This window comes from Prorops nasuta, unplaced genomic scaffold (assembly GCF_024137725.1).
Source record: "Prorops nasuta isolate Cenicafe-Biocafe unplaced genomic scaffold, Cenicafe_Pnas_1.2 PNAS00005, whole genome shotgun sequence".
Lineage (NCBI taxonomy): Eukaryota > Metazoa > Arthropoda > Insecta > Hymenoptera > Bethylidae > Prorops > Prorops nasuta.
Window position 1 is genome coordinate 10,254,623 of NW_027116802.1, and position 52,916 is coordinate 10,307,538.

General features: G+C 37.2%; 4 protein-coding genes across 8 annotated transcripts; 2 read left to right on the forward strand and 2 right to left on the reverse strand.

The window, feature by feature from the left end:
* Positions 1–7,746: 7,746 nt before the first annotated feature.
* LOC136773938 (telomere-associated protein RIF1-like) lies at positions 7,747–18,008 on the forward strand. 2 transcript variants are annotated; one of them, XM_066727925.1, is made up of 7 exons: positions 7,747–8,406; positions 8,567–8,770; positions 8,859–9,150; positions 9,231–9,577; positions 9,636–15,296; positions 15,374–15,653; positions 15,712–18,008. In XM_066727925.1, exons 1-7 carry the CDS (start codon positions 8,297–8,299, stop codon positions 16,414–16,416), a joined length of 7,599 nt encoding a protein of 2,532 aa, XP_066584022.1. In that variant the 5' UTR covers positions 7,747–8,296; the 3' UTR covers positions 16,417–18,008. The 2 variants fall into 2 exon arrangements, with proteins under 2 accessions (XP_066584022.1, XP_066584023.1); XM_066727926.1 differs by lacking the exons at positions 7,747–8,406; positions 8,567–8,770; positions 8,859–9,150; positions 9,231–9,577 and having other exon boundaries at positions 9,667–9,783; positions 9,881–15,296.
* A 1,305-nt stretch (positions 18,009–19,313) lies between these two features.
* Nplp1 (Neuropeptide-like precursor 1) lies at positions 19,314–31,522 on the forward strand. Of its 3 annotated transcripts, XR_010822619.1 has the most exons (6): positions 19,314–19,420; positions 25,867–26,270; positions 26,453–27,297; positions 27,593–27,802; positions 27,880–27,977; positions 29,431–29,567. XR_010822619.1 is itself a non-coding variant. In XM_066727095.1 (5 exons), exons 1-5 carry the CDS (start codon positions 19,346–19,348, stop codon positions 29,558–29,560), a joined length of 1,605 nt encoding a protein of 534 aa, XP_066583192.1. In that variant the 5' UTR covers positions 19,314–19,345; the 3' UTR covers positions 29,561–31,522. The 3 variants fall into 3 exon arrangements, 2 of the variants coding, with proteins under 2 accessions (XP_066583192.1, XP_066583193.1); XM_066727095.1 differs by lacking the exon at positions 27,880–27,977 and having other exon boundaries at positions 27,593–27,743; positions 29,431–31,522; XM_066727096.1 differs by lacking the exons at positions 27,593–27,802; positions 27,880–27,977 and having other exon boundaries at positions 29,431–31,522.
* A 145-nt stretch (positions 31,523–31,667) lies between these two features.
* On the reverse strand, positions 31,668–34,384 carry LOC136773420 (probable serine/threonine-protein kinase clkA). 2 transcript variants are annotated; one of them, XM_066727094.1, is made up of 4 exons: positions 34,230–34,384; positions 34,046–34,160; positions 32,145–33,988; positions 31,668–32,070 (listed from the first exon to the last, which is right to left on the reverse strand). In XM_066727094.1, exons 1-4 carry the CDS (start codon positions 34,284–34,286, stop codon positions 32,065–32,067), a joined length of 2,022 nt encoding a protein of 673 aa, XP_066583191.1. In that variant the 5' UTR covers positions 34,287–34,384; the 3' UTR covers positions 31,668–32,064. The 2 variants fall into 2 exon arrangements, with proteins under 2 accessions (XP_066583191.1, XP_066583190.1); XM_066727093.1 differs by having other exon boundaries at positions 32,145–34,160.
* Positions 34,385–34,861: 477 nt separating this feature from the next.
* On the reverse strand, positions 34,862–51,859 carry LOC136773385 (protein gooseberry-neuro-like). Its single transcript, XM_066727035.1, has 6 exons — positions 51,801–51,859; positions 50,281–50,594; positions 47,474–47,585; positions 36,172–36,368; positions 35,504–35,918; positions 34,862–35,368 (listed from the first exon to the last, which is right to left on the reverse strand). The coding sequence occupies exons 1-6, from the start codon at positions 51,850–51,852 to the stop codon at positions 35,124–35,126; spliced, it is 1,335 nt and encodes a 444-aa protein (XP_066583132.1). The 5' UTR covers positions 51,853–51,859; the 3' UTR covers positions 34,862–35,123.
* Positions 51,860–52,916: the final 1,057 nt, after the last annotated feature.

Genomic DNA, 52,916 nt, shown 5'->3' on the forward strand with positions numbered 1-52,916 from the left:
ATAGAACCTATATTTTTTTTGATAGGACGAGATAGAAGTCTTATCTTTTTCAAATATCGAATCTGCAATAGAATGTAAAATCGATACTGGAAAAGATGAGATTTCTATCTTGTTCTATCGCAAAAAAGAAATTCAATCCCTCAATTTGCCGCATTTTAACAAGGAACACCATAGACTCGGCAATGGGCATACCAGCGGAGTATGCATGTACCACCCATAACACCGGACGAGTAATCGAAGCCTCGTATAGGCAGGGGCACTGCGACCACACAGTCGAGTACTGACCCACCTACACTTAACCCCGACCCGAACAAAGCATTACTTGCATGTTATGACGATTGCATGCGGGGTACAAGCAGAAAGCACCATGGTATGTCCATTGACAAGTTAGGGGGAGAGTGCAGGCAGAGATACCGGAATCTAAGGCCCCCCGAACCGTGACGACGAGACCCGATGGTCGCGAAATACGACGGGAATATAAGCAAAAAACGACTATTGAGTATCGAGGCCGAAAGCCGGGGACGAAGAGTCGGACACAGGCCCACACCTTGTTCTAATGCTGCAAAATGTTGGATAGAACCTATATTTTTTTGATAGGACGAGATAGAAGTCTTATCTTTTTCAAATATCGAATCTGCAATAAAATGTAAAATCGATACTGGAAAAGATGAGATTTCTATCTTGTTCTATCGCAAAAAAGAAATTCAATCCCTCAATTTACCGTATTTTAACAAGGAACACCATAGACTCGGCAATGGGCATACCAGCGGAGTATGCATGTACCACCCATAACACCGGACGAGTAATCGAAGCCTCGTATAGGCAGGGGCACTGCGACCACACAGTCGAGTACTGACCCACCTACACTTAACCCCGACCCGAACAAAGCATTACTTGCATGTTATGACGATTGCATGCGGGGTACAAGCAGAAAGCACCGTGGTATGTCCATTGACAAGTTAGGTGGAGAGTGCAGGCAGAGATACCGGAATCTAAGACCCCCCGAACCGTGACGACGAGACCCGATGGTCGCAAAAGATGATTTTACTATAAAATGATTAAACGCGACGCGACCCAACCCCGAGAGACTAGCCGTTAAAAGGACTATTTAGTAATAAAGGGGGGTGAGAGGAGGAGCTAGGAATTTACTACCTACACCAGAGTACATTTAGTTCTACGCACCACCAATGCGGTCTTATGAAACATCGTGCCAAATCGGGGGCGGATATACTTTTTCACCACCAACCCGTCTGCAACGCGTGCAGCTCTGACAACACATAGCTATTGCTAAGTCCATGTGAGACTTGGCAGTGCTTTCTGTGTATGAGAGCTGCGCGAATTGCAAACAGCGTGTTTGTGAGAAAAATCTGTCCAGGGTCTAGTCACGCTGTCCGGCCGAATAGAGGGGGCGCGTATTAAGCCCTTACACCACGACAAGGTAGTACTCATTGTAAGGGACTAATCTTTAAACTGCTGGCATTTTTTCATAAAAAATTAATGGTTATTTTTCTCAAAGATTTATCAATATAAACAGCATATGTAATTAATGCATTACCGAGATTATTGCAAAGCTACTATAGTGGCTTTACCGGCAGCTTAAAGGTTAATCATTGCTTTTTAAAATTATTATTCTTGCATACTTTATAAAAAATATATTAATTGAGATATTTGGTATATATTTTCCAAATTCTTCAGATAACTCATTACCTCTTGGATTTCTACTTTCCCTCGCCCTGAGTAAGGTTATTAGGAGAGACTGTAATACACTTTCACAAATTTTATTCAAGTCGTTACTGAAAATCATTACGAATGACAAATATTTAATTAAAAAAAGTATTATGATACTTTTTTGCGCAGTAAATTATAGCGACGACACTAATCCTTGCCTATCACCGAAAGTTATAATGCCTATAGCCGATGCACAAAACTAAAGGGCCTACCTATTTCGAAAATCTAAAGCTGAAAGAAAAACACACGCAAAATATTTACAGTCGCAATCACGAACCTGGGAAACACGCAAAAAACAAGAAATAATTTTAATCCAAGGAGGACAGACTGGAGCCTACGCTGTAGGTTTTCTATCATCCTTTGATTAATAAACAAAATTTCCACTGTTTTAACCGTGGGACTCACTCGTTCGGCGAAATTCCATCGATGCTTTAACTGCAAGATGACAATGTGGAGATGGTCATGATGCTGAAGACCAAGGCAGCGATGATGATGCTGGAGAAAATCACTCGCGAAAAGTACGCTTTTAAACGATACTTCCGGGCGCCAATCTTATATAACCTGTACAAGGCGCACTGCGCAACGCGTATATTTTAAATATTGCTGCGCACGACGCGAATTTTGAACGGCGCTACGCGACACGGGTTTTTAAAATTTCACCAGGCGAAGCGGAAGTTTTAAAATGTCACAAGGATTTAATTATCGGCAATTAAAAATAAATTCATACTTTATTGTTATCACTCACGCGTGCATTTTCATTATTATATTAAAATAATTTTACAAAAATTCGAACGTTTTCTAATTAACCTTTAGCTGCCATTGTGGGGTGAATTTGACCCCAACCGTCATCAAGTTTACTATGAATACTTTTAGCTGAAGAAATAGGGACCTTATAAGTTGAAAACTTATGATGAATAGGCAGTAAAATATGAAATTATTTATTGCTAAAAATGTATCATTTTAAAATTAAAAAAAAAATAAAAATATTCAGTGTTGACTACTAAACGACTTATTTTCTTCATAATATGCATTTCACGAGTATGTCATTCCATTTTTGACTTTCCATATTAAAAAATGGAAGAGCCATATTTTTTTTACATGAATATGTTCAATTTTTGCTTTTTTTCACTTTAACAATTTTTTTAAATATTGCATAAACTTTTTGTGTATATGTCAACACTGGCGGTTAAAAGAATACTTCTCACAATAATTAGAAAATTTGCTTCAAATTAATAAAGTGAATAACAGCTTAGCAATATAGTTTTTATACGATGGGGTCGGAAATGCACCAATGTGGCAGCTAAGGATTAAAAATTATACTTCATTTCTTTAAATACAATATAATAATGAAGAGCATTGTGTGATTAAAATAAAAGCATTTGCCTATGAATAAATACGTCTAATATCCAAAAATCTTGATAGCATTCGCATGTTGTTGTGTGCTTGTAGCGCCAAAGACAATCTGCTCTGGCGGTCCTCAGTGAGGAAACTGAAAACAAACCCTACCTAACACCGAAAACTATAATGCATAACCGACATACGGAAAAATAAAGGGCCTACCTATCTCGAAAAGCTAAATCTGAAAGAAAAACACACGCAAAATATTTACAGTCGCAATCACGAACCTGCAAAACATGCAAAAAAACAAAAAATAATTTTAATCGAAGGAGGACAGACTGGAACCTACGTAGGTTTTCTGTCATCCATTGATTAATAAATAAGATTTCCACGGTTTTATCCGTGGGACTCACTCTTTCGGCGAAATTCCATCGATGCTTCAGCTGCAGGATGACAATTGAGATGACCATGATGCTGGAAACCAAGGCAGCAATGATAATATTGGAGAAAATCACTTGCGAAAAGTTCACTTTAAAACCGCACTTGGTGGAACGAATTGTAAAAATGGGACTATTTGTATACGCGCACTGCGCGACGCGGTCTTGAAAATATCACTGCGCACTACGCCGACTACGCGATACGGATCTTTAAAATATCACTGCACACTAATCGAATTTTGAATGATGATAAGCGACACAAGTTTTTCAAACTTCACTACGCGACACGGATGTTTAAACTGTCACGAAGGTCACGAACGACGCAGATTCTTGTTACACGCACTAATACCTTAAAGTGAGGTTACTTACTGAAACAAATAAACAGATCGCGTATTTAAATCAATCTTATTTAAATAAATTTTATTTTAATAATTTCACTTTGTTACGTAAAGCTTAACATTGTCAGTGATTACGAAAAAAGAAAACGCGACGCACGATTCACTGACAATTAGACAACCCGTCCGCGGACTTTCGTAGACTGAATTGTAATTGGCGGTAGACAATGGGACTGTCCGGCGCGCGGAACGCTCATTGGTCAGTTTACAGAACAATCGAATTTGATTGGTTGTAATTTAGGACCGTGTTAAATAATTGCCTTGAATAGCAAGCTGACCAAGCAGGATTCCTTGTTTCGAATGGAGCTATTCTCTACCGCCAATGACAATTCAGGATTTAAAATTTCGCGTACGGGTTTTAATAATGTATATATAATTGCTCGGCTGGCCTGGCTCTGCTTTCCCTCCATAACTACCTCGACTGCATAGAAATTCAAGCATTTCAAGCACTTGTATACCGATTAGTATGCATATGCACTAATGCAAAGATGAAAACAAACACGTCAAGTCACGGTAATGAAACTGTGTTGGTTGCCATGTGCTCTATAGCTATGCAGTGGCGATCTCTAATCTATATAATCATATATATATATATATGTATAGCTATTAATTTGATGTTTCATATATTTTATACATGGGGTGCTCTAGCCCCGGAGCATCTACTGATTCACAACCCCTGTAGCTGTATATATACAGCAAATAGCAAAGAGACAAAATAAACCATTTTTTTCCCACCCTTCATGCACACACTCTCAATATTAGTTCATTCCGTTTTCAGTAGTTGTGTAAGAGCCCAGTTTAAAATTTTCGTGAAAAATGTCAAGAATTGTAACTTTGACTGATTTACCAACAGAAATAATCTGTAGCATATTAGAATATACAATTTTTAAACCGTCTGACTTTCGCATTATATCTTTAACGTGTAAAAGACTAAATCAAATTGTAAATGAAGTCAATAGTGTTTGTAGAAGAATGTGTCTCCAAAGGCTAGTTTTGAAATTTAATTTTATAATGGAATAATTAATTAAATAAGATTTCTAAAGATTAACACAGAAGATAAAACATTTCACTAATATATGAATATCAAATGCAAATTTATTAAACTTTTTTCATTTTAACGTTAGTTAATTTAACAATAAGAGATTTACGGTGTAATGATAATATAGGAAAAGCTTTACATTGATTTTAACAAATTTAAATGGTTAAATATTCCTGCAAATGCTTTAAAAGTGCCGAATTTATTAGTTAAGTTATATCTTTTCGTTAATCAACGTCTCTTAAAATGTTTTACTGTACTAATATTATGCAGTTTATAATTTAAAATGTATCATTATACACAGTGGAAAATTGAATTGTATGTGGTTCAACTATATAGTGTAATATATCATTTTCCATGTTGAAGTACAGAGTCAAGCTAGCCGAACCACACACAATTCCATTTCCTACTGTGTACCATGGGTTTCTTTCTCCTGCACTGCTGAACTAGTGCAATCAGTTGGAAACAAGCCAAGCACATATTCATTTTAGTAAACTTATTGCACTATTGCAGCTGTTTAGTGATAGAACAGCCTTTATTTGCCACTGACACCGACTGACACAATAGTTGAAAAAATCTAAGCTTATATGCCTTTTTCTGTTACTTAAATGACCATCACTGCTGCGATAACTTAAAATGTATCTTCTATATTTTTTCAACTACTGTTTGGATTGGCATTGAAATTTATGAAGAATTTTTTTCATAGATGGTCCTGGATGAATTTTTATATTGATGACTTGTTCAAATCTCAAAATCAAATTAGAGATTGGAAGAAAATATGGCAGCAGAGTTGCAAGACTGTTATAGAGTTGAAGTAATTAGCCAACAAAGAACCATCACAAGTTATACGATTTTGTCCAATATATATTACTTAATTAAAAAATATTATAAACAGCAAAGTTAAAGAAGATTTATTAGGGTGACAGAGTTATTAGATTTTATTATTCTCATAGTAACATTATTATTTAAAGACTCAATATTTTAGTAGAAACTTTTATTCCTTTTTTTACATATTCTTGTAGCCGTTTGTAAAAGCTTCTTAAAACTCTGTGTTATATCCGGTGGTGTAAGAACCTGATACAGAAAATCTCGTCATTTTTTATATAAACTAATACCATAAATTGATGTGTTAAAAGTGCTTTTAAGTTGCTGCAGGAATATGTAATTAAAAATATAAGTATATTTTATTAAATTCAAAGTAACATTCATAAATCAGAAATGACACGAATGTTTTGCTTTTTTTAGTTGTCTTCTATTTTTTCTTTTTACCAAAAGTTAGATGAATGAATGATAAAGGTTCCTTATAATTTGAGTAAATTTGGAAATATATGTATGTGTAAACGTGTATAGAAGGCACAGTGCATATTTTATAATAATTCAATTAATTATAAGCATTGTGTGTGTGCGTGTGAATATATTTTTATGGTTAATCCCTTCAAAGATTGTCAGCCCGAAAAAAATCCAGTTTAACGGGATCCCTCAAACCCTCTGTAGCCAATATTACGGAACGAAAAACGAGGGAGAATTGTCCAGCGCTATTTTTCAACCGATTTCAATGTTTTTGGGCTTGTTGGAATCAGACAGGCTGTGAATATAATATATATAATTTTTGATATATTACGTTCTGCATTTAAGATGGCTACTGACGTATTTCCGCTGGCAGTATACTTTGTGCAGTCTGCATTCCTTATATCAAAATTCACTTACTATAGAGCGTAGTACTATTCAAGATGGCGGACTTGGCAACCTTGGTTGGTATTGCTCGCTCGGAGCCTCGGAATCTCACATGTCGCAATTCGTACACTGTTCAAAACTGAATCATGTACAGGTATAGTTTCTGCTTCCCTATACTATCTTGTAGCAAAAATGCTTCTCGCAAAATTGATTCATGTCCATCTCAACTCCTCTATACTATCTTATAGCAAAAATTTAAAGACAACAGCAGACGAAACGCGACATCGACAAATATGAAGATGACGTTTTGGACTTAGTGAAAGCATTATCCAAAAAGCATATTATTTATTTTGGAAACGTAGGGATGTCGAAAAATGGAATGGAAAATAATGCAAATATGGTGCGTATATAAAATATTATTGATCAAGTATAAAAGGGAAGAGATCGGATGTAATTTTCAGCCTATATAGAGAAAAAAGCATCAGATAAGTATCGGGAGCAGCAAGTCAGAAGAAAGATTAATTTAACAAAGCAAAATATTCTTTAATCTTTCTTTTGATTTACTGCTCCCGATACTTATCTGATGCTTTTTTCTCTTTATAGGCTGAAAATTACATCCGATCTCTTCCCTTTTATACTTGATCAATAATATTATATATATGCACCATATTTGCATTATTTTCCATTCCATTTTTCGACATCCCTACGTTTCCAACATAAATAATATGCTTTTTGGATAATGCTTTTACTAAGTCCAAAACGTCATCTTCATATTTGTCGATGTCGCGTTTCGTCTGCTGTTGTCTTTAAATTTTTGCTATAAGATAGTATAGAGGAGTTGAGATGGACATGAATCAATTTTGCGAGAAGCATTTTTGCTACAAGATAGTATAGGGAAGCAGAAACTATACCTGTACATGATTCAGTTTTGAACAGTGTAGGCTGCGTTCGTTTATATGTATGTATTTATATGTATGTATACTGCTGACTGCTACTGAAAACCTATATTTTACGTGACATACATTGTAAAGTTATAGTACTCACAGTTAATAAACGAACGTAGCCTAGTATTCGCAGTTTCAGTGGAGCGGTTTCAATTCAATCAATTGGTTTCAATCAAGTAGGCTTTCGAGTTCAGCTCAGCGCAGCACCGGCCGAATTAAGCTGCATCCAGCATCACCTATTGAAATCGAAACCTGAATTTGAATCGAAACTATCGACATGTTTCGATGTCTCGTTTCTTTGTCCCTATCATGTACTATAATTGTCTTATAAACAGAAACAGACTAAACAGAGTTTACACTTTACAGCAGTGAGCAGATTACAGAGTATACAGAGTCCCTCGACCCTCGAAGTTCTCACTGTTCTCAGTCAGTTTTCCGTGGTGCAAATACCACATTCACGATAGTTTAGCTCTTCGGTATATTCAAAAGATTCATCGATTCAGAAGTAATACCTGTTTTGGATTGTTGAGGATAATTTTGCAAGAAGTGATCCTATCAGTCACTCAGATACATACGTGAATAGTGCCAATTATCTTTCCAGAAAATCATTAGTGAAAATTTTGATAAATTCCGTTAATATGAAATTCTGTCCGTCTTTCGGGCGCGAAAATTGTTCTCATATTTGCTAAAAGTTAGCCGACCTGAAGAATGAAGTTTACAAAACTATTAATTCTTTAAAGAATAATGAACGCTGACATGTCTAGTGGAGTTCAGAACTTTCCTAAAACTCTTAAAATGCTGCGAGAAAATGCGACGGAAAAAGAAAAATGTGAAGCTTTAGCGTACATTGCCAGGTACTTAATCATTTTTTACAATAAATGTACATTTTCTGTGTACAAGGTTATATTTGCTATGTAATATAATAAATCTTAATTTTTTTAATATCCCAGAATATATAATTTAATGTAATACTTCTTATTGAGTAAAATATAAAATTGTTGAGATTATTTATAGCAATACCAGAAAACTGAAGACAATTGGAGCAATTAAAGAGGAGCAATATAAGGAACTGTGTAAATTGGTTGTTGGTGTTTTCACAAATGGAGAACTTGCAACTCAAAGAGAAGCATGTATTACTTTACACAATATTATTAAAGATTTTAAAGGCCATGACATCTGTCTTTTTGAAGCTGTCTTACAAACTTCTGGCAAAAAAAGGTGTGCTCAATATGCATTTGGTTTATTTCTAATATACTAATATAAATATATATTTAAATTTCTCCAAATTTTATGTCAAACAATTTAGACTTAAAGTTTTAAAACTTATTGAAACAATTGAGGACAATGCTGTAGCAGCAGCAGCAACTGATGGTTCTGTAACCTTTTTTAATGACTGTATGAGTACAGTAAATTCTGAACACATGAAATGGCTTAATCCGATAGCTTCCTTTGACCATTTAAATGAATTAACAAAAACCGAAAATAAATTTTTGTCAGAGGAACAAAAAACAGAGGAAGATATAATTAACTGTTCTCTGCAATTACTGACAAGATTGTATAAAGTAGCTATAGAAACTTCTGATTATAAAGTAGAAAGGGTAATGGAAAAATTATCTAAAAATTTTGTTTATTGGCCAATTATTAAAATAAAAATTGTATTTTTATTTTCTTCTTTTAGTTTCATAAATTAGTCATGGAGAAAGTAGTACTGCTAGCTTACATGGGCAATAAGAGACAACGTGCTGCAGCATTAAAACTGTTACAGCATTCAGCAGATACAGACTTAACAGTATACATACGTATGAAGCTTCCAGCTGTTTGGACAGACTTCCGAATGACCTTGCAATCGATTTATTGTAAGCGAATGCTTCTGTTAGTTGGAGGCTGCGAACTTGACTGGGCAGCACAATGGAGTATTACAATTCAACTTTTAGGAACAGACCTTCACCGTGGTGCTGGTTTAATCAATAATTTACTCACAGTTGAAGAGAAAGCTTTTAAATCTCCAGATACAATTATACGAAGGTAGTTTGCAATTCTGTTAACTTTTTAATATTTTATTTTATATATGTTTTTGTTTCAGACAAGCATTTTTATTGTGGAAACTGCTTATTGATAATTTTGCTCTTGATCCACAAGAACTTGCTTCTCCAAGAAGAATAAAACTATTGTGTATTCCTCTCAATGCCAAGAATAGCAAAAGTGAATTGATAGCACTTACAAAAATGGAGGTTTGGTGGCATTTAATTGTCAAGCTTTACAAGGACATAGACAAATTTACTAATCCCGTGATAACACAATTTTTGAATTTTTGTTTTGGACCACTAGGAGACACTCCATTACTTTCATCAAAATTCGATGTGGTTGCTTCTCCAGGTAAAAGATTTATGAAAACCAAAGTTGTTGCAATTGATGCCCTCTGTCAGTTACTTATTGCAAAAGAAGAAACTCAGCCTGTATTCAACCACATCTTAGAAGAAAGGCTTCCAGATTCAATGAGGGATACAGTATTTATAGAATGTTACAAATCTATTATTCATAGTGTTGGAGAGGTTTTACTTATACTTAGCCAGCTTCCTGACCAAGAGTTAATAAACAGACATCGGCTTGGTAAAATGCTATGGAAGAATTTAAATAACTATATCCAAAGGACAACAGCACCAATTAAAAGGGGCATGTACAGAGATATATTCTTAGTTGTTAACGAACTTGCAACTCATGTAACAGATAGACCAATGCTTAAAGATCTTTTGCTCAATGATGTAGTAATTGGATTATCTAATATTGTGAAGGAAGTTGAGTTTCATGATGATATAATATCAGAATTTTTAACTAAAATATTAATTCCAGTTGTGTTTAAAGATATGACAAAACATCATCTTGAAGCATTAAAGTGTCTTCTACGTTTTTATATTAAACCAACTGGAACTACTTATCAAACAAATACAATTAAATTTCTAAACTCTATACTTTTGCAGCTTGATTTGCAAAAAATGTCATATGCCAACATTACTTTAATCATTGATTTTTGGACTATAATATCAGAAATAATTTTGCATTATATGGAAAACCATCAAATAAATGAAGGAAATGCAGCTAATCACAACTTCAGTACAATTCAGTTTATACTGTCAATTCCATTTATTCATGTAAACACTAACTCATTACAGCAGATTGATAATGTTTCAAAGTTATGGAAAAACTTGTATAGAATTTTTGACATGCGTGCAGATTTAATTCCTACAGTTAAGCCCAATGAAATATTAGAGAACGTTTCAGACATGATGTTAAGTAACTTACAGAAAAATGAAGGCTGTTGTTTTCTTGTAATTTCCTGTCTGGAAGCTCTTTTGACAACAATAAATTATAATTGTCTACTCGATCAAAAGGATATACCAATAATTTTAAAATTAATAGTTAAAGCTGTAGAAGTTTCCTTTAACTATTCTCAATATTCTGATACTGAGGCAGTTTTGAAAATTTTAGCCTCGGTTTTAATCACAACGTTTGGGTTAAATATCAACAAAACAATTATATTTTTAAAAGCGTCTAAATCAGCTTTAGAGAAAATGATGAAGTCTAAATGTCAAGAGCTTACCAGAGAAATTGGTAGAACATGGGAAACAATAGTTAGTATTTTTAAAGGACTAAACAAACACTTAAAACCTGATTTATTGCAGTTGTATAAAGACATAATTTTGACAGGTTTGCATCATTCAAATCCAATTATAAAGGAGCAAACTATGTCAATACTAGACAAAAATAAATTAGATATCAAATCTAAATTGATATTTCAAGACTTGGAAAAAGAGAAACTTAAAGTTCAGAAACTAAATGTAACACAAGATACATTGTCACAGTTAAAAGATGATAAGATTAAACATGTAAAAATTGCTGGTAGCTTCTTAAATCGAAAAATTGAAAGCCCCATAAAGAATAAAAAAGAGAATGAGGAAAAGAAACTATTACCCCCTGATCCGAGCTCTCAAGACTATGTTTTTATTCCGACCAACGTAAAATATGACGTTAAAAGATTAACAGAGCATCAAATAGAATCGCTAAAAAGAAAACGGGATGATATTCCTGCAATGTATAATGATCTTTCTCAGTCTTCCTCTCAGGATACGCAAAAGTTACAGGAGTGGTTTGATAAAAAAGCTACTATTTTGCAAGATCAATCTGTTGATGATAGCAGAAATGTTCAAGAAAATCTTATTAAAGATATTAGCAATGTAAAAAATGTTGAAGGTACCACTTTAAACTGCGAAATATTAGCACCTCTATCTAATAGAAGTAAAACTGCTAAAGATGATCAGGGTAGCAAGAAATCTGAAGAGATAAAAATAAAGTCTGCACAGCCAGAGGTAGATATAAATAATGTGATTTTGGAAGAATCAAAAAGGTATTCTTTGTCTCCTGACGAGGTTCCTAATTCCATGACGATGGATCAAAAAGAACAAAAGTCAGAAGAATTGCAAGTATCTATAACAGTTAGCAAAAAGTTAAATTTTGATTCAAGGGAATCGTCTTCTGATGAGAGAGAGGAACCAAGTTCCTCTGCTGGAAATAAAAAGAGCGAAACAATAAAATTAGATAATGACGAAGAAAAAGAAGATAAAATTAATTTACGGAAAAAAGCGAAAGCTAATTGTGAAATGTCAAGTAAGATATTAAACGAAAAAGAAGAAAACAAGAGATGCAAAAAACGAAAATTTGATGAGGCTTCTGATCTTGGGCTTTCTCATCGTAGAAGAAGATTAGATTCTGAAGATTCTAATGAAAATGACATAAGCTTTACTGAACAGGAAGCACCTTCTACTAGTGCTGATAAATCTGATACAGGAAAATTAAGTAAGAAAACTAAATATGAGCTTAATAGGTTACAAATTAATATGGAGTTTGACACGCAGTTACCAAGTCGTCGCCGATCCAAAATTCTTGAAGAAGAAAAAGAGTTTACTGGCAGAAAATCCTTTACACCAGACTGTAAATTAAAGCTGAAAGTTGTTGAAGCTAAACAAATAGAAGTGAGAAAAACGCCAAAGCTGCCGGAAAAAAGTACAAAGGTAGATGGGGCCGGTGCAGGCAAACGAGGGAGGAAAAAAAGATCAGAGACTGTCCAGATGGTAGCTGAAACTCAACAAAACATTGAAAACGAGAATTCAGTACATAAACAAGATAATAAAGAAAAAGACCAAAAAATAGATCAATCTTTTATTAGTCAAGAAAAAGATGAAAATAAAACAATACAGGATGAAAATAAAATTGAACAAGTGGAAAGTCAGGATGATGAGGAGGATATAGTTGCAAGTTCTCAAGATTTATCGGCTAGCTCGAAAGTCGATAAAAAATTCAATGAAAAGCAGTGTTTCATTAAAATTGATAAAATTGAAAATTTTAATGCGAAGCAGGAGGTTGAAAAAACTGAGGAATCTCATTTGAATGAAGCCAAGCCTACACTGAAACAGGAGAATAATCCATTTACAGAAAATTCTGAAATGGATACGGTACAGAAGGGGAATGAGGAAGAGACTCAGAATAATTTAAAAGAACAACCGAAAATGTCAGAAGTAAAACAGAATGAAAACTCGACTATTAAGTGTTTAATAGAACTTTCTTCGCCTAAAAATGCTTTAAAGCGTCAAAAACAAAAATCATTCGTTCCTCAAGGAAGAGCGGCTCATATGCTGGGCTTAGTAACGAAGCAGGCTCTTCTGGAGAACGATAGTCAAACACCAAAAGAAGAAGAAGCATCCAAAAAATCTAAAATGAAGGACGAATCAGAGTCCACGGTGTCGAAAAAGGATAAAATGTACAAAGAAACAGATAGAATTAGTAGTCCTTGTGGTAGTAGACAAGAAAAAATATTTAATAACATGAAATCAGTAGATTATGCTTTATCCCCGGTTAAAACATTTTGTAACTTGAAAAATGATGGAGAAAAGATTTCTCCTAGGTCAGAGAAGTTTGAGGCCGGTGGTTCAATTCAGCAGATTTGTTTAGATAGTGAAAACGAGGATAATTCGTTGTTACCAAAAGAAAAAGATGAACTACCTTTATTGGAGTGGTCAGCTTCAAATCCTCCGTCATTAAATGCTTCTCCGAGTGCAAGTATCTTAAAGCGTCAGCGCTCAGTCATAGAAAACGAAGACATAGCTACACCGAGTAAAAAGAAAAGAGTTAGCTTTGCTGATCCGCCAGTTTCAAAAGAAATGGGCTATAGATTTAAGGAATGCCCTAGTATGATTAATAAATGGACTTCAAGATCTATTAAAAAGTATTCACCTCTTAAATTGAAGCAAACATTGTTAAAACTAATACACATCGATCCTAAAAAAATCGAAAAGGATGACATGCAGCTGGACAGCGCTTCTGATGTTGATTTACAGTGCGAAGGAGAGAGTAGGTTGTTATCAAAAATCGCTGAAGAGATGGAATTAACCGACGAAATGGCTATTGAAAAGGATGTCCTAGCGAGTAACTTTGATTCCACGGATGTAAATAATACTGAAAATATGGTCGTAAATACGGCTATTGGAGTGACCAGTGATATTATGTTACATGAAGTGCAGATATCATCAAATTTGTTAGAGAGCAGAGAAAAACAAGAAGAAGAAATAGAGGGGAGAAATATAGTATCCGTAATTGAAGATGAGAAAATGACTGTTATAGAAACCCAAGACGACATGTTTTTAGACATCGATAAAGCTACAAATTCCGAATCGTTCCCTCAGTTAATCGAAGAGACTAAGAATAACGAAAATACAAAAGCTACTAACACTAAATTAAATATAACGAATGACTCGGTTATTGATGCAGTTAATACAGAGGAAAGTAGATCCGAAACCTTGGAAGATACTGTGGACGTTCAAAATATAACCGGACTAAATTCTACTGCAAATTCTGACGAAATTTTTTGCGGGAAATTAATAAGATGTAGTACCCAAAAAACTGAAAGTAGTACCGGTGAGTTGGACACTTTACCTATTACAGATTCATTGTTCTCAAGCTTACCTTCAACTGATGACCCTTTACACAATGAAGCTGATATTCGTCCCGAGCTTTTAGATTCAATGAATCCAATTTATCCTGATTTGGTGAATTGCAAAGAGTCCATTTCTACTATTGTCAATCAATTGACCAATCCCTTGTGGGTTCAACATTTATCAGCTTACTTAAGCAGTAGGAACTTGAAGACGATTGGAGATATCGCTCAATTATCAGAACGAGAAATCAATAGAATGCCGGTTAAGGGATCATCCAAAATTGAGTATGTGAAAACCGTCTTGCAAAGAGTTGAGAAAAAAATGACAAAACAGGAAAATATAAATGCAGTAGAAAAGTCACCGGTGACTACTAATCTGACTGTTATTGTAGCACCGTCCACTTCTGATACTCAGCCTATATCTAAAGCACTTGCAAATGGTTTACTGGACGAAATTTCAATTACTATCCCTCATAATAAAGTTTCCAAAGAGAACGAATTAGGTGCTCAAACATCAAGCTCCTCTACACCTTTGAATAAAATCAATGAACTGATAAGTGGTGAAATAAGCCCTACTAAGCCTACTGAAGAGAATAAATCGTTTAATTTGTCAAATCTAGATATGAATGTTTCACAAGAAATTCATCCAACATCATCTAGCACGCCGCCATCAATATTACAAGGCCAAGCTATCAAAATGGTATCGACACCTCCTTCTATTAGTACTTCAAATTTGAATTTTAAAACTGTAACGAGCACGTAAGTGTTACAAACTTCATGATAAATGTAACGTTAATTCCATTTTATGACAATTGTATTTTTAATTTGCTTTTCAGTCAAACAACACAGCCCCTATCGTCCTCATTTACTCAAATATCACAAGATGCCACTTCTACTACGTCTAAAGACAATGAAAATGTTTCAAAAACAAACGAAACGGTTTCGGTGGGAACGGACCCCATTCCTTATAACGCCGTAACAAACGTTAAAACAGAAAGCAAATCTGTCGAATCGCAAATGGCGTTAGAAGATCTTCTGGATGAGATTGATGTAAATTTAGTACTTCAAAGTGCTGTTCGAAGATGTAGCGCGGAAAGTCTGATCACGGAGTACAAGGTAGTTATTTTTAAACCTATTAGATTTAATATAATAAATTACGAATTTTTCTTTTTAGCGTAAAATGCCGCATGTATCTGATGCTGCTCTAGAACGAGACACCATATCTTACATAGGAACAGGGAATCGAGAAATACATTTTAATGACAAGTCATTAAAGTGTATTTGTCGAGCTCTCGGAGTAAATAAAGTTCTGTTGAAGCTGCCGGATATTTTTTGTGCGGACAAACAATTTTTTAGCAAAGTTCTTAAAGCATACAGTCAAAAGATTAAACCAGCGGATTATTTGAACGCTGTAAGCTTTGACGAGATAAAAAATGTTATTTGTGAGAATTGCTCGTCGTCTGAGCTTGCCGAGTTATTGTCTAAAAAATTAAAGGAAGAAGAACAGGAAAATAATCGAACACCTATTAAAGACTCTACAAGCTTGAATGCGATGCTTAAGAGGATGCCCATGGATGTAATAATCAGTCATACTGTTGCAAACGAAGAATTAATTCCATCAAATATTGTATTAGACATAGCGTTACAAAATAATACACCAGAAGATATAGGTAATGCTATGGAGACTCAGTCTGCGACGATAACAAAAGGTATTTTTGACAAAATTTGGAAGTCTCAGTACGTAGTTTCTCATTTAAAAAATAATGAGATGTCTAAAGAATCTTTGTTGAATATCTTTAAAGCTGTAAGCTCGAAACTTAATTCTGAAGAACTTTTGGATGCGTTTCATGAAGCCATGAAGCAAAAGTTTACAGAATAAATGTAAAATAAGATTAATTTATTGATTTAAACTTAAGGAATTTTATTCAAAAATTCTTTCCAACATGACTTCTAAGTTTTTGTTGCTAATATTTTGTATGAATTAGGGATCACGAATCATGTACATTTATTAAGTTTTTACGTTATTTATGAATAGATTTGTAGAGGTCACTATAGAATGGATATTACTTTAACTAAAAGCTAGATCATATTTCCTACGTGGCTCTAGTTTTTTCAATAAAATGCTCATTTCCAAAGATATTAAGTAAAACATAGGGATACTGCATGCTTCGACAATTTCTTCCAATTTTGTTATTTTTTTTCATCAATTCAAAATTTTAGTCGCGTTGTGTACATAATCTTTCATATCTTGCTTGTTAATCATATTGTATTTTACTATTATTATTATTATTATAATTAGAGATTCGTACATAAAGTGATTATGCTGTGTGACTGCTGTTTAATATCCTTGTTTATAAAAATATTTTTTGTCATTCTAAATAACCACAACCTTACCATGTTCACAAGATATCTAATATGATTTTAACAAACATTTAGAATTCTTTCCAACTGAAATATAGTGTAGTTTTGATGTTACGGCGTTCGGAATAAACGTATGCAAGAAAAAAGTAAGTTAATGCTCGCTATAATTCCTGCGCTCTACAATATTGTTAATCTAAGCATGATGCGGTATCTAAATCTTTATCTGCGTATATCTTTATAATTAAAATCAAGGCAAAATATTGAAAATTACATATTTAGTGCATTTTTGAATCCATAATTAAAATTTTCATCTCTTTGGTTTGCCTTTTGCGGGCTGTGAAAAAAATTCTTTTAAAATATTTTGACCTGGAGATGTACGGAGGTCCAAAGATTAAGATTACGTACAATGTAAGCCGTTCACTTTTATTGTTATAGCATGCGTGGTTTGAATACTGTGACTATTGATGTTGTTTAGACAATTTAGCGCTACATTATGATTGATCGATTTAATGAACTTCGTCGATAACGATGCATATTTTACATAGCGATGACTTAGTGCTAAGATGTTTGTACACCACCATTCATTTGCTGACGTAATTTAGCTTGAAAAAATTCTAAATGTTTGCTGAGATATTATCAATTATGTTGAAAAAACTACAAAATTTTTGATGTTTAAAATTTAAAAAATATTGTATAAATAACGAAATTAAAAAGTCATCTCACCCTGACTTGAAACATGGATAAGTAGCAGACTGCAACATTGATTGTTAAAAATGTTTTGGAAACACTAAAAATTCATTATCGCTTGAAAAACAAACAGCACGATAAAATTGGGTTTTTGTTATTTTCGTTATAAATAACTATTTTCTAGATTTGCCTATTCCTTATTACATCAGTAATTATAAAGATGTTTAAAATAAGAAACGTTTCTACATATGTATGTTGATCTAGGTATTTATGAAAGAAATCTGACACAAGGCCCTCTAAATAGTTTACAAATAATAGTACAGTAAAAATCGATTGGCGTTTCCATCAAATGGTCTTTGATATGTATATCAACTCTACTTTATGTGTGACCTGTATTATTAATAAAACCATTTTTATACGCAATGAAAATTGTATTAGTTATTTTCAGTTTTAATGATTATAAATCGAATATCTAATTTAATTTTATTTAAATCAATTTTATCATGCTCTATTCATTCAATGATTTTTTTTATTCTACTCTAACATATTTCTTTAAGCTTTACTAAAACTTTAAAGGATACCTGCGCAATTGCCACAACGTGGATAACATTTCATTCGTTATTTTTATACTATTTATGCCTTCTAAAAAATATCGCCCTTGCACTATCAAAATGACAAATGTACGGTCAATTATGCACGATACTTTACATCCCCAAAAGATTTCGTATCAAAATACGATACCGATCGTTCGACGTCATAGGATTACTCGATATCCACCGGTTCTTACGTTGCAAATCCCTCGACTCGATATTACTGGTAGACGAAATAGGATAAAAATTCTTTTTTACGTTCTATTTTTATCATTATTGAATTGCATTAACAAGGATATTAGTCGCTACATTAATAACGATGAGGGCTTCACAAATAGCCCAAAGAAACGAATGAAAAACTGGAATAATTTTTGAAGAAAATTACATTTTATGAAATTTTCTTCTGAAAAAAAAAAATGCCAATTATTAAAGGTAACCTAGTAAAAATGTAGGCGAAAAAGAAAAGGAATGGAAAAGTAGCACTGAAGTACGGCTAATTTAGATCTTTATTGCGTGTAACCGCCAGAACCACCTACTCGCTATGCCTAACCTGAACTCTCTGCTTTGTCAAAATCTGCCCAACATTTTCCATCGTTTTTTGTTAAATTTCTTCACGGTGTAGGAAGCACGTTTAGAACTTTTCCTTTCAATTAAATCTTAATGAAGAATAAATTTCTTTTTAAATTGAATCGCAATTCTTAATTCAATTATTTTGATTAAACAGTTGAAATTTAATAAAATTCCTTCAAATACTTTCACAAAACTTGCAAGTAGCAATTATTAAAGAGCTTTCCTAGAATAATATAGTGCGCCATTATATATTTAAATTTGAAGTATTTTGTCGTTAAAATCGGGGAAGCGAAAAGGGAGATAGATATGACTTTCTTGTGAGTTTATAGGATGGGGAAGGATGAAAGAAATAAAGTTTTTTATATCATAAAATAACATTGATATTTAATGGTTAACACATCATACCTTTTTGCAAATCGTATTTGTGTGTAACAAGTATTGCGTGCGTACAGCTATATGTAAGGTGAGCCCATCGTGTAAGGGGGTGGTAAACGCCTGCGCGGGGGTTAAATGCACCCTATATAAAGGGACAACAAGCTCAGAAGCACTACTCACTTTCGGAAAGTCATATTAACCGGAACTCTTTCGTTTTACCCGGAAATGGGCTTTACGGGGAACTACTTCATAAGTTTCCTGCTTTGTGTGGCTGTTGTAAATGAAGTTCGTCTACCTACGGTAAGCCTTTTCTCCTTATTTTCTAATTTTTTAAACAGAATAATTTAATTAAGTGGAAATATTTGGCCACTTATTCCTATCTGTAAAAAAATTTACTGACTTAAACTAATTGATCTTTTTTCTTTTGTTTTAAATTTACATTATTTCATTAATTCAACAAATAGGCAGGCAACGATATATTAAGGTCAATATTACTATATAGGCAAAGCAACACAAATAAATCTGGCATTGAATAAAAAACGACATAAAGTTTTATGAGTGAATGAAAATACTTTAGAAAAGTAAATGGAGATTTAAGTGTATATAGTATATTGCTACGCGTGTGAACGAGATGTGGGAAGTTCTCTAATTTTATTGAATAAATTTGTACAGCTGGCAATCCCTTCTTGATACAGCCAATAACTTTTCTTATTTTGTCTGGCCAATCCCATTTTACTTTATCCTTAAGTACACAGAAAGATCTCTTTATTGTATATGTTTCTGATCTTTGCAAATATTGTTTCAATTTCTTTTCCAAATCTTTACTTTTTCAACCATAGTTTCTTTATACAGATATTTTAAGGTATTATTTAATTATAGATATACTATGAGACGGAATAACAAATTAATAAAGAATACAGTTAGCTCCAATTGTTTCTTTACGATCAAAAGACTGCCACACAAACAGAAAATTAATCTTAATTCGGGCTCACACTCAATTTTCATCGCTTAGACACTGCACGAAGACTATTATATTCCGTTCACGTTTCTCCTTAAACGTATCGAGAAACTTGCCAGTTGTTTAATATTTCAGTACTTACGAGGGATAGTTACAACTTTACTGGGAGTGCGTTGCAAACAACTCATCTGAGAGTCATATCCGCTTTATGACGTAATAGTCACCGCACAGATGTTCCAAAATTTCCTCACGTAAAGCCAAAAATTCAACACACACCAAAAATATACTTCAAATCAAATATTATAGCTATTTACGGATTCCAATTATAGACATCTTGTATATAATATTTTCTAATAAAAGAACTAGAATGATAAAATTTAAATTATTTTGTTAAAAAATAATTAAATTCTTATAAGAGACTGTATCGAAGGAAACCTCATAAAACGCCCATATTCACCAATCAATCGATAAATATCTTCAATTTTATTTTGATCCTCAATAGTATCGTTTTTTTGCTTTTTCGCTTTCCTATTATCTGTATAATAGCTCAGCAACAGGTTTGCCTTTTATCCTACCCTCATCTTATTCCCCCATCTTCTACTCACTAATTTTTCTCTCTCTTAATTGAATTTCTTCATCAAATTACACTTGGTACAATTCATTAAATTTTACTACGTTAATGGGACTTTAACAATTATCACTCCGTATAAATTTACACAAATCATTTTTTTAATTACGAATTTTTTACTTCGTCCACATTAGATCTCCTAATTATCGATTCATTTAATACATGAAAGAGTCTTTTCAAGAAAAATTAAAGGTCTATAAAGAGCTTCCGCTACAGTTGCTAACAATTTTATAGAAATTGTTAGCTCCAAAATTGTAAGAGGAAAAGAGGAAAAGAGAAAAAGAGGGAGGGGTGGTTTGGTATTAAAATTTCTTATAAGTAGTGCAAGTATCTGATAGTAAGAGCGACGTGTGACGAACTTTAAAGAGAATTACTTATTGTCGCAAAGCAAGCAGAAAAAATGCTATTAGGGTATGCCGTTTAGAAATGAAATTCAGAACTAAGACCCATCACTAAAATAGTACAAATCTTTAATATGGATAATGTACAAAAAATTGTTCTTTATAAAAAAGTTATCAATTAGAAAATCGAAGCATTTAAATACAGACAACGAAATTTATATAACTACTTAACATATTAAGCTGCTTGATAAAAATTTTTAATGAGTCAATGAGCTGGATGAGTCAGAGATAAGCCGACTAATATTGGATATATTCATGTGAAAAATCAAGCTATTCTGTCGAATATGGCTGGTGGTAACATCTGGCATAACACGAACGGTGTTAATTTATGAAACCGAGTAGGTGTTGGCAACTCTTGGTAATCGAGAAAACAAAGCTCTAGCACGTTGATCAGATCACACAAGCAATGTTACGTGTACGTATCTTTACATGTCAAGAAATTCCTTCTATCTCTCGCGTACATGCCACAGCCTATGTAAATAGCATTCTGAAGTTTCCATCTCTGTCCTCCTTGCATTTCCACCTTATTATTATCCATAATATATGTGTACATTACATATATGAGTTACTTCGACGAGTCAGTCATTTACCCAAACTACTTTTTTTTCAAAATATAAAATTTCATTCGCAAAATTGTGCCTCAAAGATACAAGTTTTAACTCTGTATTTCTCTTCTTTTGTTAGAAAAAAAAAAGAATTATACAAGAAAGCTCGATTAATTTTTATAGGTTATAATTCATCTGGAAAAATCGATCCAAATAATAAAATAAATTTATGATCGACCATAACAATCATTATATCAATTTCGAGTGTTACGATTGAAAGCAATTAAGTCGGTTGGATTATCTTAATTAATTCTACGATAAATTCAATAATACTAATACATAAAGTTATTCTGTATGCCTCATAAGGCTTCTGCTAACCACTATATAATTACAGTAACCTAGGAAAATTATGACATAACAGAGGTTTTACAACGTTTGACAAACTGATTTCAAATAAATTTCAGTTTATATTGTAAAGTTTAAAATATATGAACTGTTAAAGATGAGCATTTGAAGTTGCGTCGTTTGGAATGTTTAAAAATATGTTGTTACATGCGCACATATAGCAAACCAAAAACATCTGGAAATATGAACCATATTTTTAATAAAACGATCATTGAAATTATCGCGGAATACCTTCAGCTTATTTACAAATCATTCAAGCTATATGCTTTCCTACAGAGGAAATTACTGATGAAAGATAAAATGAAAGATGCTACCGTAAGATTGCGGAAAAGGTCACGCAGCCACTCGGATACTAATGAAATACTCTTGTATATTTCCAATCATTGTGTAAAAATTTCTATTGAACTTTTACCCTCAGATAAACAGAAAAAAATCGAAAAAAATAAACATATTTTTTTATATTATTAAATAATTTATCATAATTTAATAATTAGGGGGAAAGATTGATCCATAAAAAGAGATAAACCCGAGTGTATGTGGGCGCATTATTGTGTGTATACGTAAATCAGGAAACACACCGAATTCTATTTAGTTTAGCTGTTTACGCGATGCTACTGCGAATGACAACAATAAATCACGATGTTCCTGCGTGGCTTCAAACCGAGACAGCATATCTACAGATAATGTCACACATGTTAGTGAATGTGATTAATGCATCGTATTTGTGTATGCAAAACTATTAAAACTTTCTTATTAATAAATGGCTGTCTAATGCGAAAAACCAGTTCAATGAATTTAGAATGATAGCAAACTGATCTTACAATGCAATAAGCAGACTGAATAACTCGGAAAATCAATCGACTTGTAATTAATTCCCCAATGTCACCTTACTTCTTTGCTGTTATATTTTTATTCAATTAGTTGTGATATAATTATATATAAGTCATTGAATAATAATGATAGAAAGAAAATTTAAGGAGAGAAAGAGAGAGAGAGAGAGAGAGAGAGAGAAATATCGTTTATCAATGTAACGAAATGGCAGGTACGGTTACCGCACGAGCGATCGTCCTCTGGGGGTGGAAGCTTATAAAAAAATGAGAAAGGTATAGTCACTTAAAGCTATCAGCCCTTGATACGTAGCTAAACACGACTGAACCATTCCTTTGTTAATGCTTTAGTAGATCGTTAATGGAGTTATACGTCAATCATTCGCATTCACGTATAGAGCCAAGATGTTTTACTTTTACGAATATAACTTTAAATTTTTTTGTAGGAAATTTATCATACTATATATCAAAGTTAATATTCTTGTATTGTATCAGATTTCTGTGAAACATGATCTTACAATTAAACAAATATATCTATTCGTAATGATGACACATATGTATGTCATAGAGAGATTTTTCTGAAAATTTATCTAATGCGAAGTTAGAAATTGATATTGAAATATAAAAATGATTCAAGTAGAAGTGATGAAATAGTAAAATTACTTATAAAGCTGAATTTTATTATTTCAAGTAATGTCTTTCTATTATTTGATCGCTAAAGTAGCTGAGGAGGTTTGATCATTTCTATCTGAACTTTTTAAATGAAATTATTGATTCTAGGTTTTGCTAAACTTATTTTATTTGTTGATAACATTTTTATTAGCAAATTTACATAGATTAGGATAAAAATATTATTGCTAGAAAAGAAGGGTGTATATATAAAATGTTAGAAGGTATAATTTATGATGAATGCAGTGGATTTTACGAAGCGTGACACGACTTGAGAAATTTGTCCTTCGAACCTGAATACGCATCAATACTCTACTGAAAACACAACCATGTAGTCTTCTTCCCTCTAGGAGAAATTCTTGAAAAAGCCTTCACCCATACTTGTTGCAATTGTAATTTTTTTCGAGGTTTCTATCGCTCGTTCACTCATGGAGTATCTTGCGATCGATGGGGAATATAATGGACGTGTTAAGTCCTGAATTTACTTATGAATTATTCCAGTCACGAAAAGTCTTCTCTTTATATATTATGTAGCATATACTATATGCATATCGTCAGAAAATGTGCCATAGGTTTTTTAAATAAGTGACCCCTGAGCCTGTTATGTGATAATTATTAAGTTATATATTTGCCAACTCATTATTCAGTTGAAAATAAAAAATTAGCAATAAGGTTATAGCAGCATGATGAAATGATTAATTAATTAATAATTAAGCGTGATTTTTCTGAGGAGTTAAATGGGATTTAATGTCTAACACCGAATCACGCAAATGATAGTCATTCTAGAATGAGAGAAATGAGATAAGAACGGCACACACAAACAGATGGCTTCAAACATTCGGAAGAAAGAAATGCTCTGTTTACATACATATAGGGTCTCGTTGACGGATCGGAAAACGCTTTGTCACTAACCATTGCCTTTCCAGGAAGCGTTTTCCAGTCTCTTTCTTTACTCTTCTGCAACTTTTCTCGTTTATCAGTCCGATATCACAAGACTACTTTAGTTATCTGTCATGAAACACTCCCATGAAAAGCTCGAATTTATTTAATGAAATAGCTGAAACTTTTTCTTTTGCTCATCTCAAGAATCTCTGGTATCTCTAGAATTTATCCAACGTCATCCTTAGTTTGCTTGTAAACTTCGAACGTTTGAAAAATCTGATTAATTTCTAACTACCTATTATTACTAAGATGAAGAAATTATTTGCTTTGAGATACAATTCAATTTGTGATTAGTAATTTTCAATTTTTACGCGAGTAATATATATATACATATATATTCACACGTACAAAGTTATTGATGTGACTGTAGTGTATTCAATCAGATAGTAGTTCAAACCCAATTCTCTCTCCCTCTCTCTCTCTCTCTCTCTCTCTCTCTTCCATTCAAATGTTACGCCATATGCTCTGCAGATGATAGTTGTAAAAACTAAAGCGTCAATCCCTTTTAAAACAAGAATTTGAAATGTTTTCAATGAATTAGAAGCTTTCATAAAATAATCCACCATTCTATTTTAGTCACGTAGGCACTGTAGTATAGGCTTTACTCGTGAATTATTATGTAGTATATACCATTAATCATACATACTTTATTCATAATTTTACTAGTAAAATTCTTCGTGCAAACTCAATATAAATCACAATACTTTTCACTAATTACACGCGGAAAATAATTAATTAATGATTTAGTTGATGCAACCAGATATATTTTTGTGCACATACGAAATTCTGAATCATATGGCAAAAAAGTACTTGACACGTTTAACAGATTCAAATCTTTGTCGAGTAATATTAAATCAGCTATAGGTCACACTAAACAATTACCTGAAGAATTTTACAGATGAGAGGGACAATAATGAGCCAAGTCTCGATTGAATTTATGTCCGTCACAGTGACGACGATTTAAGCACGGGGATAGCTGTCTCGCGTCCCAAGAGCTCACGTTCCAGACTTTATTGATTAATATCATCATCGAGAAAACGTGCGTCATACGAAATCTTCATAGTATTATAAGTATATACTACTTTTAATATTCTTTCCAATCACGAATGAGCCAGTTTGGACTCTATGTACGTACTGAAGTAAGTGTGTAATACGATAGCTCGCATAATAAAGCTGGAACTGCCGCGTGCTAATCAATGCGTTGAAATGGGCATGGAAACTTGATTATTGGAAGACAATAAGGAAACTGTCCACTATTGTTTCCATATTAGTATAAGGAATGCTGAATCAATAGCCGGTACGATCGATGGTAACAAAGTGAAAATTCATGAGAATTAAAAGTCCTCAAACGATATGATTGATTCTGTTTAGGTGACGTGTCAGAATGAGGAGGGAGCATTGTGCTTCCCGAAGAAGCTTCTGATGGAGTTGGTGGGTTTGCCCGAGCTGAGATCGAGAATGTCGAAGAGGCCGAATTTGCAGGATTTTGCGGACGATCAGATTACTGATGAAATTTGCCTGCCTGACGATCTATACTTGGAATTTGCGGAGGATCCTGGGATGCGAGAGTTTTTCGCCCTCATTGATCGAGCGCAAAGTTATCGTTACGATCCACGTTTCTACGCCGATTTAGGGGATATCGAGCCGAAAAAGCTTCAGACGGAGATGATAAAACGCAGCTTGGCCACTCTGGCGAAAAACGACGATCTACCCACTACCGTCCGTGAACGTCCGGTATCTGGCGACGATGAGGAAAAAAGAAGCGTTGCTTCGAGGTAAAATTTCTCTTGTAATACGTCGGATCTCTTTTTCTCTATTTTCTCTCTCTCTCTCTCTCTCTCTCTCTCTCTATTATAAAAACTATCTCATCTATGCTCTTTAACGCTCTCGTATCTCGCTCTGATGAACTCAAAGCGACGCGAGCTTTTTAATCGATGGAAAATTTTCTTCTCGGTAGACTGATCGACGAAGAGAGAAGGAAAAACATGGCAGACGCGATACAGGACTATACATTGCCGAACGGAGAGATCGACGTGGTGGCCTTGGCAAGGGACTATCCGTACAACAAGAGGAACGTGGGATCCGTCGCGCGAGATTACGGTCTCCCATCGGGCAAACGCAACGTGGCGTCCTTGGCCAGAGATTACGGTCTGCCCTCTGGCAAAAGGAACGTAGCCTCCTTAGCCAGGGATCGAATGTTGCCACTATCCGGCAAGACGAATGCAGCTTCCTCGGGTAGGGGAATTTATTTGCTGCCCCAAAGCGTCAAGAGAAACGTTGCTGCCCTGGCGAGAGATTATGCTCTACCCACAACTAGCGTGGCCAATTTGAAGAGGTACTTGGGCTCCCTGGCCATATCGGACGGCCTGCCGAATCGTCAAAACGACGATACCCTGGCGAGGAACGGTGATTGGTCTGTTAGCAAACGTTCCTTTCCTCCTGGTGGCCTCATCATTAGGACCCTCAACAGACATGGAAGGTCCTTGACCGAAAAACAATTATCAGGGGCTAAGGAGCAAGGGCTCAAACTTTCCCATGATGCTTCTTCCGGTGCCACCGATCGCCAGGAGGCTGACCGAAATAACAACGCCAGCCAAAGGAGCAACGATGTAACCACGAACGATGCTTTTCTCTACAATGGCAAGTCGCACAGGAGAAGCTCTCAGGATAAGAGAATCAAAAGGAGCATCGATTCTGACGACTATCCCTATTTGGCAGTGCAAAACGCGAATTTCTTGGATTACGAGGACCTTATCGAAGCTTTGTCCGAACACTATCCAAGGGCTGTAAAGAGATTCATGGGTAAGTGACAGTTTCTCGGATAACTTTATTGATCCTTCTGATCTCATACCAGATGTCTCATGATTTTAAGAAAAATACAGAATAATCTAAACTTTAGCTTTTATATCTTCGAATGATCGTAAAACTGATCAGTATATTTATAATTCTAAAGAGTTTATTACTCATATTTTGGATGTATCATTATATGGGTGATAGGAAGATACTGGATGATACGGTGGTATATCGCGGTAATTTATTTTAAAAGACGGACCATCATAATACATTTGGCGAAATTAAAGGAGATTGTGGGGAACAGGTCCTGCGTTGGGGATGCAGGCAGAACTGGATTATCCAGGAGGTTATCTGGCAACGAATAAACGACACATTGGTGCAGCTGTTCGTCAAGGCTATCTCCCGTCCTTCAGAGCATCTCGATTTTCGCGATCTCCGCGATATCTGGTCGGAAGGTCAGACCGTTAGGCCCCTCGTGGTTAAAAACTTCGTTGATTCTCTTCCTCTCGTTCATGTATGTTGTACCTGTAGTTTTAACAGTAAATCCTCCGAACACATGAAAATCATCCTTTTTTCCAACATCAACAACAGCAACGACATTATTCAACGTCTTGTGCCCTCTAAAGATTGTCTTCTTCTTCTTCTTCTACTGCCTCTACTCTTTCTACTTCTCCTCGGAGTTAACCACGGTAGATAGGTGTTAAATGTTCTACTGGATTAATGATATTTTGAACTTTGTGTGTGTAGGATCTCCTTTAATATTCAATTATTTAATTTAACAAGCTCCCTGGATACCGACCTATTGTGCTTTTAGGAAATATATGTCCGAACGCCGCTTATGATATATGTTAAAGTTTAGCTGGCTTTGCAAAATTAGATAAAATTTATCAGTCAACGTTAGTTCGGCGTCAGTAGTGACTGAAAATCCTATCCTTAAATCCATTTAAAAAAATGCAAAACTGTTAAGGTGCTTTGAGTGTCTCTAATTTGTTTAGAGTACTTATATAATTAAAATGAAGTGCTGAGTAACCAAGCTCTAATGACAATTCCACACAATGTTGTTGTTAGCTTGTAACTACAGCATCTAGATTAGATATGAAATTCCAGATGAAACTACCGGGGTAGCGATTACATCAAGAGAAACTTCATTTTAAACTTTACTCTTTTGTTAAACTTCCGACTGTTTGAAGCTTACGCTGACTGCGAATAAAAATATATATTATCTAGTATATTTCGAAATTATTTCATTAAGATTCGTAAGAAATGAAAAGAAGTTTCTCCCGAATGGTTTATGTGTAATGAAAAAGTAAAATAATTTGTTTATCCTATAAACTAGCTCATATTTTTGTTACATTTTTTCTCCAGATAAAGAATGAAAAATAACTTCTGCCAGATGCTTTTCTTATGCGAGGCACTTTTTTATATCCTGTAAAGTATTTCAAACTTTCTCACATTTTCATTCAGAGCAAATAAATCCGATTTTGCATTGAATAGGGACCGGAACATCCCAATGCTGTATCCCGATTCCAGAGTATAAATAGATGTCTTTATTACTCTTTCACATTTAAATTTTTTTCAATAAAATCAAGTTATATTTTGAACATCCTGTTATTGTTTAAATGTATCAATTTATATTACTTAAAATTAATGTATTAATTGCATGGTAAACATTTCCTATAGAAAATATAATTGTTAGCAAATCAATGTTCCTAAACTTTAATTTTTTGAGAAATAAAAAGCAGCGTATGTTTAAGAGATTTCAAATATATTTGTGCGATATATCAAGGCACCTTGGTGACAAAGTATTTTTTATTTAAAAGAAAAATAATATACTAACGATCAAATGACTGGCTTTGCCTTAACAAACTACGCATGAATAATATTTAATTCTTTTCATCATCGCTGGCTGTATTTACTTCTCAAGAAATTACTAAATATTTAGTCATTTTGGAATCTGCAAATGTCGGTAACTTTTAGTATATGAGCTCGGCTTATATATATAAATGGTAGATACAGTAGATCGCTAAAATTGTAGGATATTTCCATTTTTGTGTACTAGTAGGAAAAATATAGCATGGAGAAATCAATGGGTAATATACAAATGGTATGACTATACTAACAAACTTTTGCAAAATATTTCAGGGAGAATTCCTCAGATGGGTCCTCGTCCGACTACACCCCCAACACGGCAGCTTGGACGTTAAGTTTGAAGCCTCGTTACCTGCCATTTTTCAGAGGGGATTGTCGTCACGGTTTCCAAAGATTGCAGTAATACCGACAACCGATCATTATTTTTCTTCACTAGCTTTGCCATTGCATTAAATTTTCTAATTCCTCTTCTTTAATTAAGCTCTATTATGATTGTTTGATTTACCGTTAATCCTAAACCGGACTTGAACTTAATTTCATCTTAAAAACTATCAGATGTGTTACATAGAATATAGATTTTATGTATGCATGGGTCTTAACCTCGATATTAAGCTCAAATTCCGTTTATGAATACTGGGGTTATAAAATTCTGCCTTACTTTCAGCCGGTAGAATAGAAATCTACAATCGAGTCTTTAATCAACTGTAAGTAAAGCAGAAGCATGAAGTATTTTGAAAACAAAAAAAGAGTTTTAGTAGTAATAACTTAAACGCATAATGATACGATAAAGAAGGAAGCGAACGAAGATGGTAAAGAATTGTAGATAATGCGATTAGCTGCTTATATTCCTTTTTGAATTTTGTAGTATCGAAAATCCTGTCTCTCGTATAACACATCTATAAATTTATGTTCGATTCAAAGTTTATATTATTCGACATTTGTAAATCTCCATGGAATACATTAAAAATATATAAGCGGGAAGTACGCGATACACATTCCTTTTTATATTTTTATAGATTTAAAGAGAAACTATTATTATTCACTTGCGTAATTTAAAGAATATACAGTTAATCCTACATTAGTTTAATATATTATTTTTCAGATGTTTCGAATTAATATAGAGTTTCAATAAAGATATTAATTTTCTGAGCTTAGTGTCATAATTTGCTACAAACAAACAGATAGTCAATAATATACGAAAATTGTGGACAATAATCTTTAAGCTAATCAAGTTCTATAATCCTGCATGAATAATCATTTCTAAAAGCAAAAACTATTCTCTAATTTTGATTCTAAATAGAGCTACCAAAATGATGAATAAAATATAGCAACTAATTAGAATTACTATAAGCGAGCGTTTATCGTCATTTGAAAGATGTACTAATCTCTATCGAAAATAATTTACTCTATAGGGCTGATCATTCTTAACAGAAGAATCAACTCAATGCTGTTAAAGGGATTTACCTCTATGTATTAAAATTTGTAGTGCGCGCAATTACTCAAGCCCTGACAATAATACAATTATCCTCAAAGTTCTATCAGTGCTTTAATTGTTTCTTCGAGCATTAAGACTGTAAGAGTAAAACTTTGAGGGTCGACGATATATACATATATTTGCGCAATATAAATAATTTATCTTCAGGATATTCCTTGGAATATTATCGTCGTTCTTTGTGTACCTTTTTTTAATTCAATAATATACCAGAGTATCGATATAAAACATGAAATTAAAGAAGCTGTTTATGATATAATGATTAGTGGTCAAGCTTGCAGGCTCGAAAAATGTGAAAATCCCTATATAATTTTTAGACGAATCATGAAAATGATATTTTTAATGAAGCTGCAATCGTCTAATATTTATAAGCATCGCATCGTTGGAAAGCTTGCAAGCTCATTTAGCGATAACCCAATTTCAATTGTATCTTATTAGTCTATATGTGTATCTTGTAACAAAATATTATTAAAAAAATTATCACGTATTGTGTGTAAAAATCTATGTAACATATAAAGATTGCCGATATAAGGACTGGAGACATTTGTCGAGTGTACACTCTTGACTAATCATTGCTGTGGACGACATATAAAAAAATCTACGTTTATTTGTCTTTACGATAATGTAATATGTGTTTATCTAGACAATAATGGATAATTGAATGACAATAAAGCGATAATATCATTGAAGTAAAATTATCCCTAAAGCAAATTTTTCTTTCCCATGCAGATATAATAATATATGATTCAAACAAACTACCTTATTACTTTAATTACCCATACTATACCATTAATAGGCTACAAATCTTTATGCAAATATAGACAGTTTTTCAAGTTTATTGACTTCAAATAAGCAATAAAATTTTACTAAATCCAATTCTTCATTCAACTGTATATCAGTTCGTAGAAATTTGATAAATAGTTTATATCTATCACACAAGCTATTTTTTAAGAAGTTTTATATTTGCATAAAGATTTATAGTCTGACTAGTAAACTATAATCAAAAATCTTTGGGCCATATGTTTGCAAAATAATTTATTAATAATGAGTCTTATAAAAATAGTTTTCTATTTATTTTTCTCGGTACATTTACCTAGCGTTTCTAAAACTAATTCATAGTCAGGAAAATAATATGTTCCAAAAATCAATGACTCTTTGAACAATATAATTCAATGCACGCTTTGCAAGCTGATCCATCTGAGGTATGGGAGCGACTGCTGTAGAGACTTCTTTCTTCGTCCCAAATTCGTTACTACCTTCATAACTGTTACCTTCATAATTGCTAACGACATTACCAGTATTATTGTTGTCACCATTTCTATTACCATTAATGATATTACCATTGGCAATGTCGTTCCCATTAGACACTTTATTGTCGTTGTTCCCATCACCAGAATTGTTAATAATGAAGGACGTTATTTCTGAAATGATATAAGTAACAAAGGAAAATTATTATTTATAAAATTATACTCAATTCTTAAAAAATGTTACCTACGCTACTGTCCTCTTCACTGGAAGCTTCACTGCTGCTGCTTCCAGAACCTTGTTTAGCGAGTATTCTTTTCAGGTGTCTCAAATGAATGGCGGAACGATGTTTTTCAATCAAATCGCGAATTTTCTCAGGATTATTGCGTGCCTCGATTAACCGAGCGATAGCAGCGGCAAGTTTTTTCCGATTATCAGATACTTCATGGTGTTTACCGCCATTGCCTCTTAAGATTCCATTAACACCATTGCTACCATTAGCAGCGCTGTTATCAACGTTATCATCCCCCGGAATGCTGATTGCAAAAGCCTGTATTAGAGGGCCCCTTCTTCTCCCCACGTTACCAGAATTGCCATTTGCTCCATTATTATTTCCATTTACAGCATTGCCATCAATGTTATCGTCTCCATTTGAAACACTGTTACCACTATTGTCACTACCGGAATTGTTGATAACGAAAGGAGAAGCTGCTGGACCTCGCTTTTTAGCCACGTTACCAGAATCATTATTGTTACCATTTGTATTACCATTTACGATATTACCATCTACAGTGTCATTCCCATTTTCAACTTTATTTCCACTGTTCGAACTGCCTGCATTATTTATGATTAAAGTAGTCACAGATGGACGTTTGTTATTATCGACATTGCCAGAATTATCGTTTGCTCCATTACCATTGCCGTTCACCACATTGCCATCGACGTCATCATTTCCGTTCGAAACTTCGTTATTATTGTTAGTGTCTCCAGAATTATTAATTATCAGTGGTGTAATAGCTGGTCGTTTACCCTTGTCCACATTACCAGAACCATTATTCTCACCATTGCTGTTACCATTTACAACATTACCATCAACATCGTCATTTTCGTTAGAGACTTTATTGTCTTTGTTAGAATCGCCTGAATTGTTAATTATCAGTGGTGTTACAGCTGGTCCTTTACCCTTATCCACATTGCCAGAACCATTATTCTCGCCGTTGCTGTTTCCATTTACAACATTACCATCAACATCGTCATTACCATTGGTAACATTGTTTCCTTTATTTTCGCTGCCTGAATTATTAATTATCAGTGGTGTTATAGCTGGTCCTTTATCCTTGTTCACATTGCCAGAACCATTATTCTCGCCATTGCTGTTACCATTTACCACATTGCCATCAACATCGTCATTGCCGTTAGTAACGTTGTTCCCATTATTTTCGTTACCTGAATTGTTTATTATGAATTGAGCAGCTTTCGGTCCACTTTCCTTAACATTTCCAGAATCACTATTTTGCCCGTTGTGATTACCATTTACCAGGTTACCATCGACGTTATCATGTCCATTTGAAACAGTGTTACCGTTATTAGTATTGCCCGAGCTGTTGATGATTAAAGGAGAAACCACTGGTTCATTGTCTTTAGCCACGTTACCCGTGTTATTGTTATTTCCATTACTGTTTCCATTTACTACATTGCCATCAACATTGTCATCACCGTTGACAACAGCATTTGCAGTATTATTATTACCAGAATTATTAATAATCAACGGAGAAACTTTTGGTTCTTCTTCCTTAACATTTCCAGAGTCACTGTTTTTCCCATTGCCGTTACCGTTAACTAAGTTACCATCAACGTTATCGTGTCCGTTTGAAACAGTGTTACCGTTGTTGATGCTACCCGAACTGTTGATGATTAAAGGAGAAACGCTTGGGCTTTTGTCCTTGCTGACGTTACCAGTATTATTGTTGTTTCCATTGCTGTTTCCGTTCACCACATTGCCATCGGTATTGTCATCGCCATTGGCCACATTATTTCCAGTATTGTTATTACCAGAATTGTTTATAATAAATAGAGAGGCTTCTGCTGTTTCTTCTTTAACATTACCAGAATTAGTGTTGTTCCCATTTTCATTACCATTTATAACGTTACCATTAGTATCGTCGTTTCCATTGGAAATGCTATTATTGATATTAGCATTACCAGCACTATTGATGATCAATGGAGATATATCATCGGATACCGGCTGACTGACAGCCGCGTAAGCCTAAAATTATTTAAACAATAAGAAAAATTATTTTAGCTATATTAACCTTTTTTTCCACTTGTAACTTACCAAAGAAGCAATTAGTAATAGACGGAGCATTTTCATCTTTTCACGGGTTGATTTCATAACACGAAATGGGTTTATATATTCCGGTTAAATGCATAAAATGCCACTGATAGGCGGGAGCAAATAAATGACGCTAATGGTTTAATAATACTTGAACTGACGGCAGAGGTCGAAACTGACAAATATTGCACTTATTCCAAGAATTCCAAAACGGTTAAAAGCAATTTGTTTCGCATATCTGGAAACCCACGTTCTGCAATGTCAATAATCCGACTACGTCTTCAAACAAACTGAACTATGCTGTGAAAAAGTCAAGTCAGACGGGAGGCAAACTTCATGCAACTATTATTATAACGATTAGAGGGATTTTATCTCAAAGTGTAATCAGTGATAAAAGCAATCATATGATATAACACTTCTAGCTTCCTGCGAATAGAATATGTGGCTCTTTATTAAAATTTACTTATCTGAAACGGGAAGATGGGTCTCAAAATAGGATTAAGCAGTCACGATCGACGCTCTTCATTAAATTATTCCGACAATTACTTAAAAAAAAAATTTTTTTTTTTCATGTATATAACCATTGACTATAGGGAAATTCGCGTAAAGAAAAAATATAATAAAACACAAAAATGGAAGGATTTAAATAAGGCATATCGCTTTAATAATATAAAAATAAACGTATATATATACATATAATACTATTATATAATACACATATCTATCTTGCTGCCAAACGATATATTACAGAATAAGATAGGCCCTGTTTTCTTATACTAATAAACGTTGGTTTTATTTGCACAAATGGTATATAGGCTAAAAGAAAGAACATTTTACACAAGAGGAAACAGATATTTTACATAAATCTCGTTGAATATTTTGTACAAGCACTGACAGCTAGAATATTCCACCCACGCTTCGATTGTAATTGATCTGGGCGTGTTGATTGTACTCGTATCCTTGATCGTACCAGTCGGCCGGCGTCGTAGGATTGGCTGTGGTGGATGAGGAAGAAGAACAATTTCCTGCTACACCATGACTCGTTTGATGTTGATGACTGGTATGACTGGGAGGGTACTCGCCACCTTGGAAGTGATTGAACTGTCCCCAGCTAAGCTGCGTCCTCGACCAATCGGCGTTCCCTGTTAAACACAAAAGGTGGTACCATTTTTACAAGGATTGCACCTCGCGGTACGAGTTGCTGCCTTTTCAAAGGTTTTGAAAAAATAGAGGAAAAGCGGTAAAAAAAGAGTCATTAGGATGAAAGTAGAACTGACCTGGAGCGTGAGAAAGCGCCGAGGTAGGAGCACCGTGAGCTGCGGGCGGTTGGATTCCGACCTGGCCAAGCTGCATCGCGTTATGGCCCTGCAAAAGGTGACCGGAAATGGCCACGTGGCTCTGCAGGGCTCCGCTGGTCGGTACCCGGGCGACGGAACCCGCCATTTGCGCGATGCTTCCGCCGTGAACTTGATGAACCGCGGCGCTTCCCGCTTGCTGCAGCGCCGTTGGCGCGTGATGGAGCGAACTTGGAACCTGAGGAATTCCTCCCAACATTTGTGGCATTTGACCCAATTCGTGACTAGCCGCTGCCGCTGCTGCGTACTGACAAGGCGTCAATGCCAATCCAGCCGTCGAGTGACCCAAACTTCCAGCGTGCTTCCGCAAGCGAGCCCTTCTATTGCTGAACCAAACCTGTACGAAACACACAAGTACGCTTCTAACTTAATTCAATTAATTTAAAATCGAGGACCTGTAACATCAAGAGGCGTACAACGAGTATTTAAACAATGTTAACCGAAAGAAGAACTCGTTCGGAGAATCAATTATTACAGAGGAAAAAAAGTAGCACGTGTTAGATGAAAAATTGGTGAAGCTGATGATTGATTGATGGGAATTAAGAGAGTTTTTTTAGTAGCGAGGCTGGAGGAACGAGTCGATTAATTACCTGAATTCTAGCTTCGGTGAGTCCAGTTCTCTGAGCTAATTCTTCCCTGGAACAAACGTCCGGGTACTGAGCTCTTTGAAAAGCTGCCTCGAGCTGCTCTAGTTGCTCTCCCGTAAATGTGGTTCTGCTTCTGCGTTGTTTTCGCTTCAATGGAATTCCTGGCTCGCTTTCGGTATCGGAGTCGTCGCCACAACGACCTGCGAAAGAACAAAACGCGCCGTGAAATTATCCCGAAGATTATTGATATTCAAAGTTTTTCTTAAGGTTTCCAGAGAAACCCCCTCTTTCGCTTCATTGCAGTTGCAACTTTATTATACATTTCAATCAACGAGAGAGCAAAGATATACATAAATAATCTGTGTCATTATATGTCTCTCTTGCTTCCTTTCCAAAGGTGCGTTTCCGGATGATCAAATTTTACGATACACTTTGCAATACGTGGAACGGCCGGTGAGCTGGCAGATTCGCGTCGTGTGAATACTCAAACAGGGAGTTCATCAATAACGCATTCATGGAGAAAGTCGAGTTGATTCGTGCATCGAACGTGTCGACAGAATGATACCGCAACTTTCTCATTGCAGATTTATGGAATATTGATTCCTACTTAAAGCTGCCCTGATTCGATTAACTGGATTTTCTTAACGAATTTCATAAAAATTATAGGTTTTGTTCCTTTGTGTATATTTATAATATAATGATAAGTATAATCTGTACAAGGATAAATTCAAAATGTTTCTTGAAAGGATCGAAAAGAGCGAGACCATGAGAGTAAGAGATTGATAGTATTGAAGTTGTGCTTTACAATTGGTTAGACGATAATGGTAATAATGGTAAGTATCACTAAATGACCATGGACGCATGAATTCCACGTATCGTAATACGTCGCTTTCGAGTTACGACTCTTCCGTAACTCGCAGAGCTCGTTTTATCGCTGCTTTTAATAGCAAACGTGCACTCGCCTAAATTTCGCTACACCCTACGAACTATTCATTAATGACCAAAGGACTTATGCACAGTATACATAACTAGAATATCTACAGAACCTAGGAGATTTTTTTTCTCTCAAACGATTAATTATAGGCACCGTATTTCTAAAAATACATTATAACAGTTATAGGAATTTTTTTTCCAACGTAGGAATGAATTTATCTAAATGATTTTCGAGAAGATCCACTGTTGTCGGGAGTTGATCATTCTTGCGCATCCTTTTTAGGTGTTCGAAGAAATTTGATGTGAATAGAATTGTGAAGATGGCAAGTGATTTTAATTTATGGACCAATAGCGCATGCAAAGAAGTTCTTTCAGTGTGTACTTAGCGAACTTTTAATATCTTCCAGCCATTCATGTTCTGTTTGAAAAGTTACGGCAAGCTGACCATTCAAACTTGCTTGCGCGAGCAAGGGAGGAACTCGTGCTTTTTGTGCATATCAAAGAAAGGATAAGAGCCAGAGAAAGCCAGGAGAAAAAGCGAATATTTGCCCTTAAGTCGACTTTGGTCCATTGTCCTACTTGGTCCCATTATAATCCAATCGAGCGTCCCCCTGGGACTCCATTGTCCTGTCAGGATAGATTCAGGATGGACTCGCCACTGTTCGTCTTAAACGTCTTCTTACTCTCTGCTAAATGCTTACAAAAAGTTCCATTTTCAACAAAATATAATCTCCAATTTCAAGGATAAATTCTCAAATAAAGTTTGATATATTGCTTAATAATATCAAGCCACTTCACAGTTGGAGAAAATTTACCAAATTTCCTATTGTAAAAAAAAATATATAATATTTATTTTTCGATTATTGTAATTAAAAAGCAGTGTTTATCTGTTGGTTTTGATAGATAATAAAGGAAGTAGTACAGGATTTTGGTAAATGGGCCCTAACGATTGTAGCTTATTTTCATTCAGAGCTGACCACCGAGCAGCGTTTCTTTTTACGTCAAATGTTTGCCCTTCCGCTCGATTTGATACTAGCAAGAATGGTCCGAATCGCCAATGCGTCACGCATACGCTGATCTCGGATGAAAAAGCTGCAAGTGCCCATTCTGACCCAATCCTACTTCTACATCCATTTCAGTATAAACACTCGGCAAAGGAAGAGCATCCAAGTGAATCACTAACATAATCCTCAGAGAGCTCCTTTCGAAACTTCAAATTAGCCCACAAATGTAATCTCGTTCCAATAGCCAATGTTACTCAACAACTGGTATGAAATTTCAATTGATCTCGTGTGGTATTCACTTGAGGGGATACAGTTTGTTTGTTGTGATTGATGGATTACGCGTGCTCACTATCCAATCGTCTAGTTTACCTGCTCGAGGCTCTGATTTTGACGTGCAAAAACAAACTCTCCACTTCCTACCTGCTACCCTCCACGCTTCTTAAACCACTTTTAAACTAAATCAAACATATCACTCGTGCTGTATAAATTCCTAGTAAACACAAATATTTGTTTTCAACATTCACACGTATATGTATTAAATGTTAAATCATATAGGAGTTTGCTATGCAAAAATATCGATGGACCGAAAAGGGGATCTACTTATTGCAATATAATTGAAGAATTGATTTGAAGATAAATTGAATTCGTTTGTAGTGTCTGATTTGAGGGTCATTCGCGGTTTTTGGTCAGTGGTGCGTGAGAAAAATTTTCATCGCTGAAGGTTGAACAGGGAAAAGGCAAAAGTCCAGCGGCGGCATTTTGCGTCGTTCAAAGGACTTTTCCTGTTTTCCTTGCGCACAGTACGACCTGCTACGAATTACCCTCTCGCACAATGACCTGCTTTCCTGCCGTTTTTACTTTGCGCAGCATGCAATAAAGCCGACGATGCTAATGTGAAATGCCAGCAACGGGCCCATTTTCAGTGGCCGCCCTTTCATGAGCCGGCCCATTCTCGGTCAACCAACGTCAGATCTCAAGGAAAGTCACAAATCTTTGGAAAAACACCGATCGCATCCTATCTCTCAACTCGCCATTGTTGTACCCTTGCCGCCCTTTTCAAATAACACGAGTGTTTTGGTATATCCATTTCCTTACGCTACTTTCACAACTTCCCTTCAAATCCTTTTATCGGCCAAAATTTATGTCAGCAATAAAATTCTCTAATCTTCCCAACAATCGAATGACCATTTTCCAACAAAGTATACTCGTTAATTGGTATACATTCACATAAGAAAATTTGTATCTCCAATGCTATCCTTCCAACTATATAGATTCTTTTCTAAGATTAATCACCAACTGGTTTAATATTGATTTTTCGTTGGAATAAAAAAGCGAGCCTCTGGCCTGAGTCACAGGTGCGCTCGTACACTCGAAAGTTATGAAATATCGAAAAGCATTTTTCGGTGTCCAGCAGCAGGTCACCTGACCCCTCCACGAGGTGACAAGAATTTAAACCGAGCGTTCGCCACCTTTATAGTAGACGTAACTTGTCTCCAGGCCATTCTTCCATTCTTTCGATTGTCATATAAGCTACGTGAAGTTGCCGCCAAAGGGGCACCGCCAGGCACCGTTCCCAAACTCAAGAAAGTCTCTATATACTCTTGTAGAAAACGTTGGCAGAGCTATCTCGATAAAAAAAAATTACAGTGGAAAAGAAGGAAAGAAAGAAAAGTTTGATAAAAGAACTGTGCATTGAATCAGCTGAAATAATTCGTTGAGTTCTTCAATCCTCTCCGCGAGACAGCGCTACACTTGTTCCGAGAAACTACGACGTTTCTGCATTACGACACATTTTCAAGGTTGTATCGGCGCTAGTTACTTATCGATGAATCGTCCAGCAGGAACGAAGAGTTTTCGATCGGTCGAATTGATCGCGTGAAAAGACGCGTGTAATCAATTAGAGGGGCGCCCGCGGACTTGAGAGCAAATATCTCATTCGTAGCAGCGTCATCGAGAAATGTGCTGGTCAGGATCCCCGCTGGGGCTGATCGTGCCAGCCCTGAACCCACCCACCCATCCATCCAAATTCTTCGATTCAAGGCGTTATTCCTTCGACGCGCGAGAATACATTTAATTTGGAATAATAAACTACAGTGTGTGGTTTGAAAAAGTCAACAAAACAAGCGCAAGTACCGTTGATGATAAAAACAAATCTACCGACAAGTGGGATGATCCTGATGGACAGGGACTCTTTTGTAAATGGATAAAGCGATTTTGTAACATTCGTTACAATAAGTATTGCTGCAGTCTCTTCTCTCTATAACATTATGGGTATACGCAGTACCGTAGGCTATACAAGAGGTGCGATCGGTTAGATTATTTTATCACTGGAGGCGACTCTACATTTCTCAAGTCGCATAGCGTATATTTGTCAAGGACCTCCCTGCGAGAATCGATGAATCCCAAGTAACGTTTGTCACTCGTCGTTTTGTCAAATGGCAAAGCAGTAAATTTTAATCGGTCCCAGCGGCAAGCTTCGCCATGGCATAATGCACTTAAGCTGAGGCTATCGAGAGTCATCACTAGGATGAACGAAGGCAATTATAAATTTCCTAGAAGCCAGATTATTAGTAATTATCTCGCGACTGTACGCCTTCAGTTTTATTGCAATACAGAGAAAGAAGCCCGGTTCCCCCGACTGCGCGTGCATACGTCCGCGTCTGTTTTAAGGAGATTCGATGTGGCTGTGTAAAGATGCAATTTCACACTTCCTCGGGTCCTACGGTGTCGACCCTATTAAGCGTGAAAGTGTGTCCTTTCCAATAGAAAACGTCCGATGGGAAGAGGAGTCGGAAAATCGATGATAAGTAAAGACGGAACCGGTTAGAGAATGCGATACGATTGGAGTGGGGGGAGGTAAGGGAAATTCAAAGGGTTTTTTGGTAATGTAAACTGTAAGAAGAGTTTGCAGCTGCGAGTGCTTAGATCGATGAGTCCTGGATGATTATCAATTAAGGTAATTAGCTTGGTGAGGTGGTCGGTCCTCGTTTAGAAGCCCCGAGGTCCCAGGTGTGCTTCTTGCGGTGGGTCAGGGGGGAGTGGAGGCGGAGGAGAAGGGGGGGGGGATCCAGGAGAAAGAGAAGGAGGAGGAGGAATGGGAGGGGGGAGGGAGGGGAGAGTCAGCATTCCTTCGCGCGCCCTCTGACACGGCGGTTCCCTCAGAAGGTGCTCTTCATCTTTCTTCGACTCACCAAACCACCCATCCTACCTCTCCCGGCGCGCGCGTGTGGAAGAAAGACCAAAAGGAAGAGAGCCGAAGAAGCACCAACTAAGGAGCGAGCGAGACGACCTACCGCTAAAAGCTTCAAACGCGAGAAACCAGAAAGATAGAGAGGGAGAGAGAGAGAGAGAGAGAGAGAGAGAGAGAGAGAGAGAGAGAGAGAGAGCACACAGGAAGAGAGCAAAGCCGCTGAACGTGGAGATGAGAAACGATTATAAATTGAAGCAAGGGCAAGAGAAATAGGGGGGGGGTGTAGGAGTGACAGAAGGAAGAAACGAGAAGCTATTAAACATTGGGAAGGAAAATGGAAAAGTGGGAAAATCTGCGAAGAATTAACGAAGGCGGTTGGTGTAATAATGTTTTGCATGAGACAGCAAAGGTGAGAAAAATGTGTGAGGCCAGTCAGGGACAGAGTAGAGCCTGAGAGAGACGAGGCAAGGAGGTTAGCAAGGGCTAAAAGGCAAATAAAGGAAGAAGAGTGCGGACTTGATCGAGGAAGGATGCACAAGAGGCAATGATGTAGCAGCGATCACTCTGTATAGAATGAAGGAGGGAAGGAAAAAGGGAAGAAATAAGAAGAAGACACCGAGGTGGAGGAAGAAAACCGAAAGCAACAAAAAAAGGCTTAAAATAGTCTGGAGGCAGATCGGGTATGATCGTTTAAGTGCTCATATGTTGAACTTGTAATGAGAGAAGGAGGAAGGTGGCACACTGAGAGACAGGGGGGCGGGTACTCGATGAAATGTTTTATAGATTATCTTTAGCTCTCGCCATTGTTTCTCTCACTCCGGAAATGCCCAATTATAGAACCGTGCCGCTATATTATTATATTGAGACACCTTATCGCCTAGAGATACTATACGTGCCAGTTTATTCCTGCCTGATTCCTACTTTAGCACTGTGTCATTAGCGTCAGTTAACTTGTATAATTGGGAAGACGATGCCAAATGGCTAATTTAATAGCCGCACCTGACTCGACTCGCTGCTACCGATAGATTCCGTTTAATCGATTATAGCTTCCGCACTGTTCGATAATCGATAATATGGATGATCCACCACGATGAAATGAATACTACTTCGTTTCTAATTTTGATTAAACGCAAACTGTGTCGGATTCTTCAGGGATAACTTGTAATTGTTGTTTCATTTTGTATAGTATCGTATTAGGAGTTAATGCAATTTTCTTACGAAAAGAAATGATTGAATGAGTGAATGATGAAGAGTGAGTCGAGGAGCGATCGAATGAAGGTTTTTCGATAGGGCGAAAAGGGAACGATCGATAAACGTCATAGCCAATGGGATCCATCCGGCTTGGACAACATCCGTTGTCGCGTAGATCGAAACTTACCCCCAGGATTCCCTTTCCCTTTCCGCGTGTCGAATCTGGACTTGAATGGAGGAAAAGGTGCCGCACCTCCGTAGGTTATAAATCTAGTCGACGGCCTGCTTCCCCCCCCCTCCCTCTCAGCCGTTCATGGGGGTCCCGCTGCGTGTGTGAGGTCCCCCTAAATGGTAACAAATGTCCTCAAAATGCCAACAATGAGATCCTACCGCGGCACGGTTGACATCCGAGAGCCTCGCTGTGTTTTCCTGTCAACGCCCGAGACCCGAATCTTCCACTAGGAAAATGGCCCTTCGGCAAACATCACGCAAAACGACCACCGTCTGGGAAAATCGCCCCTTTTTCATTTTACCGACACAAGCTTAATCTTCTCAGTCTTCGATCCCATCATTATCCTCGTTACGATGACTTTGCTCCTAATTTTCTTAAATCCACATGCTCATCTAATAGATTTTTAAGCGTGCTTTTGGACTTTAGCCGTTTGGTCGAGGAATCTCGGGGTATGGTTGCAGGAGTCGGATCCTTTGATTCCGCAGGGAAGGATAATTTAGTGTTGAAAGAAAGGGTGGAATGAGGTGAGGACAAGGACAGGTGGAGGCATTTATTATCGTCCGAGGAAAAGTTTGATGGTCGATGGAAATAAGTGTCGAGTGATGGGTGATTTTTCTGTGAGGTCTTTCCCCGTCGGTGCGGCTCGATGCAGCGAAGGAATGACAATGTAGGATGAAACGGGGCCGCGTAGGTAGTGACTGGGCTCGTGGCCATTGTGGGGAATCACCGCCCAGTGACCATTAGGACCGTCGCTGGTGGTCTTTGCGGAAGAAACTATCGCTGCCGACTCTCTTCGTGGGGGACCCTGCGATCGTTTCCACCCTCCAACTACCACTTAACTTCTCTAGATCTTAAACTCCATTGCAATCTGTTCTTGGTCTTCAAGATTTTCCAACAAAAACCCCGGAAACTCAAACCTTCCCAAGAAGAAAAAAGAACATCGAGGACAGCTCGATTCTACAATTCTATATTGGGTCTATGAGATGAATATATTAAGTCATTGTTATTTTATAGCAATTGATTATATAGTAATCCTAATAATCTGCCTGAAACGATATTGAAATTTTAACGCATATAATGGGGTCTTTTATTTTTAAATAATATTATCATTCCTTTCGTGGCGCGAATTTTAATAGAGATTCAAAGATACATTTAGATGTGTTATTCCGAGATGTTATCGAGGCTTAAGGGTAATGCATAGCGTGAACTTGACTCAAAGCCAAGCAATCCTTGTCGCGTGAATATAATCCTGAGAGGCCAACGTACTGATATTCGCGTATACAATCTTCAGCGTCATCGACTAAACGCCCACCACAACCACAAAGTTTCTCCAATGCAGATTGCTACTTGCCTTCCCCCTTTTTCTTATATCCCCACATTTTCCGTGCTTTTCCTTTTGTTCATTGGCCAACTTCGATTTAAGCGAATTTTATCGACAGAGATTCCTCGAGACAAATATTATAATTAATCAATATATAATCTTCGAAAAATCACTGCTACTACTTAAGAATCGAAGTTAGAAGCACGGTTGAAAGAAATTCGTGATTTTTCCATCCCAGTCGCGTTGGAGGCAAAAATTAAATCCTCTGCGTATTTTTAACTGGCGAACCATTCAACGCGCTTTCATTCTTGTCGACTGTAAGATTCTGTATCGGTAACACTATAGTCCTGATAGGCAGTCGAGCTTTTACAAGAGGCTTCGATCATCGATACAATCAATAAACTCGATTGTGAATCACTTAGCGTTGGAACACTTCATTGAGAGGAGTGTTGCTCGTGTATGTATCGATAGGTGCATTTGTGTGAGCTTTACAGCCAGAGATCGCGGGCACGGAATCGGATAGTTGTGTGGGATGAAGATGAATACGTGCGTATAATGTATTTGTGGTGGTGCAGTGAGATGAAGATAGAGGGGAGGGGGGGGGATGAGGAGGAGTGGGGCAGGACCCATTAGGCTAATCCCTCGTCGGCGGCCAAAGGCAAAGGAAAGGAATAAGAAGGAATAAGAAAGCCACAGGCTACGTGTCATTCCTTCGAGTCTGCCGACACCTATACCCAGCCGACACCTTCGCCATGCTACAAATTTATCCGTCCAGAGGTGCTCGCTATCATCAACTCCACCTCATCTCAATCCCTACATTCCCTTATTCTCTTTCATAACCTTATTCCAAAAAATTTCCACGATCTTCCAAACTTTCAAAACTCATTCTACAGCCCTTCGTATACGATATGAATATGATTAATGGAAATAAACGAATGCACCGTGTACCAAAAAGTGAATCGATTAAGCTGAATTTGAGCACGCTTATAATATCACGTAACACATATTTGCCAGCGTATAAAATTACCATGCGCCACGTATATAAGCCGAGGGACTTGAACCCATATACTTCGGAGAGGCAATAACGAAATTTAAGCGTTGGACACTTTACGCTACCGCTTGTGAAAATAATTACATGCGGCGGAAATTCCCATGACCGGTAGCCTCCGCTAAATGCTGTCTTTACCCGTCATAAACTGCCAAATGACATATTTGCTCATGGTTGATTAGTCGCTTCAACCTCCGTTCCGTCGTTTACCTTAATTTTTCATCGATACTATATATATGTATATATATACGGATTCTCTGCCAATATTCCTGATGCGGAGATTCGACGAAAGTGACTCTGGTAATCCACGGAATGGAGAATTAAATATCGATTGTAAAGACGGAAAATTGATAGCGGCACGTTGTTTTTGGGTACGATGGACCGGTAGAAGGGAGAATCAATTAAGAAAAATTGATTTATGAAAATGTCCGACGGCAGGGGAGGTGCTATCGGTCGTATTATTGAGGCGTTAATGAAGCGAGTCGTGATTTGAGAACCACTGCGGACGTGTGGCAGGCGGTTCTTTTGATCTCCGCGGGACCCTCGCGGGGCCGTTGCCTCCCCCACCCCCTCTCCATTCCATTCTTCCCCCTCCACTCCCTCCCCGCGTGGCTTTCGACTCTTTCCTCGCATTCTCGACGGTCTACGATCGAAAGATCGGGCCTTGGCTAACCTTAAGACTTTGGGACACCTGTAGGATGCTGCGCCCAGAGGGAACCCAGGGATATCTCGTGGGGGTCGGGGATCTGGAAACGCGCACGGTAACGCATTCCTCTGTCGTGTCTATATGGGAGCCCGGTGAACGCATCCGAACGATCTTATCTCGCTCGGTCAACGATTACGAGTGTCTACATCGATTATTGTCACTACAATAAAATCGATATCTGCGTTCTCTTCCAAACTCGTTACACGTCACTCTTGGATCTCGCGCGAGAAACCAGCTTAAACAATGATCGGTACGAGCTTTGTTCGCGATGTATAACACTTGGATCCATTAAAATTTTCTGCTAGATTCTGCGATTAAATTAAAATGTCACTTCTCTGCAGTCAAATTGTACAGGAATCAAATTGAGAGAAAAAACAAAAAGCTGGAAGCTTTTCGAAGAAACATCTGGCAGGTAATCTGATAGACGAGAAAAGAGTCAGGGCGTCAAGCTTTGGAAGTGCGTTTTATGTCCCGGCTGGGAAGCTAAAATCGAGAGTCTATATATAATAGGCAAGATAAAATTATGCAAATACCGGCTTGAAGCGTGAGGAGAAAAATTGTCAAAGACGATAAGTCGAGGTGTCTAGGACACGGGGAAGACTGTGTGATATCCGGATGTAAAAATAATGTCTCTGAAGGCGCGAAATGGCAAAAGGACGAAGGGAATGAGGCGCGAGGAAGATTAAGAGGAGTATACGAAGGGAAATGAGGTAGATGGGGAGGCGCGCTCAGCGCTGTAGGATAAGGACGCGAGTATACCCGTAGGGGCAAGAGGGAGATTGGTACAGAGTGTGAGTGGGGGAAGAGGAGGGGGTAGGGAGGGAGGCGACTGATAAAGTAGATACGCAAAGACAAGAGGAAGAGTGGGACAGAGTGTAAAGGATGGGAAAAAGAGGAGGAGGAGGAGGAGGAGGAGGAGGAAGGGGTTGAAGGGAATGATAAAGTAGACTACGCACGGTAGAGAGGAGGATGACGAGAAAAAGGTGAAGGAGAAAAAGGAAGAGGATGAAAAGGAAAAAGAAGAAGGAGAAAAAGGACACTCGGAGGGATAATGCGTGGCCCGTAAGATATTGACACTCCTGTAATCCGTTTGTCGGACGTGTGGGCAACCTGGCTAATCCTGCTCACGCCCACCGGAGATTAAATCCTGCGCAGGCCGACTCATTGGGGCTAACTCGGCCTAACCAAGAACCGACCCGGTACAGATTTAAAGCCCCGTGCACAGGATCTTGCGTATGTCAAACTTGGTCGGCTGGTACGAAGGTTAAAAGCTCTTGATGCCCTCCGACGTAGGATGTTGGATCACACCACTCACATTTCTCCTTTTCCTCTTTTTTATTTATTACACCGAAGCATTCGCGCGATAACGTTCCCTGCCACGCACTCGTTCTCTACCGCCCCTTCCGCTTCTCTCATTTTCTTTTTTCGCCGTCACTTCCAAAAAGGTAATCAACCCCATCCCCGCTCACTTTGCATTTAAGCTTAATACCTCTCACCTTCTTACCCTATTCAGCGTCAATTTTATAATATCAATGTAATTAATCTTCCGCCTTTTACTTCATCGAGACAAGCAGAGTCGCGCATTCACTTTCTTCTTGCACGACTGCAATAAACTGACCATGCACGCATACATTTTATAATTGATCTTTCACATATGAAAATATAGCGAGGGACTCTTACCACCTCCTAAAATTCCATCGATGGTATAATCCTTTTTCGTGTCGTCTCCTGGTCGTCCTCCCCTTAAAAGTCTGCTGATCGAGCTGATACTTGGAGGATCCGAGAATCCTTCCTGCAACACACAGTGACAATTTCACGGATAAGGCATATGCAGGAGTACCGCTTATTTTCGCAATATATACATATATTACGATAGATTAATTTTGCAAAAGGCATAAGATATACTGTTAATGGATATTTTCACCATCAGTTTTATTGACACGAGGATTTTAAACGATAAATATCTTTCTTATTGCAATCGATTGTTTTTTCGTAGAATCGGTGTGAAAAGTATAGAAGATGGATTTTTTTGTGGATTGATAAAAATTGAAGAAACGTAGCAATCGACGGAGAAAACCCAAGGCAATCCACGCTGTGTGGCATTTCCAATAGCAGACTGCTGCACTGCAATTTGGCGCGATTACTTCCAAACTAGCATATACATTTTGCGCGAGTAAATCCTGCGTTATTACATATTGTGACTGAAACCGTTATGCGGATTTCTTACGCTCGGATTCCTCGCAACATTAAACAATTCTATCTTCCAGACGAGGACGGTATTGTGAAAATTGAAAGGAGAGGCTTCACAAAACGGGGTTAAACGTCTGGACATCTTTCATTCATATACGTCTTACACACATACGCATAGAGCTACGTGTAAAACCAAGAAAAAAAACCTGCCCGGTTGAAACTTCAAAAACTAACCGAGAAGAATGGAAAAAATATATGAAATTATTTTATAGTCTTGCGTTGCGAGAGACAGCTGAAAAAAAGCATTTTATTTTTTTTTGCCATTTCTCAATGAACTTTCACATCTCAACAGTATAGTATAAAGACTGGTTTAAACAAACAATATGTTAATCTCAATTGTCAATAGAACGGTCTGATGTTTTTTGATGAAAAAAGTGGAGGATTCTTAAAACGGGATTGAAAAAATTGAATGTAAAAGTTGAAGAAAGAGGTGGAAATTTTCTACAGAGCGAGAGATGCGTGATAAGGATCACCGTTATCAGCTGCGATCGAGATCGGAGCGGAGTGGAGCAAAAGAGATTGCGGGTGAATAAACTGGCGGTGTATCGAGTGTTGCTAAAGGAGGTAGAGGGAGGAGTAGGAATAATAAGAAGAGGCCAAGGAGGCTATATACAGGTTAAGAAGGCTGCAGCAGAATGCAGAATCTGTGGACTGTGAGCGGAGAAAGGGGGTCTCCAGTATCGATCGCTATCTGCGGATGGCCGATCGTGGATCTCAGAAACAATAACGATTCTGTTGGTGGTGAGTGGCGAGTGGCGAGTAGTGTGAGGGCTTGGGCGATGACAGGAAGAAAGAGGAGGAAACGCCCGAACACGAGGAGAAACTGTAAAACTCGCTGGAGGGTTTTAGCGAGAGGTGCAACCGGTTTAAAGAGCTAAATGAATTTTTAAGCATAAATTGGAGAGCAAAATACGAAAGGAATTAAGTGACACTGGAAAGAGAGGGAAGGGAAGGTGAATTAATAAACGTATAGGCAAATCGAGAGTCGACTAATTTAGGGAAATTATGAGAAATTGGTGGGGGATGAAATAAAAGTGAGAGAATTGAAAATTGACTGGAGTGGAAGGGAGAGGAGAGATCCTGCGAGGCCCTGGGGTCCAGTAACGCCCCTTTACAACATTAAATGCCGTATTAATGCCGACCACAATCTTCCTTCTCACCAACGGCGTCTACGTGTTCTCCAAATCGTTATTCGTATTCCCTATCCGATATTTCATTTTTTTCCCTCCCGGATTTATCTCTTTATCAGCGAGCCACTCGGCGACATTGCCACCCTCGAGCAAAATATTTTCGTTTGAGAAGCTCCGCTTTTCGATCCTATCTTCTGTCAGCCAGAAAAGATAATGCACCGGTTGCCAGATCGGTTTCTTCGATTTCTTGCTTCGAGCTACCGCTTCCATTCCTCGCCGGTAACCATCCTTGATATATCCGATTACTCATACGGTATAGTATGTATTCAACTTCCGAAGAAGCAAAAAAATTCATTGCACGGATCGCCTTACCCTCTTGGAATAAAATTATATTACGGAGTCAACGAAGGCGTCAAATTATAGATATTTGTTTGATCGAAGAAATTTGCAAAGAGAGAACGCGCGACGAGGTATGTATAGAATATCGTTTTGATAATGTGGACAGTGCTATATATATACTTACGAGTGGGCAATGGCCGTTGAAAGGATGAATTTTTATTCGAATTGCTGCAAGAGAAACATATCCCCGGTGATTTTTTACGAGCAGTAAATTTGCCATTAGGGGCGCAGAGGCTTTCGTGGAAAAGCTGTTTAGTGTGAAAAGCATAGAGGAGAAACTTGTGGGAGTGTACGGCAATGAGACGTCGATGTGGGCGGCGGGCAGTAACGTATTAAAGGACACGCGAGTTGCCCGGGGATACTCTGCCTTGGTGCATACGCCTCGTGTGCAACATTAAAAAGCCCCTCCTCCCTTTTTCCCATTGAGTTCGCGATCCTCGACTCAGATATAGTCGTAAGACTCGCCAAACAGAGCTCCGAGTAGTTCGATCCTTCCAAAGCTTCATCAATTATTTCGAACAAATATATATCGGTCGATTAAATTTGCGCAGGAATATTCCCTGTACTCCTCTTTTCCACGCGCTACCAAAAATGTCCCACTCTTCGTTAAAAAAGTAAACTACTCTCATATGATTTACAATTCTTTGATAGAAAAGAAAGGAATATTTATTTTTCGATTACTTGTAAGAAACGAAGTGCACTCTTTACCTTCATCAGTTTATCCCTGATTTCCCAAGAGAAGATTGCAGGATTGTCCCTCTTGAGTTCTTCGATTCTGGCCTCGACTTCCGGTGTAGCAACGCGGGGCTTACTTCCGCCTATGACACCAGGCCTGATCGACCCGGTCTCTTGATATCGATTGAGGATTTTCGAGACGCATCCGTGGGAAACTCGCAGCTGCCTTGAGATTACGCAGGGCCGGGTTCCTGCTGCTGCCATTTCCACAATTTTTAGCCGAACGTGATTGGGCAGTGGTCTACCATTTATGAAAACTCCACCGAGCTGGTTCATTCGTCCTTGGCCTACGAGGACAAAAAGAACTTGTAAGTAAATTGATGGAAAAATTGACAGGAACACCAATTAAATTGGAAGAGATGCAAGAACTATGTAGCTGCAATAGGGTCGGTGTAGTATTATGGAATAATGAAATTGGTGATGCGGGAAAAAGGTAGAGTAGAGATTACAGTAATTAGATGCGTCCGTTGTTTACTCGGACAGGTCTAAGAGGCATTCGTGATGCGTAAACATAGTAATTAGTCGGCGCATATGCGGAGTCTGATGATGCAGGTAGCTAATGTCACGTAGCAAGGGTGGCTAATTCGACTAACGATCCGACTTTATACTCGTTAGTGTTGGAAATGGACGTGCACGCCCTCTCGTGCGCATAACTTGTCCAATTTTACGGCTGTTAGCCTTGTTTTTGGTTTCCCTGAGCCTTCTGTCCTGTTATCTGATTTCACGTTTTCGCGCCGAGTCGATTCTGCTACTAATTTCAAGCCCAATAACCGCAATTGCGCCTACCGATCGGCCAAAAAAATTAACAGGAGCACTTTTTGTCCCAAGGATTTCCCTCGTGCCATTAAGCACAAGAGATGCAGCATGCGATGCAAAATGCTCACTGCAGTCTCCCTCCATGCACAACACTCTTTACCGAAAAACTCGCTTGTTCTTTGTACATACATCAACAACAATGGTATAGAACAAGATACGATCGTGCAAATTGTTGGAATGGAGGAGTAAATTAACCATGGAGAGTGCAAAGTTTGATTTTATTAGATTACAGAGAGAAAGGGCGGAAAATTGAACATTTTTAAATTATTCGATGATTATTATTATTGACAAACGTATATACTGGGAATAATCTAAAACGGAGCTATCCGTAGCGAGATGTGCGTTAGAGCTTAATTTATGATCAACTAGCGAGGCTCCCTTGTATCAGAATTGATTTATCAGAGTACAAGTGTGCAATCAATTGAAAGGATCTTAATGGTAGGTAATCATTGCGCGTTAATATAGCAACGTGTTAGGATATATATATATATATATATATATATATTCAGGGTGGGAGGGAACGATCGTGATAATTGTTTTACAAGAGAGCGTCGTTGATAAACATCGATAAATTTTCTAACAAGTTTCGCTAAGAATTGACATGGAAAATAAATGCTATAGATATAAAGATCTCATTAGAGAGAGAGAGAGAGAGAGAGAGAGAGAGAGAGATAAACCTTGGAATGGGTATCCACTGCAGAATGGTCCGATTCCACTGCTTACGTCCATCCTGGGCTTGACAGTGCGGGCACAATTGACAGTAGAGATAGTATCCAAGTGACAAACACTCACTGACCGAAAATTGCGTATGCGAATAGCATCGAGGAAGCGAAACGGCAGCACGGACGAGCCCGAGGCAAAAACAATCGTTCTTAGTTAAGAGGAAGTTGAAGAGGAGGATAAAGAGGTAGAAGGAGAGGAGGAGGTAGAGGGACGGAGTGGGAAAGGGTTGGAGAAGTTCATAGGATGAAGCGAAGGGATGAAAAGCGGCGAGTGTGTGAGGAGCAACGATGACGCGAAAAAGACTGACAAGTCGAAGAGATTGGAGTTTGATGGGGATGGTGGAAAGTGAGAAGAAAACGAAGAGGATGCGAACGGTTAACGGCGGAGGATAGCGTAAGAAAAGAAAGAAGCGAGCACGCGTGGCTTTCGTTACGAGGGGTACCGCGGCAATAACGTGACAGTCGGTCCCCTCGTGTCTCTCTTTCCTCGGGCGTCGGAGTACAGGCTGTACAGAGACTACAGGCTGCTGTAACGGGCTGTACAGGCACAAAGGGGGACTAGCGCTAGCGCCTTCGGGATCTCACCAACATCGCTTCCTATCCGACTACCACCTCTTCAGCAACGCCCTATCGCATGGTCGGCATCTCACCACGCTCCGTTGGGCGTCTCTTAACTTTGCAACGCCCATGAAGCGTGCCTCTATACCAGCCAACTCTCCGACTCTCTCCCCCGAATGCAATAAACTGCAGCTGTACTGCCTGTACGTCTCTCTCTTCCGCCTGTGCTCCACGAATTTTCTTACCTCCTCCACCAACGTGTCAAAACACCAACACCATTCCTGCTTTCTGATCATTTTATTCGATATTCGACTACTTCGCTCTGTAGGATCGATCTTACTGACCGCTCGACAACTTTTGTTTTGTTAAACCTGCACTTTCGTCGAGATGCACACAGATTGTATGTTATATACTTTGGCTAAACAATTTAAACTGATATTTTCCTCGTGGCTATGATGAGTTTTCATGGTAAAAGTGAAACGTTGTCCTCCTAACGATCCTATTTGGCCGATC

Coding starts and splice junctions, on each gene's coding strand:
- LOC136773938 (XM_066727925.1), top strand. CDS start 8,297: ATGAACGCTGACATGTCTAGTGGAGTTCAGAACTTTCCTAAAACTCTT. Junction 8,407..8,566: donor GCTTTAGCGTACATTGCCAG/GTACTTAATCAT, acceptor GATTATTTATAG/CAATACCAGAAAACTGAAGA. Junction 15,654..15,711: donor GTCTGATCACGGAGTACAAG/GTAGTTATTTTT, acceptor TTTTCTTTTTAG/CGTAAAATGCCGCATGTATC.
- Nplp1 (XM_066727095.1), top strand. CDS start 19,346: ATGGGCTTTACGGGGAACTACTTCATAAGTTTCCTGCTTTGTGTGGCT. Junction 19,421..25,866: donor ATGAAGTTCGTCTACCTACG/GTAAGCCTTTTC, acceptor GATTCTGTTTAG/GTGACGTGTCAGAATGAGGA. Junction 27,744..29,430: donor CCGCGATATCTGGTCGGAAG/GTCAGACCGTTA, acceptor AAAATATTTCAG/GGAGAATTCCTCAGATGGGT.
- LOC136773420 (XM_066727093.1), bottom strand. CDS start 34,286: ATGAAATCAACCCGTGAAAAGATGAAAATGCTCCGTCTATTACTAATT. Junction 34,161..34,229: donor TATTACTAATTGCTTCTTTG/GTAAGTTACAAG, acceptor AAATAATTTTAG/GCTTACGCGGCTGTCAGTCA.
- LOC136773385 (XM_066727035.1), bottom strand. CDS start 51,852: ATGGACGTAAGCAGTGGAATCGGACCATTCTGCAGTGGATACCCATTC. Junction 50,595..51,800: donor CAGTGGATACCCATTCCAAG/GTTTATCTCTCT, acceptor TTGTCCTCGTAG/GCCAAGGACGAATGAACCAG. Junction 35,919..36,171: donor TCACCGAAGCTAGAATTCAG/GTAATTAATCGA, acceptor TGTTTCGTACAG/GTTTGGTTCAGCAATAGAAG.